We start from the raw sequence: 72,089 nt of genomic DNA on the forward strand, positions 1-72,089 counted from the left end.
AGGAAAACTAAACCCTTGATCCTCTCCTCCCCCCTCCACTGCTTCTGCTCCAAGCTTCCTGCCTGCAGTGATGGCTCCTTTGAACTCTACTGCGCAACTCTGCATATTTATAGCAGGTTAGCAGAAGGGAGGTTTTTAAAAAGAACAAATACTGCGGGCAGGGAGCGGGTCAAGTGGGGGTTGAGGGGCCAAGTGTTTATTTCTCCTTTAAGTTACCTTTTAGTATATTATAGTATGGATAATTCTCAGCTATTTTTCAATTGGCCTTTATTTTTTTTAATTAGTTTTTCAATTATTTGCCTTCATCTTTTGACTTTTCAACTGACGCCATCTAAAAAACAAAATGCTCTGGAAGTCTACAAATTTATTATTGTTACTTTTATTACTCATCTTTCTATTAAGGCCTTCTCCTATTCATATTCCACCCACTCTCTTATTCAAATCTGTGTTTGTTGCTAGGATAATTTGGACCCTAGCAATCAGATTGCTGAAAATATAAACTGGAGAGCTGCTGAATAAAATGCTAAATAACTACACTATATTAAAAAAATATTTAAAAGTGAACAACCCCTTTAAAATAACCAATCCATACTATTGGTTAAATCCATAACTGCTATCCCACATCCACAGTCCCTTCCTACTGTCCCCACTGCTACTGTAGGCACCATTACTCCCTACCATACCTGCTATCCCAGTCACAGTTCCCTCCCAGAGGCTATTATCCCACTGCTACTATAGGCACAATCTCTCCCTACTATGCCACAGTCCCTTTCCAGAGGCTACTATCCCACTGCTACTATAGGCACAATCTCTCCCTACTATCCCTCAGCCACAGTCCCTTTCCAGAGGCTACTATAGGCACCATCTCTCTCTACTATACCTGCTATCCAACAGTCTCTTCCCAGAGGCTATTACCCCCACTGCTACTATAGCCACCATCTCCCCCTACTTAACCTGCTATCCCACAGTCCCTTCCCAGAGGCTATTATCCCACTGCTACTGTAAGCACCATCTCTCCCCTTTCATACTTGCTATCCCACAGTCCCTTCCCAGGGGTTGTTATCCTCACTGTTACTAGAAGCACCATCTCTCCCTTCCATACCTGCTATCCCAGTCACAGCCCCTTTCCAGAGGCTATTATCCCCACTGTTAATATAGGTACTGTCTCTCCCTACTATACCTACTACCCCACAGCCACAGTCCCTTCCCAGAGGCTACTATCCCACTGCTACTATAGGCACAGTCTCTACTATACCTGCTATCCAATAGTCTCTTGCCAGAGGTACCCCCACTGCTACTATAGGCTCAATCTCTCTCTACTATTCAACAGTCCTTCCCAGAGGCTATTACACCCCCAATGCTATACTATACTATAGGCATCATCTCTCCCTGCTAGATCTTTTATCCCACAGTCCCTTCCCAGAGGCTGTTATCTTTACTGCTACTACAGACACCATATATTCCTGCTATACATGCTAACCCAAAGTAAAAGCATTGTCCAATATTTTACAGGAAAATAACTTGATTTTTCTGACTGCCAACTCCTCTAATGTCATTCTTTCTATCCATGTTTCACAAAGCTCTTTGATTTTATTCTACTCTACAATTTTCATTTTGCTTCTCATTTTGTAAATATTAAAGAATGACCTCTTCAGGAGCTATCATAAGAGCCAATCATCATTTCAATCATGTGACATTCTGGGTTTCTTTGATGCCCTGTGCCAGTGGGGTGTGTCAGTGATTCATCTACTGATTCATCTACTGAGAATGAACTACCTCTGGTACCCAATCTTCTCTTGTAACACAGGTGCTGAAGGGGGCACATAGCATATTTCCAGTGCCAGGGTGGACCTGGGATGGCTGCTGTACCCTGCAGAGCCGAGACCCCCTTTTTAGTGTATGATATGTGGGTGGTAGTTATCGGTCACAGGGGTATATTTTATATTAATATGTAAAATATTATGTATAATGTATACCTGGTGGGTTTCTGTTGCAAGGTAAACATGTACACTCCTAAATGGTTTTCCAAATTCTTAAATATTGAATGGAATGACAATGTAAAGCTAAATCAGGCATAAATAGATGCATGAAACTGAAAGTAGGCATTTGTGAATAGGATGTTCTTTTTACAACCAGTATACAGTATTAATCTTCCTACTATAGTTTTACACCTCCCCCCAATTTTACATACAAACAGACATAGTTAGGCTACTGCCACACAGGGCAGTTTCTCAGTCTGCATTTAAGTGCATAGCTTTGATCTGCTCTCTGGTGTGTGTGTGTTTTCACATTGAAATCTGTTCCATGTGTTTGCACCCAGGCCACTGCAATGATTCTGGGTGCAGATCCACCAAAGAGCAGATGGGTGGAGCAGTATACCCAACCTGTGTATAAGCGCAGAAACTGCCCTATATAAAACACAGATGTACATAAGGCCTGACAGATTAAAGAACACTACACAGGAATAACAAGCGCAAGACTTTAATATAAAATTCTCAAAACCAAACTGTACAAAATTTACTATTAATAGTTATTTCAAAGCACCGTATTTAAAAGTTCATGGACTGGGATGAAATATTGTTACAACAAACTCAACACTTTTCCTTTAAAAAAAATGTACACACAAGATCAATGCTTTAAAATGAAGCCCCCTAATTTTAATTTAGGTCAGGTAAAGAAGATCTGTAGATAAGCACACTAATATGAGGCAGTCCAGTTAATCAAGTGATTATCTCACACATAAATCAAACCAGCATTCATGGGCCAGTCTTAGTTTGGTGGGGAAATGTGACCTAACAATGAGAATTTTCCCAGGTCCCCTGTAAGAGATCCGATCTCAAGTGCTATAAAAAGCCACAAAATCTAAAAGAAAAGCTTGTCCTATTTGACAGGCTATCTTTTATCATTCATAGTCCTAACAAACTAAACTGGCCATATGCCCAACTGTTTAATAGCTCTGCAGAATTCCTCCCTATTAATTTATCTCAGAACGCTAATTATTCTAAAAGGGCAAAGTTTTACTTTGATGCAACAGAGAAAATGGTATTGGAATCTTAGTTGATACCATCAATGTTTAAATAAATCATCATAAATAACACTTTATAGTGAAACACTATATAAATATAGAAGAAATGTTAGTACAGTACACCTGCATTGTGGAAATCTATCTAAATCTATAAGGAATAATAAATGTTTTTAATGTAGTAAAATTTACATCTATAACCAGTTGGAGATGTTCTGATTTTGAATACCATTGGATTCACAGTTATATTTGTCAAGTACTTGTTTGAGAAACTCTAGTCTGTTTAATTTTCTTAAAAATTAGTTTTACACTGGCTTCTTTTAAAGGGGTTGTTCACCTTTCAGTTAACTTTTAGGGGCAGATTTATCAAGGGTCGAATTGAAAATCTAATTCGATTCGAGTTTGAGGGTCGGATCCTATTGACCCAAATTTAAAAAATTCTATTTTTTTTTCTAATAAATTAGATTTTTTTTAAATAAATTTTAGATTGGTCATTTTTTTCGAATTTCGAGTTTATGGGAGTTTTTATAAACTCCCAGAAACTCTAAATTCGACACTTGATAAATATGCACCTAAGTATGATATATAGAGTGATATTCTGAGACAATTTGCAATTGGTTTTAATTTTTTATTATTTGTGGTTTTAAGTTATTTTAGCAATCTGGTTGCCAGAGTGCAAATTACTTTAGCAACCATGCATTGAGTTGAATAAGAGACTGGGATATGAATGGGAGAAGGCCCAAATAGAAACATGAGTAATAAAAAGTAACAATAGCAATACATTTGCAGTTTCACAGAGCATTTTAAATGGGGTCCGTGACTCCATATGAAATAGGGAAAAGAGTCAGAAAAAGAAAGCAAACAAGTCAAAAACTATACAAAATAAATAATTAAAACCAATTGAAAAGTTGCTTAGAACTGGCCATTCTATAACATACTAAAAGTGAACTGAAAGGTGAACCACTCCTTTTTAAAAGAACAATGTTCTAGTTATCCACATGGAAGCTCCTGAAACTGGACTTTTCTGAATATGTTATCATTCAAGTTCTCTGATTACTTTGTCAGTTACAAGTTATTTTATATGAAATGGACAATTAAGGATCCACAAAGGAGACTGCAATGTATCTTGTTCCTTTTGTTACACGTAGTCCCTCATGGTAATGAGTCAGTCGCCCTGGGTGCATCAAAGCCCAGCCTTTCCTTGGGGCTCTTACAGAGCAGTTGTATCGGAGGAATCTGCAGCCACCTCCCTAGAAAACCAAATATAAGTTAGCAACCATGTAAAAAGCACATCTCTGAACATGTATTTTACATAACACTTTATTTCTGTAAACTATAATTATACTTATGAAGAAAGAGAATAATGTGAATAAAAACAGCATATAACAGCTGAAATGCTTTTACTTGTGTGGAGGAAAAATAGACTTAAAGGGATTCTGTCACGGGAAAACATATTTTCTTACAAAATGCATCAGTTAATAGCGCTCCTCCAGCAGAATCCAGCATTGCAATCCATTTTTCAAAAGAGCAAACAGATTTTTTTAATATCTAACTTTGAAATAAGACATGGAGCAAGACGTTCTTAATGGTAGAATGAGTTATTTGCATGTCTAATTTATTAATAAAAACGACACCATAAAAATCATGACAGAATCACTTTAAAACTCAAAAGTAGTGATAGTTTTACAGGGCAATATCCTTTTTTTTAATTTTTTTTTTTTAAGTAGACCTTTTACTCTATTTATCTCTGTCATTCTGCATTTTTAAATATAAGTGACAGCTGCCATATTGCATAACATGGCCTTCTCCTTATCAAGAAGAACAAGTCTTTATGTTGTGTCACTATTTTTGACAAAAGAGAATGCTTCAGTATGATAGCTGGCATTTAAATGAAAAAGTGCAGATAATCAGTGTTCTAAACACACAAGGAATTATTCTTTATAATTTGGATATATTTTTCTTGACATACTAGTAAACTACCCCCCACGTCTTTGAAATGGCAACACCTCTTTATTATGATATTGACAGTAGGGATGCACTGAATCTACATTTGGGATTCGGGAAACTCCCTGAATACTTTGTCGGAATCCGGAATGAATCCTAATTTACATATGCAAATTAGGCACAGGAAGGCAAAAAGTGGGGGAAAAAATGTATTTCCTTTTTTTGTGACAAAAAAGTTAAGTGATTTCCCTCTCTGTCCCTAATTTGCATATTCAAATTCAGTTCAGCCAGACAGGAGGATTCAGCCAAATCCAAATCCTGCTTTTTCAAGGTATTCATATTTTTATCGATTGTTCAACAAATTTTTTTTTTGTTCGTACTTTTTTACATCAGAACTTTTGATAAATTCAGTGACAATCATGGTTTTAGAGTGTGTGAGTTTAGTCATGGTTTCAAAAACCTCTCAAATCCGACCTTAAATAAATAAGCCTCCAAATTTTGTGGATACATTATTGGGGATGAAATCCCTTTTAAATAAAACATTTTTGTGTGAAAATATTGGCCCATTAGAAAATGCTATTGCTTCATATACCTACATGTAGATACGAAGTAGCATATATTCGCAAATACTTACCTCGTAATCTTGTCCAACACTGTTCAGAGCAATGTTAATAGTAAAGGTGGAAGCATCATGATGAGGCTCAAGTAATGGTTGTTCATCTGGTTTGTATCGAACAACAAAAGCCAAGTCAAACTGTGCCTGTAAAAATAAATGTGCAAGATTAATTTATGCAAAAGTTACAGAAGTGGCAGGATTATAACATCCATGCATATTTTTGCATTATGAAGCATTGGAAGTGAGGTTGCTGCCGATTTTCTCTATTGTATTACAGGAGAAGCCTAGATTGCCAAAGCTCTCCTTAGCATGTGGATTTGAACTTTCACTCTGCATCATTGCCCAAAATAGGGTGATTTTAAAAGGGTTGTTCATCTTTAAATTAACTTTTAGTATGATGTAGAGAGGGATATCCTAAGACAGTTTGTAATTGGTTTTCATTTTTTTTTTATTTGTGGGTTTTTATTTATTTACTTTTTTTCAGCAGCTCTCCAGTTTGTAATTTCAGGGTCCAATTTACCCTTGCAACCATGCATTGATTTGAATAGGAGATGGCCTCAGTAGAAAGATGAGTAGTAAAAAGTAGCAATAATAATAATAATAATAAATTTGTAGCAGTACAGAGCATTTGTGACCCAAATATGAAATCTGGAAAGAGTCAATAGAAGGCAAATAATTAAAAAACTATAAAAAAAGGAAAAATGAAGCCCATTTGAAACGTTATAAAGAATGAGCCATTCTATAACATGCTACAAGTTAACGTTAAGGTGAACCACCCCTTTAACAAAACTGGCACCCACAGGATATCAAAGTATATAAAGACACTGCAGTAATCGGTCAGAAATGGTCGAGACGACCATTGCAACCCTGTTTGTGTTTACACCTTAAAAAAACTCTCTACTTGTGCTATATAAATGAATAAAACAAAAGATAAATACAACATATAGACACAGATTAATGATCAGTATATAGGGATACTACATGTAGTGCATTCACTATTCAGTAAGTATAGACATATTGGGCACATTTACATAATCAAATTACTGTTCTGATAGATATTTACATATGTTGTGCTATTAGATATGATAAAATGAAGATTAATAGGAATCAGTAGTCAATTGCAACTTCATATACTTACGCTTGTATAGTAGCCTGGAAACATTTTCTGAGTTAATGGAGCAATAAAATCTAATAGTATCTTGTGCCATTCTTTTTCATAGTCTATCTGGTTCATGTGAATGTCTATTGTAGGGACATTTTCATAGCCACCTTGGAGCCTTTCATCCTAAAATAAGTGAATCAAGCCAGTTATCATTATCCAAGCTTAATTAGAATTAGCAAAGACTTTACTGTATATAAATATTTTACCTAATCAGTTTTTTTATGATAGAGGCAATACAACCTGTGTTTTCTTTTGACAAAGCATACTTGCAAATAAAAAGTATTTAGAACAGGATTTTTTTATTTAAAAGGCAGCTAATTTGTGGCCATTATATATACCAAGAATTATAAACCCTCACGTATTTGACTCTCTACACATTTGTTCCAACGCGATTTTGCAGTACAAAGGTAAAGCTTAATTTTAAAGGAATAGTTTAGTGTAAAAGTAAAAACTGGCTAAATAGGTAGGCTGTGCAAATAATAATGTTTCTAATATAGTTAGTTAGCTAAAAGTGTAATCTATAAAGGCTTGAATGAGCTGATGTCTAACAGAACAGAACACAACTTCCTACTTTTTAGCTCTCTAACTCTGAGTTAGTCAGCAACTTTAAGGGGGGGCAACATGGGACATAACTGTTCAGTGAGTTGGCAATTGATACTTAGCATGCAGGTCAAATACAAAAAAGGGGGGTTGTGGGTGCACTCCTAAGGCTAAATTATAATATGTTTAAGTACAATGGAAATGTTACTGACCTGGCCAGTTAATCAATGCACATTCCCTTGTCCCCTGTCTAAGTAATTCAGAATAAATGCAAATGCATGCGTTTTAAAAAAAACAGGATTTTTTTGTTACAAAGTTATGATCATAAAATTAATAAGCCACCATACCACATCAAGGTAAACCCCACACGGTGGTCCCTAACTTGTTTACCTCTGGTCATAGTATAAAAGAGATATATATATATATATATATATATATATATATATATATAGGTGTGAGTATAAAGGGAAAGCTAAAAAGCAAACAGTTATGACCCATGTGGCCTCCACTCAAGTCACTGATTGGTTAATGCTTCTTAACCAATCCGTGGAAACCAAGAGAGCTGCAAAGCATGAAGTAGTGTTCTGTCTATTATGTTAGACATCCAGTCACTCTAGACTTTATACATTACATTTTTGACTTACTAACTATATTGAAACATTTTTTTATTTTACACATCTATTTACCCAGTTTTTATTTTTACACTGAACAATTCCTTTAAAATGGGGAGCAATTGGTCTAGAAGTTTAAGTTATGAACCTTTGATGTGGGAACTCTTGCTAGAGACCCTGGTTCTATTCCCTGTGGCATGACTTGTGACACACACTCGGCCGATTATGGTGATGAAAAGCATGACTTTACATTTCACATTGATATGGTTCCAGATGAGAATGGAAGAAGAGGCTGTTGCCTGCATAGGGACCGATACCGGCAAGTGTATTTCAGCAGGCTGATTTCATCCCCCAATTGACAGTTAGCCTAAGAACGAAACCCACTGTATTCTACAAATATTTTATTTGTTATATGTACTTTAACCTGTATATTTAGCCCAATTTTAACTTGAATGACTGCCCCAATGACTACACAGCAGCTTATCTGTACAAACTATAGCAGTCTTTCTGAAGCACAAAAACCAATTTTTCCAGTGCAGGAAACAGTACTAGAGGAGGCACATTTATCAAGGTCCAATTTAGAATTCAAGTGAGTTTTTTTAAATTCCCTTAAATTTGAATATACTCGAAAATTTGACTAGTGGATTATTTAATAAAAAAATCTAATATCTAAAACCCACACTAATTTTACCGACCCGAAAACTCTAATCGAATTTGATTAGAGTTTCAACCGAATTTGAAACTTGACTGTCAAATTGGTCACTGGACTGACTTTTACATGAATTCTACAGGTTTTAGGTGGCGAATAGTCGAATTCGAATTCTTAAAGGCCCAGAATATGATAAATCTCTACAATCTATTTTTTTTTAAAAAAAATTTGAAATTTAGAATTTTGAATTCGACCATTAATAAATCCACTGAATTTTAATAGCTTTAAACATTTTAATTTTTTCATATTACTGTTCATTTAAGGGTATGCAATTGATCAGCCCCCAGGCAAAACAGAATACAGGTATTGGACCAGTTATCCAGAATGCTCGGGACCTGGGGCTTTCTGGATAATTTGGATCTTCATACCTTAAGTCTACTAGAAAATCATGTAAACATTAAATAAACCCAATAGGCTGGTTTTGCTTCCAATAAGGATTAATTATAGCTTAGTTTGGATCAAGTACAAGGTACTGTTTTATTATTACAGAGAAAAAGCCAATCATTTTTTAAAAGTTGGATTATTTGATTATAATGGAGTCTATGGGAGACTGCCTTTCCGTAATTCGGAGCTTTCTGGATAATGGGTTTCCGGATAAAGGATCCCATACCTGTACAGCACAACTGGCTATATACAGGGATAGCCAAATGCTGTTGTTCAATATATTTGGCTGTCCCAATTGTAGCAAACGAAGGGTAGTAGTTCCAGTGTATTATGCACGGCTGACAAGGTGCATTGGCAAATTACATGTCCATATGTTGGGGCAGAATGGTCAATATCATTCAAACTGTCAAACCAAATCTGGCCATCTACGACGATAGATTACAAATAATATGCCCCCTCTGACCTTGTTACCACCACCTGACCACTTGCCAAAGTTCTCCATTTCTTCTACTATCTCATTGCAGGTTGTCTCCGTAAATAAAGGAAACCAGTACACATCTGGGCAGGGCTGCAAGACACAGTTAAGAACATCACTTATAGGTATAATACCATCTTCCATGATAGAATACAAACTCAGATGTACTTAGAATAAAAAGTGGAGCAGAAAGATTACGTCATGTTAGCAATCCCTTTAAGAAAACATATGTGTTTGGTTTATGCATTATCCTTTAAGCCATAGTTCACCCTTAATTGAAATGTTATGATCAGGTTGACAGTGATATTCTGTGTCAATTAGCAATTGGTCTTCAATTTTATGGTTTTGAATTATTTCACTTTGTGTTCAATATTTTGGAATTTCAGGTGTAAATGACCCTGATCAGTCAGGCTATGGTTTGAATGAGAAACAATAAAAATACTAGAAGGCTTGAATATAAAAATAAGTAATAAAAAGTAACAATAATATTATAGCCTCACAGAGCAATCATTTTCAGCTGCAGGGGTCAGTTGACCACAATATGCAGGCTGGAAAGAGGCAGAAGAGGAAGGCAAATAACTGAAAAACTAGTTTTTAAGACTAGAACAAATAGACTAAAACATTATATAACACATTATTTATCAAATTGAATCCCACACCTTCTTCATACTTACCATTTCAACTAATTTCCCTTTTAATGCTTCTGAATAATTAGGATGAATATATTTTTCTTTCCAGTCCTACAAAGAAAAATCAGAAAACCTTTGAGCTACCCTTAGGGACCAGTTTTAGCTATCACAGACATGGACTTACTGAACTTTCCAGCACATGAGAAACAAACACCCAATAAGTATGCAAAATTAACAAATTTATGATCTTACCTCTGTGTTTTCAAAAATCTCCCAAAGATCATTATGAAGATGAGTTGTTTTGTAATTCTCCAAGGAAAGGATGTGGCCAAATTCCTGTCTGTTTGTAACAAACATAAAGATTCCCTGCAACCAAATGATAATTTGTGGTCAGAACATTAAAATACATGAATGCACAAAGACTATGTGCTGCCTTATATCCTGTAATGAATTCTCAAACTTAGCATAAAACAAAGTCTATTAAAGGGGTAATTCACCTTTACATTAACTTTTAGCATGCTGTAGACAGTGTTAATCTGAGGCAATTTGCAGTCAGTTTTTATTTGTATTTTTTTTAATTATTATTTAGCTTTTTGTTCAGCGGCAATCCGATTCAGAGTTTTGAAGCTATCTCACTAATTTACTGTAACAACAAGGCAGTGGTTTGAATGAGAGAACAGAGGATGGATAGAAGAAGGCCTGAACAGAAACATGAGTAATTAAAAGTAACAATAACAAAATTGTAGCAGCAGCTGACAAGGTCAGTGATCCCCATAGACAGGAAAAAGAGACAGAAAAGACAGGAAAGAGACAGAAGAGGAAGGCAAATCACTCAAAAATTAAACTAAAAACAGGTAATCCCACATGGAGCAACACGTAAAGGGAAATATGTTTTATAAGCCCTTGAAAGACTCCCTTGGTATAAATTATTTCTTTGTCACCCAATTTCCAAGAGTCCTAAACTATACTTTCAAGTTGTGTTCACTAAGTAAGATGTGTAGTGTATGCTACTACAAAAGAACACAAGAAAGAACTTTTCTGAAGATTTCTATTCTGTGTACGCACCAAGTCTAACTTTGTGCAGGGGTTACCTGGAAGCCTGGGGCAAGCTATACATCAAAGTACCCCAGGCCAGTGGGCTTTTTAAAGAGAAGAAGCGCCAGCTCATTGTAAGAGGTGATTAGATTTGCTGAAGGGTGTCTAAGGAATTGGCACCCTGACTGACTCTTTGATTCCTTCTGCTCTCATTTCATATTACATCACCATGTAAAGCAGCACATACAACACAAGACCCATGAGTATTCTGTAAATTATATCCTAATTAGTGTTTCTTAGAGATGTAATTTGTGTCACGTGACTTGTTGACAATTATGTGGAACTCTGAGGTGACTTCTAATATCCTCATATTTTGCAACAGGAGGTACTTTATTATAGTAAAAAAGTTTAATTGAGTCATGTGACAGAAATTACATCACTAAGCTCACATTATAATCAATGAGATCACTAAGCACCTAAGGATATAATTTACAAGATATTCATGGCTCTTGTGTATTTCATGTGTGTGTTTGCGTGTATGTGTAGGTGTGTATGCCTTCTCTTATACAGACCTGTTGGCGGACATTATCACAGAAAACCATGTCAGAGTCCAAGGTACCACTGTGGAACATATCATTCTGACTTAGTTTAGATCTCAGAATGCTTCCTTTCACCAAATAAACACTGGAGATATAAGGGACATTCCAGACTCCACTAAAAGAAAACAGAAGAACAACCATAAACTAATTACACTTTAAACGGATTAGTTTCTTCCACTGAAATTTCTCCTTTGAGAAATTAAAGAAGAGGGAAAGGCTTAATCACTGTCTGTCTGGGCTGTGCATATGCATATTAGAGTAAAATCAGAAATTATGTATGACCCAGACAGCCAACCACAAGGGATCACTGTGAGAGGGGGCCAGATGATTGTCCAGCACTCGCTAGAGTAGTACCACATTCTGGTGTATTTTTCATCAAAGCGGCCCATGGTCAGATTATAATCACTGGTGTATATCTAACAGATTGGCACCTCTCAGTGCTTAAAGGAGAACTAAACCGAAATTGCATAGACAGAGCCACTGACACTGTTAACTTTGAAGAGAGCTGTTGCTCGGAAAAGCCTACTGTTAGCAGTCTAAAATTGATATTATCACAGGGCCTGTATAGAAAGTAATATATACATTGCAAAAGTTTTCAGAGGACCTCTCTGAGAAAGTTTACATCAATTCATTTCACACTACTCAATGGCACAAACAAAATTAGTTAAAAAAGGTACTGGTGAAATTATCTTGTTATACTTTTTGGTTACCCATATTTGAGGCCTGGTGGCAGGAAAAACAACAGGCACAATTCATGCACACAAACAAAACAAATGCAGTGCAGCAACCACCATATAGACAGACAGAAACCAATTCATCTCTTGGAAACCCAGTACCACGCTCCTCTTCTCTGAATGGCCTTCTCTCTGTCTTATCCTTAAAAATGCATGCTGTTCAGCTATGTTATGCCACCATCTTGCATTCAACATAATTGTTCTTAATACAGAGAAATATTTATGCAGCTACTGATTTATGCTCTTTGTATAGACTATGGAAAAACCTAGAGAGTTGTTCCTGACATTTGTGGGCCTGTATGATAGGGTGAGGAACATACCATGCCCCTTGACAACCAGACCCCTCATTCCCCTTGTAGAAGGAGCATGTGGCTAGCCTGCCAGTTAGTAATAACGAAACAGGAGCTTGGAGCGTCTAAATAAATCAACATTCAGCTCTTAATATTTCCACTGGCTAAAATAATGGAGAAAATAAAGGTATAGTGGCCCTTTCAGGAATATGGAAATGCCCTTTGTTATGAAGTATAGTTACCCGATGGCTAAAAACATATGCATACATTTTAAACAATACAGAGTAATGGGAATAAGGTTAAACACTGCACATACATTCTTTGTCTTTGAACAATGTCTATGTAATCCTCAGATCGAGCATAATATCCATCAGAACTCAAGGCTCCCCAAAAGTTTGACCACAAGTTGGCATTTCGGCTTACCAAGGGGGCAATTACAGACCTATTATTAAAGAAAAAGGAAAAAATAAAACAATGTCCCAATCCAACAATGGGACAAAAGAAAAAGTAATACTCAAAATAATTAGTAGTCCACATAAATGTCAGACTATATCATAAGTTATAAATATAAGTTAGTCTTGCTTGGTTGCTTCCAAGTCTGAAATATGTTACTGACTAAACAGCCATTTAAGCACACTACCATATTTATGATAACATGGCTACAATGTTCAGAGTTCTATTTATGGCTATAAATGACTTGTCAGTACACCCTGGTAGTGAAAGCAATATAGTTTTAATATTGATTAAAATGTAGGTTAATTATATACCCATGTTTTGTGGAAAACATAAATAAGATAAATAAATAAAAAGTATATAGCCTTTATCCTTTACAAAAAGGCTATATACTGTATTTCCTGTAAGCTTCAACACATAAGCGTCAGTAAATATTTTGCAACTCACACATCAGTACAAATCCTGTGAAATATTTCTAACATACTTGTTTTGTTCTATGAGGATTCGAAGAACGTTGGGGTTTTTCAACACTACCGGGGCATCAATACTGAAGTAATATTCACACTCTGGAGTTTGCCGGCACATATCCCTAAAAGTAAAGATCATAAGTCAAAGCTTGTTGGAAAAGTGCAGAGTTAAAGGAAGCTCTTTTTCAGTTTTCATTATGACTGCTTCTAAAACATAGTTACATCTGTGGGATCTACAAACAACACAGGTTGGCAACATGGGTGACTCATTCATATGTTTTAAAACAAACCATTAATAACAAAAGGAACTAATCTGAACAAGGAATAAATAAGTTAAAAGCGGAAATTTTTTTTTCCACAAAATAATAGATTTTTAGATTTTTATATAGAGATGCACCAAATCCAGGAATTGGTTCGGGATTCGGCCGTTTTCAGCAGGATTCGAACAAATCCTTGTGCCTGGCCAAACCAAATCCTAATTTGCATATGTAAATTAGGAAGGGAAAATCATGTGACGTTTTGTCACGAAACAAGGAAGTAAAATTTGTTTTCCACTTTTTCCTTTCCCGCTCCTAATTTACATTCAGATTCAGATTACCAACTAGTGGATTCAGTGTATCCCTAGTATGATCACAGCATTTTGATTTAGAAATACTGAATTAAATAACAAAAGTAAGCACTATCAAAGAGAAAAATTACCAATGTTCACAATAATAATAATATTAATTAGTACTTATATTTAGGGATTCACCCGATCCAGGATTCGGTTCGGGATTCGGCCTTTTTCGTCAGGATTCCCCATGGTACTGGCACCGTCCTTCGGCGCAGGCGTCGGAACCTTAGAGGTCATGACGCAGCGCGTCCGGATTCAACGCAACGCATCCGGATTCATTGCAATGTCGTGACGTAGGCGACGTGACGTGCGTCATGACGTGTCGCTTTTGACGCTGGGGCTTATTTACACCTTCTTTCGAGGTCAGGACTTTGCTCAGACATCGTCTTGGCTACTTTACCTAAAACTTTTGGAACTCGTCCTGACTACGCTTGCTGATCTCCCTTACAGCTGTGACGCTTGGAACTTCTCTGCTTTCCTGGTTTGTCTTCGCCTGCCCCTGACTACGTTGGATTTCCGCCTACCCTGACTCGGCCTGCCTGACCATTCTATTTCTTCACTACAGAGATCCGTATTTGCAACCAACATCACTGTTATTTCAGCTCTCATACCCTTCCCCTACCAGTTTCTCCTCTGTTCATACTTGGAGGACACACCGCGTGGGGTACTGTAAGCGCAGCCTTCTTCCAGCTAATTAGTTCCAGACTTTGGTAAGCCTGATAGAAGTAAAAAAATTTTCCCCTTCCCACCCCTAATTTCATATGCAAATTAGAATTAGGTTCAGTATTTTATATATATATATATATATATATATATATATATATATATATATATATATATATATATATATATATATATATATATATATATATATATATATATATATATATATATAATACACAAAAGCCATGAATATCCTGTAAATTATATCCTTATAAACGGTGAGTAGTGATGTCATCAGTTATAAACGGTGAGTAGTGATGTAATTTCTGTCACATGACTCACTAAAATTTGTGTATTATAATTAATAAAGTACCCCCAGTTGTAAAATATGAGGATATTATAAGTTACCTCGGAGTTCCATGACCTGTATAAAAACACTCGGCCTTCGGCCTCGTGTTTTTATATGGTCATGAAACTCCTCGGTAACTTATAATATCCTTATATTTTACAAGAGGGGGTACTTTATTCACTATATATATATATATACTGTGTAGCTGGTGCACACGGCAAACAATCCAATGCCCGTGTGCTGGTTTACAACAATCACATAGTCCGCATCAACCAGGTCTTAGTATGGAAAATCAAATATTCAAAATTTATTGTCAACGTTTCGGCTCCATAGATTGAGCCGTCTTCAGTGTCCTGAAGACGGCTCAATCTATGGAGCCGAATTTTGAATATTTGATTTTTCATACTAAGACCTGGTTGATGCGTTTTTTTTGAGCGGACTATATATATATATATATATATATATATATATATATATATATATATATATATATATAATACACAAAAGCCATGAATATCCTGTAAATTATATCCTTATAAACGGTGAGTAGTGATGTCATCAGTTATAAACGGTGAGTAGTGATGTATTTCTATCACATGACTCACTAAAATTTGTGTATTATAATAAATAAAGTACCCCCAGTTGTAAAATATGAGGATATTATAAGTTACCTCGGAGTTCCATGACCTGTATAAAAACACTCGGCCTTCGGCCTCGTGTTTTTATATGGTCATGAAACTCCTCGGTAACTTATAATATCCTTATATTTTACAAGAGGGGGTACTTTATTCACTATATATATTACACTACAATATGATATCTATATTCACTTATATTCATATATATTATGGTGGTTATTTATCAAAGGTCAAGTTTTAGAGGTTTCCAAGGTTTTTTTAGACCTCGAATAAACTCACAACTCAAGTGGATTCTAATTTATTGAAAAAAACTCAAATGTAAAAAACTAAAACCAGTGTAGGCGGAGGTGAAAAACCCGAATACTCAAATTGCTGGAGTTTTTGGCAGTATTTTCGAATTCAAGCTATTTTCAGTTTCGGGTATGATAAATCTCGAAAAACTCCAGCTTTTTTTTTTTTACCTAAAAAAGTTTTGACTGAAAAACACCCTCAAAGACTCAACGGTATTGAGGTAAAAATAAAACTCTTTTGATAAATAACCCCCTTTATATAAGGCTTAACAACGATGTACAACAGGTGAATTGGTTTTTCTATTTTAGAAATCAGATTTCTATTTGCACTTACATTCCTTTATTACGGGCATCAGCAAAGTCCGAGTTTTCCTCTGGCCCCACAGTTTTAACAAAGTTGTATTGTGTACCATGGTCCTGCAGAAAATTTTCCACCCGTCTCTGGTGATGAGGCTCCTGTAGATAAAGTACACAAAGCTAATTCATATAACACTAATGGTTTCCATCACTGGTGGAGAACAGGAAATTACTTCCAAACATGCATGCAGGACTGGATTAGACTGAAATATTTCAGTCCCTAAAAACTCTACAGACTACAATATGCTAACAACTTCAATACAGCATAAATGCAACAATATTGATGTTGGATTGAGATATACTTTTTTCCCAACAGTAAACTGCTGAAGGAAAAAAAAGCTTGGTTTTAAACCCAGACCCTGGTAGCTGCACATAGGTCACATTTTATCAGTAAGGGAATATATTTGGGAACATTGCATGATACCAAAATAACATTTCAGCTGGTTATGTTAAAAAACCCCATTAATTTAGACTATTGATATAAAACATTTTTAATCAAGCAAGATTTTAAAAATCAGTATTGTGTTGGCCTATTAAAAGTGATCAAAAGAAATATTTTTTTTACATAACTATTAAAAATATTCACGTTTAAACTAATAAAGAAAATAAATATATTCACAATGCCTTGCTAGTACCGATTCACAACATCAGCTATCACACACACCCACTGTGCAGGTCTCTAAAGGTGGCCATAGACGTAACAATTACGATCTTTCTTGGAAAAGATCTTTCCAAGAAAGATCGTTCGTTTCAATACACACGTGTAGAGCTAAATCGTCAGATAAACAGGTAGATATACGGGAAGAAACAATAGAATTCTACCTGTATCTGACGATTCAGCACTAACAATGGGCGATGTTTGGGTCCCTTCAAAGGCACCCGATCAAAATTTTCCGTCCAGCCCGATCGACGAGCCGACCGATATCCAAGTCTTCTGCCGATATCGGTCGGCTCTTTTTCCACCATACACGCAACGAATATCGGACGAAAATTCGTTTCGTACGATATTATCTGTGCGTCTATGGCCACCTTAAGATATCCTCATAAAACTACCGATCTATAATTCAATGGTGGCACTTTTAAGATGACCACACTCATTCTGACAAATGTCACAGATTTCTGGTGGGCCAACAATCCCAAACTATATACATGTACAGGTATGAATCTGTTATCTGGAAACCCGTTATCCAGAAAGCTACAAATTACTGGAAAGCCATTTTGTATAAACTCCATTTCATTCAAATGATAACATTTTATAAAAAGGATTTCCTTTTTCTCTGTAATAATAAAACGGTACCTTGTACTTGACCCCAACTAAGATATAATTAATCCTTACTGGAGGCAAAAACTCCTATAGGGTTTAATTAATATTTAAATATTTTTTTAATATTGTAATATTAACCTGATCATGTAGATTTAGAGTCATAAGAGGTTGGTATTTACTTACATGATTGCTGATATAAAGCTGGATTCGGTTTTTTGGATAATTTAAATTGTTCAGTCGCTTAAAAAACTCAGAGACAAATGGTGTTGGCTGTTCAATGAAGATGCCAATTACTACCAATGGAAGAGTATCAACCTTGAGGAAAAATAAACAAGAGGGAAAATATGAAGTGAATTGTTACACCAAAAAAAATATGTAGTCTGTGCGACTTGCAATTCATACAATATATGTCATCAATGGTAATACACATGTGCTTGAATTAGAGGCTTTGAACTGGTAATGTACATGGAATTTTGAAATATTTCATCATCTGGGCTAGTATCAGAAAAAGTATCTGTGCTAATGATCTGCTTGTAAAGGTGTAGAGACTACAATTGTTATATGGTTCCAATTCATTGGGACTGTGAGAGTGTCAACCATGGAAGGCGTGACCACAAGACTATTTTCTCCTTTCTCACTTGAAGAGACAAACTCTGCAGCCAAAAAAGGTTCTGTATTGAGTGCAGAGAATTTGACAACCTGCATGCCCACTTATGGTCTTGCATGCTAAAGGACACAAAAAGTCAAAAAATCTGCTGCCAGAGAAAGGATCTCTAAAAAAGAACCAAGTAACTCAGAATGTGTGTGTGTGTGCAAAGTCCTCATAGGTCCACCATTTGCAAACCCTGTATTTTTATTAAGATGTGATACTAAATTAAAAAAAAACATTTCCACAATGCACAGGAAATACATCACCTGCAGAAGACAGGGGCTAGTAAACACAAAATGAGAAAAGAAGTGACAGGTGAGGAAGCCAAAAAGAACAAGGGGGAAGGAAGATTGTGGAGTAATATTATGTCACATGCCCATGCCACTCCAAACCCCCATCCTAGGAAAATATAGATCTACCAGGGAAAAGACAACCCTGTGTGATAAAACAAACACCCATATAGAATGTTTCCTGCTGCTGTGGAGCCCGATGTTGAGCAGGAAGGCTCAGCACAATATGTCAATGTGTGGGCACTGGAGAAGACAGGGGCTCATGACCATGCCCCCCTTACTCCTGAAAATAATATATATATATATATATATATATATATATATATATATATATATATATATATACATATATATATATATATATATATACATATATATATATATATATATACATATATATATATACATATATATATATATATATACATATATATAAATTCTGAAACTTTGGGAATGTCAATTACATTGTGGTGAAAAAAACTATTGCAAATTGTCCTTCTTTAAAGGGGACCCGTCACACAAAAAAATGATTAAAAATCCTATTTTATCAGATTAGTCAAGCAAAATGAACTTTAATTACACTATATAAATTATTTGAATCTTGTTTCCTTTAGTCTGGGAATTCATAATTATGGCAAGCAGGCAGGAGCCATTTTGTGGACACTGTTATTAAGACGAGCCTTGTATCATCTCAAAATCTTGTTTGTGCACCAGAATGGGGGACCCGATGTCCATCCCCATGCCCTGGCTACACAATTAAATGGTAAAGAGAACAGGGGAATATGTAGAGAGCAGTGACATCTAAGAAGTGCTGAATGGAAAGTGAAAGTGATTGTCTGCCCTGCCTCTATGCCACGGGCATAGAGGAGGGGCAGACAATATTTGATTGACAGCTGAGATTTTTAAATGAGCTTACAGCAGCTATGAATGCTTAAATAAAAAATAGAAATTGGATTTCATGTTTAATTTGAAAAGGACTTTTATTATACAGATTTTTGTGTCTGGGTGACAGGTCCACTTTAATGCAGTTGTAAATGAGTCCTATAATCGTTACTATATGCTGATATCTCTCATATCTCCAAAGTTTCTTACATCTGCGGTGATTGCTTGCACTGCACAGTTTTGCTTGACACATTCAAGCAACTGAACATAGCAAAATTGTCAATTACTGTACGTAATTTTTGGGGAATGCAATATGTTTCGTTATGTAATATGTTTTGCAAAGACCATTGAGAACATTAGCAACCATGTTTGTGTCCTTTTTGAACCGATTACAGACCTCAGCGATAGCCTCGCAAATGGCTATTGCGAACATTCGCAGCGCTTAAAAAAATCGCAATCATATTTTTTTTGCTTAGAGATGTAATATTCACCAGCAAATGATTTTACATTGCGAGCAGCACTAAACATTCGCAAAAACATCATTTTAAATAGTGCTTACGATTTTTATTTACATTCACCCCCCTTAGTGTGGTGCAAAAAGTGCAATTTTTGGACATAAATCATGGATTATTTTCTCCACAATGCTGTGTACATTGCATTCTTACATTTACTACTTAATTTTTTGTAATACATATAGAACAAACTTTTGTTAATAAAAGCCCATATTTTTTAAATATCTCATACCGAAAGACTTTCCAAATTCCTCAGGCCCTCATCACAGACATTGCACCCCGACTCAAAAGTCCATACATGGGGAATGTAGTTACCAAGATAGTTCAGATGAAGCTGCACAAAACAAAAATTATGCACAATTACCACCTCAGGGAATCAGAGATGTACAAATCTTTATGTATGTGTAGATTTAAGATTTAGAAACAGGAGAGGATTTGTACAATAAAAATATGAATACTTGTCAGCAAATCTTTTGTAAAACCCCACAGTGTATTTTCAGCATAAAGGTTTAAATCTATATGGCAAAGCCCCCTGCACTATCTGCTTAAAAAATAAATAGGAAAATAGAAAGCGGCCTCCATCAACAGAGTAATAGAACAGACAAAAAGGTCATATAGCATGTAAATGTTTTTCAAATGGCTAGGATTTATTATATGGGGACTTGTTGCCTATAACTTGAAGGTCTGTTTCTTTAACTTTGTCTAAACTGCAATATTCTATTTAGCCCTTCTAACATGAAAAAAAGAAAAAAAAAAGCAGTTTAGGTGTGGTCTGACACTGCTAAAATGGACCAGCTGAACCGGGCAATAAATATAACTCGGTCAGAAGAACAACTGTTTTTTACCAAAACCTGTCCAGACAAGAAACCATAAAACTATGCTAGCACTGGTATTTCCCTGTACTAAGCAGAGAAATATTAAGGGTACAAATGCAAACTGTCTTGGAATAACATTATCTACATCATACTAATGTCTCTCAATCAAGTCATGATGCTTAATATACATGGTATGCAGGGTCCATTACTTGAAGTGCATTTGCCATGCAGTGCAAATGTAAATGTATCTCATGCTCTGTGCCCATGGGAACAGAGATCAATGCTGAATGTTATAAAAATTGATCTTGCTCCATATAACAGTGTTTACCTCTGTTACCATTGCTAAGGAAAATTGAGATCAATCAACTAACAGGCTGACATGGCACATACATAAAACTGCACCAAACAGCAATGGTGCTTGAAAAAACAAACCTTCTGCACTGCGCATATGGATTAAGCTAAATTTGCAGTGAACTTAAAATGTGTATGCAAAAATAGACAATGCAACACGTTTCTATAATCTTACATAGTTACACAGTTTGAAAAAAAGACCAAAGTCCAACAAGTTCAACCTCTTCAAATGAAACCCTGCGCCCACACACATACTGACACTGACCCTCCACAGACTCACATAAACTATATATATCTTGCAGAAAAAAAATGTAAGTGCTCCAAACAAAATGTAATTGAGAAACTATTCTATATTATATAAGTTGGCCAAGAGCAGAATCAAAACTGTGATTGCTAATTCTGTGCCTCTGACACACTCCATAGATTGGTGATTTGACTGTACAGGCTCAAAAATTAAATCAACTGAAAGCAAAAGTACAGCCTGGGGGAAATCTATAGTATTATTCTTACCAGTATGCAACAATAAATATGGCACAAGTAAGAAGATTTCACAGGCAAAGATTAATAGATTTCCATAAATCGTTTCTTACCTTTGTTGGACCATTTCCATGAATCAAGACTGGAAGAGTATCATATACAAGGTTTCTAGCTCTTACACGACCATGCTCAAACTTCAGGACAACATCCTCTGCAACCATAAAGAAAAGTTTAAAATGAAAGGGCAGTGAGAAGAAAATAAACTTGGCCATTCACAAAGATGTCCTCAACTGCATCAAATAAATAATTTGGCCAACCAAACTTTAAGACATATCGGGCTGAACAATTTATTTTTAGCCCAAGGGCAATAACTGATTCCTAGGGAGGGGTCCTGTACAAAATTGTCAGAAGCAAACTGCATCCATAGCTCAATGTAGTCCTTGCCCAAAGAGATGTTTCAGTGGCTGGCCAAACCCTAAAAACATACCAGCTGAGGAGGCCGTCATTTTGGTACCATACACAGGTCAATAAGGTGCTGATATAAGAGTGGCAGGCAAAACTGGAAAAAAATTGCACTGCATTTATAAATTATCCTTTATAAATTACCTTTATACTGTCTAGTGTATGTATGTATTGTTGTTGTTATTATTGAGTCAAAATTCTCTCACCTGCAGATCCATAGAGGTTCTGGAAAATCCGACATCTGTGATCTAAGGTTATATTAACCTTTCCCTTTATGGAAAAAAAAAATAACCAAAATCATTTACTGGCAAAACTTTTGGAAGATGTTTGTTTCCATAATTGCACTAGATCAGTAGTTATGGATTTGTAATAGTAATTGGGTATATTTCATCTGTAACTACTGCTTTCTGCAAACTTGGTGTGAATGTGCCACTTGCAGAGAAGGAATGCTCTATGCAATTTTACTGCAAGTATTTAGATGAGAATTCTCTACGCTCCTTTAAGGGAAAACCATTATTCCATACTGTTTTATAAAACATAATTTTGCAGAGGCATATAATATATGTATTATATTTTAAATAAATATCTGTTTCCATATAGTGTTTAAGAACATATTAAGTGAAATCAAAATTGTTTGGAGTGTCTACATACCCTTTTAACAGGATCTAGGAAGAGTTTTGTATAAAAGAGTTGGTCACTGTCTTTATCTGTTCCATCCCAATCCGCTACCATCTTATACAGATATGCAGCATAACCTATAAATCCTGTAGACAGGAAATTTAATTTAAGCAACTGTTTGCAGATACAGTAATGTAGGAATTTAGAGATGTTATCATATCCTTACTTTCAAAAACAAAAAATAAATATCTAGAATTTTTATATCAGTTGAATGTGCAGCCATATGTGCCCCAAAAAAGAAGAGATAACAGGATTTTTTGATACTCACCGTTAAATCTGTTTCTCTGTAGTCGATAAGGGGGACACAGGGACAGATGGGGTTAAGCTCCACCCTCTAGGAGGCAGGACACTTAGAATAAAAAAAGAAAGGGGCGTGCCAAGACCATGGCTTAACCCAACCTAGTAATAAACCATTCAGTTAGTACCAAAGCGACTGCTAAAGATAAACAAGAAACTGCAGAACTGGTAAACAGGAAAACAATTCACTTGTGGACCAATAGATCCAACTCGCTGAAGGGCGGGAAGCCCTGTGTCCCCCTTATCGACTACAGAGAAACAGATTTAACGGTGAGTATCAAAAAATCCTGTTTTCTCTGTCGTCTCAAGGGGGACACAGGGACAGATGGGGACTTAACAAAGCAGCCCCAACAAAAGAAGCAGGGAGGGAGCGAGACAATGACACATTATTGCACCACAGAGTGCAACACCTTACGACCAAAGGAGGCTTCGGCCGAAGAAAACGTGTCGAGACAATAGAATTTTGTAAATGTGTGGACAGAAGACCAGGTAGCCGCTCTGCAGATCTGGTCCAAAGAGGCCGAGTTGCGCCATGCCCAGGAAGCTCCCACTGATCTTGTAGAGTGGGCTCGAACACCTTCTGGGGGCGACTTACCTTTGGCTAAATAGGCCTTCGCGATGGTTTCCCGGAGCCATCGGGCAATAGAAGACTTGGACGCAGCCAAGCCCCTCCGAGTCCCTGTGGGCAGAACGAACAGGGACTGTGAACGGCGGAAGGACTTGGATCTGTCCAGATACCACCGGAGCGCTCTGACTACATCCAAACCATGAAGTCTTCGTTCCTTGTCATTCTTGGGATCCGGACACAGGGACGGTACCACAATCTCCTGGTTGATGTGAAAGGACGTCACCACCTTGGGTAGGAATGACGGAACCGTGCGGAGTACGGCCTTGTCTCTGTGGAAAACAAGGAAGGGCGGATCACAGGATAGTGCGCAGAGCTCCGAAACTCGTCTCGCAGAAGAGATCGCCACAAGAAAACCACCTTCCGAGTGAGCCAGTCATCGGAAACTGATGCTAGAGGCTCAAAGGGAGGATCTAAGAGAGCATCCAGAACAATATTGAGATCCCAACTCGGAGTCGGAGGGCGGAAAGGAGGGGCGACATGAGCCACTCCTTGGAGAAAAGTACGGACTGAGTCATCCAAGGCCAAACGGGATTGAAGCAACACCGAGAGAGCTGACACCTGTACCTTCAAGGAGCTGAGTTTCAGGCCCAACTGCAAACCCCTTTGAAGGAAGGACAAAACTCGAGGGATGACACAGTCCATGAAGGAAGAAGCAGCCGAGGGGACGGCGGTTTCCCTGCACCAGGTCCAGTAGTTACGCCAAACTCTGTGATAGGCCTTGGAAGAAGTAGCCTTGCGGGACTTCAACATGGTGATGATAACATCTTCCGCTATCCCCTTTCGTCTCCAGATGGCGGCCTCAACAGCCATCCCGTCAAAGCGAAGAGGCCCGGATTGTGATGAGCAATGGGGCCTTGAAGAAGCAGGTCGGTCCGCGGAGCCAGCCGCAGAGGTTGTGCGACGGACATCTCCTGAAGATCCGAGAACCAAGTTCTCCGGGGCCAAAAAGGGGCTATCACGATCGCGGTGACGTGAGACTGCCTGATCTTTTTTAGCACCCGAGGAAGCATGGGAAGAGGAGGGAAGACGTAGGCGAGGTCGAAGTGCCAGGTCTGTGTCATGGCATCTATGCCCACTGCCAGAGGATCGCGTGAGCGAGCGAAGAAGTTGGGCACCTTGCGATTGACTCTGGACGCCATTAAATCGATCTCGGGAACCCCCCAATGACGGACGATCTCCGCAAATGTTTCCGGGTGAAGCTCCCACTCTCCTGAATCTAGGAGGTGCCGACTGAGAAAATCGGCCCTGGTGTTGTCCACTCCCGGGATGTGAATGGCGGAAAGCCTTACGGAACTGGCCTCCGCCCAGAGTAGAATCTGTTGCACTTCTGCCAAGGCGGCCTTGCTGCGGGTTCCACCCTGTCTGTTGATGTATGCGACGGTTGTGGAATTGTCGCTCTGCACCCGAACAGCCTTGGCCTGGAGGATGTGTGACCAGTGTCGGAGAGAGAGTTTTACCGCCCTTAGCTCCAGTATGTTGATGGAGAGTTTGGACTCCTCGGGAGACCATAGACCATGTGCGGACCGACTGTCCCACGTTGCTCCCCCAGCCCTGAAGGCTGGCATCCGTGGTTATCACTAGCCAATCCGGAGTCGCCCAGGACTGTCCCTCTGACAGGCTGGATGGTCTGAGCCACCAAAGGAGGGACTCCCGTGTCGAGCTGAGAAGTGAGATTCTCTGCGATAAGGGTCCCCCTTTCCATGTGGTCAGAATGTTGGATTGAAGCGGACGAAGATGCAATTGTGCGAAGGGGACCGCTTCGATCGAAGAAACCATGAGTCCTAGAACCTTCATAAGTAGATGAATGGTGGGCCTGGCGGTCCGAAGTAAGAGTTGCACTTGAGTTCGGATCTTCTCCTGTTTCTCCGAGGGGAGACTCACTCTCTGCGTACGAGTGTTGAACTCGAGACCCAGAAAGGTCATCCTGTGACTGGGAATGAGATTGGACTTCTTCCAATTGATGGTCCATCCGAAGTCTGAAGATCCTGTTCGCTCTTGTCCTTCGTCCTGGCCTTCAGGAGCAGATCGTCCAAGTAAGGCGTCACCGATATGCCCTGGAGACGTAGGGCTGCTGCGGACACCGCCATGAGCTTGGTGAAGACCCTGGGGGCTGATGAAAGACCGAAGGGGAGCGCCACAAATTGGTAATGTCGATTCTTGAAGGCGAACCGCAGGAACCGGTGATGAGGTGGCCAAATTGGGACGTGGAGGTAGGCATCCTTGATGTCCAAGGACATCATCCACTGATCTTGTTCCATCCCCCGTATCACAGAGCGAAGGGTTTCCATTTTGAATTTGACCGATCTGATGAATTTGTTGAGAAACTTGAGATCCAACACCGGTCGGAAGGAGCCGTCCCGTTTGGGAACCAGAAACAAATTGGAGTAGAACCCTGAGAATTTCTCTGGAGGAGGCACTGGGATGATTACTCCACTTTGCTCCATCTTGTGGACACAGTCCAGGAAGGCTAGAGCCTTGGCCGAATTGGTAGGAAGTCTGGACATGAGGAACTTCCGAGGAGGGAGAGAAGAGAAATCCAGATGATAACCCTCTGATATGATCTCGTTTACCCAGGCATCGGAGGAATGCTGGAGCCAGACCTCCCGGAATTGCAGTAGTCTGCCCCCTAAGGACTGCCGCGATTCCGGAGGGGGTGCCCCGTCAGCCTGAGGCAGACTTGTCGGCAGAAGTCTTGTTGTGGAATTTGTTAGTCTTCCATGAAGGACGTCCCTTGTCTGCTTGTTTGGAGCGAAAATTGGAGCGTCTGGGAGGACTGTATCTTCTAGAAAATCGGGTAGATTGACCCCGAAAAAATCTGGACCGGCGGGGCTGTGTGGAAGGCTTGTTCTTAGACTGAGGAAGAAAGGTGCTCTTGCCCCCTGTGGCCTGAGAAATGATTTTTTCAAGTTCCTCACCAAACAGTCGTTGTCCCTTGAAGGGGAGCGAAGTAAGGGATTTCTTAGAGCTAGAGTCGGCTGCCCAATTCTTAAGCCACAGGGTTCGACGGGCCGCTACAGCTAGAGCTGAGGTACGCGCTGTGATCTGTGCGGTATCGAGGGTGGCGTCTGACAGATAGGCGGATGCCTCTGCTATAGAACGCACGGATTCGATAAGGTCGGCCCTGGGAACGCCGTCCTGAGTATCGGAGAAGAGAGATTCAGCCCATGCCTGGATGGCTCTGGCCACCCAGGCTGACGCTAGAACAGGGCGAAGGGTCGACCCTGCGGAAGAGTAGACCGCTTTAAGGAAACCCTCAAGACGTCTGTCAGATGGATCCTTAAAGGCTGCCGCGTCGGTAACGGGTAACGTCGTGGATTTAGACAGTCTGGAAACCGGGGCGTCCACAGTCGGAGGCATTGACCACCTGTCCACCAGATCCCTAGTAAAGGGATAGGACTTCGAAAATTTCCGAGAAGCCTGAAATTTCCGTTCAGGGAAATTCCACTCGTCTTGAACAATGTTGATAAGTTGTTCATGGGAAGGAAACAGAGAGAAGACTTGTGTTGTCTCTTGAACAGGCTGGACGTCTGAGACTGTTGTTCCGAGGAAGGAGAGACCTTAAGGACCTCAATGACTCCTTGAATAATACGGTCAATGTCATGCTGAACATCGCGGCCCGCGGTCTCCTCACTGTCCTCCCCTGCTTCCGAAGAAACTTCGGAAGGGAGAAGTTCACCTGCGGAATGAGAGGATTCCCCTCCTGAAGCAGAGTCCTCAGACGGGGTCTGGACACTAGAGTGCCCCTTAGACTTCTCTGATCTCTTGCGCTTGCCGCTGGATTTGTGGTCCAGTTTGGCAAGAGCTTTACCCAGAGTATCTGCAATGGAAGGGAGATTCTGCAAAGAAGCTAAGGACTGGGAAAGCTGAAGCGCCCAAAGAGGGGCTGGAGGTTCCGTAGAGGGTCCAGGAGAGGGATCTGGAAGAGAAACCTCTGGATTGGGGGACCCAGAAGGGGCCGCCGGGGAAGTGTTGCCACTAAGATCAGGATTGGCAACCGTGGCAGAAGCGGAAGACAACCCCTTTTTGCAAGATTTGCAGAAGGGCTCCCCTTGACCTCCTTGGATTTTGGTCTGGCATTTTTTGCAGGCTAAATAGGTAATCTGTGCTACTGCTTTTGCTGGTGCTCTCCCCCTGCCCTTGGGAAAAGTCCCCCTGACTTACCCTCTGCCATTGAAGCAGTGACTGAGGTAACTGCTGAATGGTTGTAGAATTTCTGCTTTGAGTCAGAAAAAACAAGGGCTGCAATGCGCTATAATCTGGTAACCGAAGGGTTAACCTATGCGCGTCCTGTAGGGAGAGCTAGTCCGCTGCGCTGTGGTCCCCCTGAAGAATCCTCCCTGAAGTGCTCTGATGCGAGGAGTAGGCAGCGTGAGAGGAGTCGGAGGAAGTCGGAGGAAGTTAACGCCTCCTAAAAAGCGCGCCTAGCCATGCGTTCCACCCAGAGCGCAAAAAAACAAAATGGCGCCGGAACGCATGGGGCTGGAACGCATGGCGCTGGAACGCACGGCGCGTCTCTCTTTTTCACCGCACCACGAGGCAGGCATGGTGCGCCTTAGAATGAAAATAGCGGTGGAAACCGCAGGGAGCAGTGCAAACAGAGGGGAGGTATAGAGAAGGCGTCTGTCAAGCAAGACAGAGTTCCTGATAAGGGGGAGGAGAGCCAGCATAGAGAAACCCATTAGACAGAAGGGTCATACTCACATTTTTAGCCGCACCGGTTAGGCCCTCTGCTCTCCCATCACGGAATGCAGGAATGCCTGGAAGACAAGTCGGTATAGCTTAAGCTAGATAGTGACTCCGGTGGGCATCCCACGTAGGAGGCACACCACAAAGGATACAGGTAACCCTGTTCCTGATGAACACCTCATTTGCCAGTATCCTGGCAAAATAATTCTTGAGATGAATTTGTCCATCCTCCTTGGAAGCAGGACACTTAAAAACTGAATGGTTTATTACTAGGTTGGGTTAAGCCATGGTCTTGGCACGCCCCTTTCTTTTTTTATTCTAAGTGTCCTGCCTCCTAGAGGGTGGAGCTTAACCCCATCTGTCCCTGTGTCCCCCTTGAGACGACAGAGAAATTATTATATCATTATTAGAAGCTTATAGTATTTTTTGCATTCTTGTAAAAGACTTAAGATATTGGCACCAGGAGGGGTGCCTTAAATTGATAGAAGGCTCATTTACGTGAAAGCATGCCCCGCACAGCTTTTTTTAGTGCAGGCCAGTCCTCTCCTTAACACTTGCCATAGGACATGCAGTAAATACAGGGCCCTGTGGTGTGTCCACTTACTAATTTGTATATCTAAAATTCTAATTGACACACAAATAAAGGATGGGTAGGGAACGGGGGGGGATGCCTAAGAACCTCCCCTACTACCTACAGCACTGCCAAACACAGGCAGCAAGTCTCTGTGTTCCAAAATAAAGCATTAAGACCTGCAGTAATTCAAAAGGCAAAGAAAGTAGTGTTAACTTTTGCACTTTTACAGTGCCTTCCCATTAGTCAGTAAGCTTCATACTCTCAATGTCAGAATCTTCCAGTGCATTTTTATGCACTTACCCAAATAAGAAACTAAAATTAATGGCACAATGGGGTACCAGGTATTACTCCACCATGGCTACTGCCACGAACATTGCTGGAAACTGCATGGTACCAAGCATATCTCCACAGGCAGAGAACTCTAACTCCATGGTATCCAGGACCCACCATAGGATGCAAGAGAAAAACTAAGAGCATACCTCCAGATCCGAGGAACCGTTTACCCTCTGGAACCACAGGATACTTTGACTCTAAATGCCGGTCAGGATAAGCTACAGATTCTGCTGAGAAAACAACCTTACTCTTGGCTTGTCTAAATTTTTTCAAGAGTTCTCCGGGTCCAGCTGCAAAAATCACATCATAACTAAAAAAAAGGAATATTTTAAAATTAAACCCTACTAAAGACCTGAAGTTGACAAATACAGCTAACAACAAAAATAAACATTAGTCAGTACAAAAGCTTTTATAACAGTTCACATTCATCAGTTACTGGCAGTCTTAATGATTCCTCTAACTTGTAACCATATTCTTCAACAATAGGTTGCACTGATCTCTACAAGAATTATATGACAATGTTGTGAGAGCACAGGCATGAGTGTGTTCTACAAGCAGTAGTTGCTTGTGCAAATAATTATTTTCATTATTTCTAAATATCTAGTTAAGAAAACACAGGACAACAAAGTATTGTATTATATTATATTGCTTCTAAGGGTAAGGCCACACGAGGAGATTCTCGTCTTTTGCGCGACTATCTCCCCGAACTGCCTCGGCATTTTTCCCCATAGGCTGCAACGCAAAGTCGATTATAGAAAACGCGGCGATGCGTTTTCTATAATCGCCCGAAGTTGCCTCACGCGACTTTGCGTTGCAGCCTATGGGGAAAAACGCTGAGGCAGTTCGGGGAGATAGTCGCGCAAAAGACGAGGCGATTAGTCGCCAGGCGACAAAATCTCCCCGAATCTCCTCGAGTGGACTAGCCCTAAAGGGAATCAATGTTTATGGCTAAGCAAACCTCTATACTCTGACAAAGAAAAGGCAAAATGCCTTAATCACCCATTATCCTGATGAGTGATTATGACAAGCTGACAACTCGGAAAAAAAAATGTGTTTGTGAATGGTGCCCACAAATCCCAGCTAAAAATTCCAAGGTTACTGAATGGTTGTGCTCAATTTTATTTGTGTTTCACATAGAGTATTACAAACAAATGTGGCAAATCATTTGTAAGAAATATAATACAATTTAAGAATACACTGAAAAAGACTCACATTTCCTACAATGTTAGCTAATAATAGGAGCCAGTTGTTTCACTAGCGATCAATTACCTTTCCGTGAACAAGATAATTAGATCCTCTTTGTCTGCATATGGCTCCAGAGCCAACTTCATGAGCTGGACCTTTTGTCCTTCTCCAAGCCATTGTCCTCCTAGTCCCAAAACCTACAATTAGACACCAAATCAGACTGCAGTGGCCTATTATAATTTGTTTTCAAATAAACAAAATACTTTTTTGAGAGATAGGGTATTTTTTGGAAAAAGCCATTTAACATAATAAGGCAATCACACACGCTAACAGATAGAGGGGAATAATACTTCTTGAAAATGTAATAATTATTGGTATATTGCTTTTTTTAGATACAAGATATCATATTCTAATAAAGATTTTACTATTAAAATATAATATAAAGCTGGCCATAGACGCAAAGATCCGATCGTACGAATCAACGTACAATCGGACTTTCCCATCTCCTGACCCGCCACTAACCATTCAGATCAAAGTCTTACCATTCCGATCAAATAAAGTAGTAAAAGAACAGATCAGCCAATGTTCTATACCTCTGACAGCAATCGTACGATAGTTAGGTCTGATAAAGCTAGTGACAGTTTCCCACTGAAAATCGTACGATCGGCAATACGCGCAGAGATATTATCGGCAGGCGACAGAAATTTTCTAACCTGTCCGATCGACCAAACGACCAATCTCCGCCAGACGAAAAATGTGTGGACTCTACACACACAGTCCAAAAATCGTACAAATCCACGATTCGTACAATCGGATCGCCGCGTCTATGGCCAGCTTAAGGAACAAAACTTCCAGGCTAATTATTTAAATATTTAATTTTAAAAAATGCCAATACAATACATTGCAAGAATGAGCTGCTCCTTTAAACCTAGCAGCCATCACTGTGATTTGCTGCACAAATTTTATGACAGTGCCGACTAGGTTTCCTTCCCCTTTAAAGCAATACTGACATAGGAACTTGTCAGTATCAATGCTGCATCTGGAATATTTCCCCTTAAAGCCCCCGCAAACCTTCGGTAACCCGACCCTCCAACACTGCTAAATGATCTTCTGAACCGTTTCAGTGATGCTGGGCTGGGGCGGCACAATCCTTCCATAGGCTGATTACGAATCAAAACAGACTTGAGTTTATGGAAGTATCGCTGCACCCCCAGCCCTGCGTCACTGAACCAACGCGGAAGATCTATTAGTGGTGTCAGCCGGTCTGCTGCACACAGGTTTGCGGGGCTAGGGGTGGCTTTGCAGGGAACTATTCCGTGAAAGCATTTACTTCATACGGACGTTCCTATGATTTTTATAGGAATGTGTCAGTATCGCTTTAAGTCTACTAGAAGATCTGTATTTAAAGTTATTAGGAGTCGGTACATTTTTGGCGACTGACTCCAGGTAACCAAAACTGCTTCCAACTCCACAGCTCTGAGATTATGTACTTGCTTTTGTGTGCTAAATTGTATGTAACTACTGACCTGTACAAATTTCCATCAGCACTCTAAAGGAAGTTTTCAAACTTCTACCAAATAATGGACACAAATTATATACTTTTAACTAATTACTAGTTAATTATTTCTTTCGATGATTTAAAGTAAATTTTTATTTCTTCTCTTGTTAAAATGAATCTAAGCAACCCAGAGAATAACGTACCTTTCTCGCGCCATTTGGTTTTATTTTATTTCTCTGATAAAAGCAGCTGAACTGCAGCTCTTTTGCTACTTCCTTAATTAGTGTGAAGCTCTCTTTCTCACTCCAACTGGGAAGACCTCAACGAGATGACTACTGGGCATGCTCACTGCCTCTGCTCCAATGGAAATCAATCAGCCATGTGCAGTAGACATGTTTTTGAGGTCATCACAAGCAGAGAAAAGGGGAGCTCAGTGGAAAAAAGTAGCTATGAAACTATTGGACCCTCTCCGAATTACGGAAAGACCAACTCCCATAGACTCCATTTTATCCAAATAATGAAAATGTATAAAAAATGATTTCCTTTTTCTCTGTAATAATAAAACAGTAACGTGTACTTGATCCCAATTAAGATATAATTAATCCTTATTGGAAGTTTATTATTGGGTTTATTTCATGTTTAAATGATTTTCTAGTAGACTTAAGGTATAGAGATCTAAATTACTGAAAGATCCATTATCCGGAAAACCCCAGGTCCCAAGCATTCTGGATAACAGGTCCCATACCTATAGTTTTTGGTTTATGTAGTTTGACTTTGATTTTGGTTTAGAATTACCAAAGGATGTGGTTTATATTTTTGAGCTTTGGCAGTAATAAAATGCCTTGTATGTCTTGTACTTAAAGGAACAGTAACACCAAAAAATTACTGGGTTATATAGTTAGGATAGCTTCAGTTAAACAACTATAGTTTATATAAACAAACCACTGTGTAGCCATGGGGGTAGCCATTGAAGCATAGGACACACAGTAGATAACAGATAATTTCTAGCATCTGTTAGCTGCTGTGTATCCTGTGCCTTTTCACCTTTTTCAGCTTTGAATGGCTGCCCCAATGGCTAAACAGCTGCTTGTTTATATAAACTATAGTAGTGTGTCTGAAACAAAGCCACTAGTTTTATCAGTGCAGCGCAACAGTACATTATATTTTTATTATTTTAGAACACTTTCATTTTTTGGTGTTACTGTTCCTTTACCTTCTTTCAATCAACTTGGAAAATATAAGGAATAGCAACACCAAAAAATAAAAGCGTTTTAAAGTAATTAACATATAATATTCTGTTAGTATTCACTGGTAAAAGCTGTGTGTTTGCTTCAGAAACACTACTATAATTTATAAAAATAAGCTGATATGTAGCTGTGGGGGCTTATTTTACCAATGCAGAGCAACAGTACATAATATTTTAATTACTTTGATACACTTTCAGGTTTTGTTGTTACTGTTCCTTTAAAAACAGGAGTTGGAGGTAATAAACTGAGGAGTCAGAATCAAAGGATTTTCATACCGACTCCACGGGCCCTGCATGATCTAAATTAAAGCTGTCCGACAGGACAGGCTCCCAGACTGTTAAAATAAATTTCAATCAACAGATTGGTGTTCAGTCACTAGCCTTATTTTAGGAAACAGCTGAAGTCAGATGATGAGGGGAGTACAGATTGTGCAGCAGATTACCAAAACTGCATGTCTTTTAACAGTCTATAATTAATGCTGATTCAGAAGATGTTATGTAATCTGTGTCCCCCCCCCCCTCATCTGACTGATTATCAGTTGGCCCCTGAACATATGATATATAGAATAGTGGCCTGCTAAATGTAAAAAGTTGGACAGCACCGATCTAAAATATTTTATAATATACTGTGATATGTTAACTATTATTACTATTTTTGTAGAATAACAATGCTATATTAATAATATCAAATTGTTATTCAAAAAAATATTTTTTTCGCTCTGCTAAGCTGGATTCATAAATTGTATTGTTGGTACTTACTTCATTTTTTAATATTAAAAATGATTTTGTAATCTCAAACAAATAATAAAATAAAAACCACAAAGTACATAACCAGGCCAGTTATTTTTGTCATTAATGACCTAATCCAGACTCATTCTGTCTCTGCATTCCTTCTAAAAACTGCCACATACCTTCACTTTGTAGTTAAAGGAGTGCGCAGATCTTTGGAAACGCCTTAAGCCATCCGTTTCCTCAGTGGCAACAGTTAGGACCAAAAGTTTATCATCTAGCAAAAATAATAAAATAAATGTCTTGTGAATAAAATCCATGACATGACAATGCATTAATTCCAAACTATTTGTACTGTTGTTACAAAAACAGATAAGTTTAATTTAACTACAGAATGTGGGTCAGTAGTTACACCTTTAAAGCTAACACAGCATTGATTTTGCACATGAAAGTAGCCCTCAGCTGTACATTTCGATGCAACACACTGTCAATGCAGAGAACTGGGACTTCCTCTGCTGCACAGAAAGCAAACTTTGACAATTAGGAGGATCCACCCAACAGTCACATTTGAGAGTAGAGCTGAGCTGAGCCATTTCCATGTCAAAAATCCAAAGTTGCCATAAATTTACACATGTCAGTGTCACTTTTCAGTTGGTCTGCATTATTTATTTTTTATAGTTTTTCAATTATTTGCCTTCTTCTTCTGACTTTTTCTAGCTTTCAAATGGGGGTCACTGACCTCATCTAAAAAACAAATGCTCTGTAAAGCTAAAAAATTATTTTTATTGTTACTTTTGTTTACTCATTTTTCTATTCAGGCCCTCTCCTGTTCATAGTTCTGTCTTATTCAAATCACTCTGCATGGTTGGTTGGGTAATTCTCGCCCTAGCAACCAGATTGCTGAAACTGGAGAGCTGAATAAAAAGCCAAACAACAAATAATAAAAAATGAAAACCAATTGCAAATTGTCTCAGAATATCACTTTCTACATCATACTAAAAGTTAGAACAACCACTTTAAGGTCAATAAAGAAAAATGTACTCATAGAAACAGTAATACATTTTAAGCACATTTAAGCCACTGTAGAATATAAGGACCACGTGGGTTTCCAAACCTGTGTAGTCCTGTATTGTAAGAACACAAGGAAGGACAAACTCAAATACCTGCCAGGCTGATCAACTGGATATTAATGTATGTGAGAGGGAACCTCCTGTCACTTCTGGGTCATCTAATGACTTCCCTCAAACACCAATATAAGGCATCAAATGGGATAGTCAGTACATAGACAACAATTGCTTTTCAAATACATGACACAACAGTCAGTCAAACTGTTGTGCCTTCTAACTGCTGGCTACTTCACCTGTTCCAACATATCACATAAGGTGTAAAAGGGGCAGTGTACCACCTGGCTAAAAAAAAAGTGAAATAAATAAAGCTTGTCTGTATACACTTTTTGCCTGTTGTTTTGACCAGGAAATGCTATGGTTTTTTTATGTATTAAGCTAAACACAGCAGAGAGGATAACTGCATGTTTGGTTCCTTCAAGGTAGGTAATAAGATTTCAGATACTGTGTTTGCACACTCAAATAAACTATCAAAAAATATATTTTTTTGACAAAACATTGTTTTTTGATTGAAATGTAGTGTACTGTCTCTATATATATTAAAAAATCCCTTTTTTATACCAATCTGTGTTGTAGTTTGAGTGGGCAAACCCAGTTTCTGAAATACTGTGCTTTTTGGTTACTCTGTGTAGGGAGTACTTTTTGGTTGCTTGCACCTCATGCATTTTTCTATACTTTTCTATTAATGGAGTGCCCTCCCTTGATCTGTATATTGTAGGTGATAAGATTATCAGTTAACTGGCAAATCAATGCTCCATTACTACTTTAAAATAAAAAATAATTAAGAAATACAATTTTAATTCAAATGAGTGAGTTATATTTTGAGTGTAAGTTCTATTTATTTTGCTTGTAATGAAAAAAATGTGTGGACATTTCCAGATACAACAATAAGGGTTCAGAAATAAATGTATTATCCAAGAATTATCAGAGAAGGGAACTTGGGAAATGGGGTGAATGAGCAGAGGAAACAGATATAGAATTCAAGATTCTGTAAAAGCTGTTATTAATACCTTATGACACACTGACAACAGAAATGCTGCAAGTTTTGGTGCATTGGTTCGGGCACTGCATTTTAAAGTGGTCCCAAAATCTCCCCCACCGACTTATGGGTTAATCGTCTGAAAGAGCCAGCGGTTTTCTAACAAAAGTACCTGGGAAGCAGACTCATAGACCATAGATACCAAGTTGTTACAATATGACATTGTGTCCCTTACCATCGGGGTTAGCGCAGTTCCCCCAGCGGGGCAGGATGGGCAGGATGGCGAGGACCCCCAGGAGAAGCGGCAATAACAGCACACCCATCACACAGATTCTCTCAGTAGCTCGTTCTGGAATACCAGGCAATCCTGAGCTCCCTAAAATTTTGCCACGCTGTGACCACTCCCCCGGCATGGAGAGCTTACGCCCACCACGTGAATGTTCGTCTCTGATAGGTCAGCGCTTTTGGGCCCCCCAACGCCTGTTAACTTCCTGAGTCCTTCATTAACCAGTTATGTACTAGTAAATAGTTTATTATACATCTAAAAAAAAAGCTTGCAATTAGGCATGTCACCTGGAATATTTTCTAAAATCTCGGTTCAGCACGTGCCATTTGATATTTCCATCCTCCATTATACGACTGGAGTTTGAAGCAATTTATCCCCCTCCGCATCTGTGTTGTTATTAGTAAGGACAGGTCTGGGCCACTCTGTGATTTACGCACTGTGCCTGTATCCCCGGTCAGATGTGCAGTGAGTACGTGCAACACGTGTGGGGAGCGCATACAGCTCCTAATGGGGGGGGGGGGGGGTATATTCTGCTTTTCCCGAACTATCCAGCTACTGAACCATTTTATTCCAGGCGTAACGTCAAATAAATTCATTATGATAGAGGTTTTTTTTTTTACAAGCTAACCTCGATATTATCGTTTTTTTATTGCATATTGTTTGATACGTACTTTTTCCCTAAATGGGGACAAATACAAATTAAAAATTACACTTCCCAAATAACTGCACAAGTGAAGTAGACAGTGCTTGGAGTGTACATCATGGAAGATTTTAATGAAGCCAACACACACGATGGAGTATTATACTTGCAAACTGAATTGTATTTATTCTGCCATGTGCTCTCGAGGAGGAATACTGAACTTGTGGCTTCAGAACTTCAAGTTCGTCTACTTTCGTGACTTTGGGTCTTTTCACCGCTTCAGGACTTCAATTTCGGCTGTTTTCGTGACTTCGGGTCTTTTTGCCGCTTCGGGACTTCGGCTATTTTCATGACTTCGGGTCTTTTCGCCGCTTTGGGACTTTGGCTTCAGCTATTTTCGTGGCTTCGGCTATTTTCGCCGCTTCGGGAGTTCGGCTGTTCTGCACTTCCACATTTTCGGCTGTTTGGATTCAAAAATGGCCACAATATACTACACATGACCATATATACCACAGAGCTTTACAATAAATAGGTCTATACATTAAACACAGATTTATACAAAACATCAATTACAAATGGTAACGAGGGCCCTGCCCAAAAGAGCTTACAGTCTAAAAATTATATTCTCCCTCCCTCCTTCATATTCCTGTTCTGTTCTCTAATTTTCCTTCTTTTTTGCCCTTTACTTTTTCTTTTTGTTAAACACATTATGTTCTGTTTCTCTTCAAAAAGGCATATTAAAGCTAAAAAGGGGTGCGCAGAACCCCCTTCTAAAGACTTCTGCTCTTCTCCATGTAGTACAGGGAACAGGAAAATGCACGGGATAAGGCCTAAAACACGTGCTGTAGGAGCCAAAGCAATAGACACATCCAAAATGCCAAATATTCAGTTTCCGGCAAAAATGGAACTGGCCAGCATAAAAAGTGTTAAAGCACATGTAAATAATTAAACTGGTTTTAAAAAGGGGATAACTGAAGAGAGTTGCTCTTTAAAATGTAATATTACTTGAATCCCCCATTAAAAGTACAGACTACATACAATACAACAAAAGTTGATGGGTTCAAGCATCCTTTTGCTTATGATCATATGTTCCCCTTAGTTCCCTGTGTATACAAGAAAGCAAATAAATATTCACCCTAAATATCACAGTTCACAGTTTGGGACGATACACTTTTTTTAAAGTTAGAATGCTGTTAAACTTCACTCTTGTGAAAAAAAAACTTCACTCTTGGTACATAACATAGTAATTACAGTACAATTACTATATTTACAAAGTGCAAACAGTTGACAGGTAACAAAGAGGATAGTACATGGAAATACAACCCCTGCAGTGATATATATATATGTGTACAGCTGCACGAAGTACAGAAGAAATCTGAGTAGAATTTACTTAATATACAGGCAGTAGGCAGATGTATTTGTGGAATGTGATTGATGGTATAATAGCATATGCCTGACACATCTGAGAAAAGTACTTTAAAGTATTCAAAGGCTAGTATAGTGCCATACTGAGTTTGACTTACTACAGATGAAAATTCTGCTTGCGTTTTCATTAACTTTTGGAGATATAGTCCTAATAGAACACAAAAAAGTAAATATGTTTTCTCTAGTCGGCCCTCCTGTCAGTGCAGACGTATGGGTTATGTCCAGGTTCACCTCTGGAGGCAGGACAGAAGAATTGGTCTCTTGGCCCCTCCCTCAGGATATATAGGCTGGCTCCACCTCTGTTCCTCAGTTCTTTTGTCCTGCCTTGGAGGTGAAGGATAGAAATCTCACTACTAATTTTTTTATTTTTATTTTCCTTTACAGATAGAGGCATGCAGTGCTGTCTCCCAACGTTTTGTCTGTTCCCTCCTTGCTGGCATGTGCAGCAAGTGGAATATTGACCACATCCAGTGCTATATACTAGCACTATGCCTGTTCCCTCCTTGCTGGCAGATTGCAGCAAGTGGAATCAGAAGGCCACAAACCATGGGGCTTTGTTTGGCTATCTCCTCCCTGCTGGGCTTCTTCCTTTGCTGGCAGTTTGCAGCAAGTGGAATCAGGGGTTAAATACCACGGGGCTCTGTTTGGCTACTCCTAGCCTGCCTATCCCTCCTTGCTGTCAATTGCAGCAAGTGGACTGGCGCTGCCTCAATCAGTCTACAGCTTTGCATGGAGAGGTCAGACTATACCTCTCATTCCCTGCATACCTTTCCTGTAAGGGCGCGCCCTCCACAACAGCAGCATCCTGACTACAGGCCATTCTGCGATCAGGCTGCGTGGTGAGCGCGCCATTCAACGATGACGCGATCACAGTGCGTCTTGCATTGGCGCGCCTAGGCCGCGCACATGCGGCTTCCTTATATGGCGCAGCGCGATGACGTCATCGCCGCCATTTTGATTTCACCACGAGCGCATCCCTGCAGGGCGCGCAGTCTGTTCTACCCCTTCTGGCGTTTTCCAGTATCACAGTTAAGTGCAAGGAGCAGCATCTCAGCAGCCACCAGCTTCTACAGCCACCAGTATCTGGTAAAGCCATCATATTTCTATAATATGGAGAGGTCAGACTCTTTAAGAGAACTCAGGGAGGATATACAGGCTGCCAAATCTGTTAAGAAACCAGCTAAAAAGCCTGTCAAAGGGGCCAAATGCAAGAAATGTAAGCATACACTTCGTAAGTCAGAATCCACATACTGTACTGACTGCAGCCCCATGGAGCCACCCATCCTGTCTCCTCAACAGCTCACAACTAACAATTCACCCTTGTTGGAATTACACAGTAATGATAATTCTTTGCCTCATACACCAACCACAGGCAGCGCAGCACCACAAGTTCCTCCACAACTAGGGGACTTCTTAGAATGGGTAAAGACGGCACTTCAGCCTCCCACTTTCCCACAACACACCACTAAGCGCAAGGCGCTGGACTCCACACCTGATGCTTCAGATTCTGAGGCAGGCCCTTCCTCCCACATAGATGCCATGTCCTGTTTGGACTCAGTTGCACCAGAGTCAGGGGAGTTGAGCTCAGATTCACAGAGTGATTCAGACACTGAACAGCCTACTTTTGCTAAACCTGATATTTCAAAGAAACTCCTGAGGGAGATGATGGCAACTTTAGAAATAAAAGATGAAACTGTGACAGTCTCAAAAGCAGATAAGGTGCTGGGGGTCCATCAAAAGAAATCCCGTGCTTTTCCTATTTTACATCCATCACTAAAACTATTGATACTGAATGGTCACAACCTGACCGCCGTTTTACCTTGTCAAAACGCTTTTATGACACCTACCCTGTTCCTGAGGAACAGCGCAAAGTTTGGGATAAGCCTCCTAGGGTAGATTCGGCCATTTCTAGACTCTCCAAACAAACTACATTACCAACTGAAGAGTCCGCATTTAAAGACCCCATGGATAGAAAATTAGAGTCTTCCCTCAAACGAGCATACTCTCAAACGGCAGCAATCCTCAGACCAGCCACAGCGGCAGCAGGCCTTGCTCGCACAGCTAGACATTGGGCACAAAAAATTGCCCAGAACCCTCCTACTTCAGCCCAGGAGTTAACAGGGGACATGAGTAGACTGAACACGGCCCTTTCCTTTTTAGCCGATGCTGCGTTAGAAATTATTCGGTTAGCAGCAAGATCTTCCGCAAATTCGGTGATGGCCAGACGAGCTCTCTGGCTTCGTCACTGGTCAGGGGATACCGCCTCTAAGAATAAGCTATTGAAACTGTGCTATACTGGCGAGTCCTTGTTCGGCCCTGACCTCAAGCAAATCATTACGGAAGTTACCGGTGGGAAGAGTACTTTCCTTCCACCAGGAAAAAGAGGGCGCATGGATCAACCCAACAGATCCACCAATAGGCGGACATGGTCCACTCCTAACCGCAATTTTCGTTCCTTTCGCTCACCTAACTTTCGTAACACCGGCTCAGACCAAGGTGCAAGACGTAATAAGACGCAGTGGCAACAACCGGGTAGGCACCGAAAGCCTACCACCACCAAACCCACCTCTACTTGACTGCCCCCACCTCGACCCAACATCCAAAGTAGGAGGTCGATTATCAAACTTCCTGTCATGTTGGGAAACTCACGTCCTAGACAATTGGGTTTTGCAAATTATCCAAAATGGCTACAGAATTCATTTCACCAAATTGCCCCCAAGAAAATTTGTTCCATCCGTAGTACCTCCACACAGACGACAAGCCTTACAACAAGCCGTCCTGGACCTACAACAATCACAAGTTATCGTTCCTGTGCCTCACCTTCAAAAATTCAAGGGATTCTATTCCAATCTCTTCCTGGTATCCAAAAAAGAAGGATCCTTCCGGCCAGTACTGAACCTCAAGAGGTTAAATCAATTCATTCAAAACCACAAATTCAAAATGGAGTCGATCAGGTCGGCCATAGCTTTCATGGAAGCAGACTGCTTCCTGACGTCGATCGACCTCCAGGACGCGTACCTCCATGTACCCATCCACCCCAGTTCTCAACCCTTTCTCCGTTTTGCAGTCAACGACCAACACTTCCAATTTGTGGCTCTCCCGTTCGGACTTTGTACAGCTCCAAGAGTGTTTACCAAGGTGCTTGCACCATTGATCGCTCACTTGAGAACTATGGGGATTCATGTGTTACCATATCTGGACGATCTCCTACTCAAAGCTCCGACTCAGGAGCACTCTGTCAGGGACACAGAGATCACTCTGCACACTCTTTCGCAACACGGTTGGCTGATAAATCACCGAAAAAGCTCCCTCCTTCCTTCCCAGAGCATAATTTTTTTGGGCCTTCGCTTCGACTCCCAACTCCAGACGGTTCAACTTCCCGAGGACAAGATCAACAATCTTGTCAACAATACCACCAAACTTCTACAACAAACCACAGTCACGGCCGGCGATTGCCTTCAGCTCTTAGGGTTCATGGTGTCCGCTCTCGAAGCAGTTCCGTTTGCAAGATTTCATCTGCGTCCTCTACAACGCAATTTTTTACAATGCTGGAACAAAAATCATCAGGATCTTCAGCAACCCATTCCCATCTCCCCTCACACCAGGAGCAGCCTTTCTTGGTGGACCAACCGATTGCACCTACAATCGGGCAAAAGTTGGGCTCCAGTCAAGTGGGAAGTGGTGACGACCGATGCCAGCCTGTTCGGCTGGGGAGCTGTTTACCGCGAACACACTCTGCAAGGTCGCTGGGACCCCCAAGAATCCCAACTACAAATCAATGTACTGGAACTTCGTGCAATTGTGTTGGCCCTTCAGGGCTGGTCCAGCCTTCTCCGGGCGCACCCGGTCAGGATTCAATCAGACAATGCCACGGCAGTAGCCTACATCAACAAGCAAGGGGGAACTCGCAGCAGACAAGCGATGCTGGAGGCTACCAAGATTCTGACCTGGGCCGAACTCCATGTTCCGGCCATCTCAGCTGTGTTTATTCCAGGTGTCCTCAATTGGGAAGCCGACTTCCTCAGCAGACAAACACTAGACCAGGGGGAATGGAGTTTGCATCCCGAGGTCTTCTCCCAAATCACCAACAAGTGGGGGGTACCAGACATCGACATTCTGGCATCCCGACACAATTTCAAAGTTCCATGTTATTGCTCCAGAACCAAAGATCCCGGAGCAGCGTTCACAGATGCGTTAGTGATTCCCTGGAACTTTCACAAGGTCTATGCTTTCCCACCGCTTCCGATTCTACCCAGAATCATTGCCAAAATCAAACAGGAAGGGTCGACCACTATCCTCATTGCTCCGGACTGGGCCAACAGACTGTGGTACTCAGATCTGATCAGCATGTCCATTTCCAGGCCCTGGAGACTGCCCATGCGGTCCGACCTTCTCCTGCAGGGACCAGCACGTCACCCCAACCTGCCTCTGTTGCGTTTGACGGCCTGGCACTTGAAACCAAGTTGTGGTCCGAGCGGGGGTTTTCCCCGGCAGCTGTAGATATTCTGCTGCAAGCACGTAAAAAGAATACAGCCAAAGCTTACTACAAAGTTTGGAAGACGTTCATTGACTGGTGCTACAACCGTCAGCAGTCATGGGAAAGTAGCACGTCACAGATTATTACTGACTTCCTAGCTTCAGGGTTTGCAAAGGGCTTGGCACCTAGCACTCTTAAGGCTCACATATCTGCCCTCTCGGTTCTATTCCAAGTGAAATGGGCGGATCATCCGGATATTCAGCAGTTTTTCCAAGGGGCATTGAGGGCCCGGCCTCCCTTTAGGAACCCCACACCTCCTTGGGATCTGACATTAGTTTTATCTGCCTTACAAAAGGAGCCGTTTGAACCTCTTCACAGCTGTGACCTCAGATGGTTGACTCTTAAGGTTGCCTTTCTCATTGCGATCACTTCCGCCAAGAGGGTGTCTGAGATAGCGGCATTGTCGCATAAAGAGCCTTGGCTGGTTATTCACAACGACAAGGTTGTACTTCGCACTGTTCCTGGTTTCCTCCCTAAAGTCGTCTCGGCTTTTCATATTAATCAGGACATTGTTCTTCCCTCCTTCTGCCAGAATCCACATAATGTCAAAGAAGGTCAACTTCACAAGTTGGACGTTGTGAGGGCAATTCGGATTTACAAACAGCGAACGGCTGGTTTTCGACGATCGGATTCTCTTTTGGTTTCCTACTCACCTGCACACAAAGGCCTAGCGGTGTCCAAACGTACTATTGCTAGGTGGCTCGTAGAGACTATCAACCAAGCCTACCTGCTCAGCCACAAACCGAAGCCGTTCAGAGTGGTGGCTCACTCTACCAGAGCACAGAGCACCTCATGGGCTCTCCAGAATTCAGCTACACCAGAACAAATCTGCAAGGCTGCTACATGGGCTTCGCCCAACACTTTTATCAAGTTTTACCAGTTACACGTTTTTGCTTCTACATCGGCCGTGTTTGGCCGTAAAGTTCTACACGCTGCAGTTGCTGAGAGACATGTCTGAAATTCATTTGGCTTAAATCAGCTACACCCACCCAAATTATTGAGGGACAGCTTTGGAACGTCCCATACGTCTGCACTGACAGGAGGGCCGACTAGAGAAAAAGGGATTTATACTTACGATAAATATTTTTCTAGTAGGCCCGAACTGTCAGTGCAGTAAGTCCCACCCAGGCTGATTTTAGTATGGGTCTGTGGACTCTGTTTTCTTGTCTCTCTCTCTCTATGTTCCTACTGTTGTCTCTTGACCTTCCTTCATTCTGCTGTCTCTTCAACCACCTCACTGAGCTTTATAACAGAACTGAGGAACAGAGGTGGAGCCAGCCTATATATCCTGAGGGAGGGGCCAAGAGACCAATTCTTCTGTCCTGCCTCCAGAGGTGAACCTGGACATAACCCATACGTCTGCACTGACAGTTCGGGCCTACTAGAAAAATATTTATCGTAAGTATAAATCCCTTTTGTTGCAACCAGGAAGTTGCAAAACATTTGTAAAGTAAAAATATAGACAAAAACATGAACAAAAGTGAAACCAAATCAAAAGTACATAAAATAAAATTTGCAAAAAAAAAAATTTGCACCCATCCCTGCAAAAATCCCACACCACTCCAAAAGGCTCACTTACAAATACAAATGCAAAACCCAGAGATGCCCAATAATTTTCTTGAACTATATATATAATTGGTCTTAACATTATATTTTCTGTGGATTTTGAATTATTTCGCTTTTTATTAGCAGCTATCTGGTTTGGAATTTCAGCAGGTGTGTGGTTGCTAGGGTCCAAATTGTTTGAATGGGAAGCTGGAATATGAATAGGAGAGGGACTGAATAGAAAGATAAGTAATAAACAGTAACAATAACAATACAATTGTAGCCTTGAAGAACAATAGTATTTTGGCTGTCAAGGTCAGTGTCTCCCCATCTGACTGGAAAGATGCAGAACAAGAAGAATTCAAAAACAAAAATTAAAAATGAAGACTAAATGAAAAGTGAGAACAGAAAGGGATAGACAAACAGTTTTCAGTACCTTTACACAGTGGCGTTACTACCAGGGAAAAGTTCAATACAGACGCACATCCTGGTCCTCCAAATGCGAAGCCCCGGTGCACGGTGAGATAGGTATTGGCACCTATACAATGTATACGGCAAAGGATTCACTGGCACACGGGTAATGCTGGATGGGTGATACCCTTGCTATAAAGTTATTGCATACTGCATTAAATAAATTTAAAGCAAGGGTATCACCCTGACAGCATTACCCGTGTGCCAGTGAATCCTTTGCCGTAACTACCAGGGAAACAGGGGGTGCGATTGGGCCCGTACCCCATCAGGGCCCCCGGTAGCTTGTGCGCCACTGACTTCTTCAGTAATTCTGGGCGTACGGAGGGGGGCCCTGGCTGCACGTCCCGCGCCAGGTCCCACCCCCCTGTAGTTACGGTACTGCCTTTACAAGTGTAAAAAACTAGAAAACATAGAACCATTGTAATGAGTGGATATTGCAAAGTTGCTTAGAATTATGTTTTCTTTCATTAGACTGGGCTGTGTGCACTGGGCTATTCTCGAACTTGCACAGTGGTTGTGCTGCATCAATGTTGTGGTCCTGTTATGATCAGGCAGAAGGTAATTGTCCATTGTTAGGAATTAAAGCCATGTACTAAAGAAATTGCCAAGAATAGCACTGGAGGAGTGTGGTAAATATATGGGTAGAGATTTCAGCTAAACTTAAAAGGGTAGTTTTAGTACGTTATAGAATGGCTAATTCTAAGCAACTTTTCAAATGGCCTTCTTTTTTTCTTAGTTATAGTTTTTTAATTATTTGCCTGACTCTTTCCAGATTTTAAATGGGGGGGTTATTTATAAGGGCTCTTACACATGAGCGTTCCGACCTGCGCTCCCCTGCGTTCCGTTTTTTGGTGTTCAGCCGCAGGGGAGCGCAGGAATAGACGCAAGTCATTATTTGAAATGGGGCTGTACTCACTCAGGCGCGTGTAGGCGCCGAACGCAGGAAAAATGCAGCATGTTGTGTCTGAACCTGCGTTCGGCGCCTACACGCGCCTGAGTGAGTACAGCCCCATTTCAAATAATGACTTGCGTCTATTCCTGCGCTCCCCTGCGGCTGAACGCCAAAAAAAGGAACGCAGGGGAGCGCAGGTCGGAACGCTCATGTGTAAGAGCCCTAAAGGTACTTATCAAAGTATTTCTAATATAAAAATCCGACTGTCCGAATGGACCTTATTTATCATTAAAAAAGTCAGAAAAAATTGGGTCAGGCAAAAATCCGATAACTTCGGAGCTTTGCCCGAAAAGTACGAAGTGCAAGTTTTCAGACTTTTTGGTCCAAAATCCACAAAATTATTGGATATTGGTACGAATATCAGCGCAGACACTGGGACCCTCCCCATTGACTTATACAGGATCTCGAGAGCTTTGAGATGCTGGATTTTCGGAGTCTGACTTTTAAGACCACCAGGCTTTAACAAATTCTGAAAAATTCATAGTTTTTTTTTTTAGCCTGAAAACTATGAATTATTTGAATTTTGGATATTCGGAGCATAATAAATAACACCTTGATACCTTTTATTGCTCATAATTCTAAACATGCCCTCTCCTATCCATGTTCCAGAAATTAGTGCATGGTTGCTAGGGTTATTTGGGCCCTAGCAACCAGATTGCTGAACCTGTAAACTGGAAAGCTGCTGAATAAATAGCTAAATAACTTCTAATCAGTTTATAAATTAAATTTACTCATTACATTCATGGGCAATTGACAACAAGCCAATAATCTGGAATAATTTCAGAAACTACTAGGGAGTTATTCTTAACTGAGTGGGTCATGCATCATTAACAATCCTTGAGCTCTAGAGGCTCTGGGTTTACCCTAGTTTTGCCTTTATAGTCACCATATATGACTTTCAGCCCTTTCAGCCATTGCTTATTATTGTAAATTTTTACTTGGTAAAAAAGTGAGAAATGTACACTCTTCTCCTTTCATAAGTCATCATTCAACAAAAATATTGAGACTTAAGACTATTGTCACCTGCAGGCCAAAGTATTAATTCCTACAATAAGCAAATAATTACATGGAAACAGAATAAACTTGTCATAAAAAAAACCATATCCGAGCATTATCCTGTTAAGCCATTTGAGGCTCTTGAAGGCTATCACAGGTCAGAAGAACACAGGACTTGTAAAAAGGAAGGTTTTATTAAAGGGGTAGTACACATTTAAGTTAACTTTTAGCATGGTGCAGAAAGTGATAGTCTGAGACAATTTGCAATTGGTTATCATTTTTTATTATTTGTGGTTTTTCTGTTATTTTTATTCAGCAGCTCTCTGGTTTGAAATTTCAGCTGTATGGTTGCTAGGGTCCAAATTACCCTACATTTAACTAAAATTACATTACTTGATTGAAGTCATTGCTTCTAGACTTTGCATGTAGGGTGATCCCCATGAGAAGAATTTGCAAGTCATATTGGAAGAAATTAAAAGGGTTATTTATCAAAATCTGCACAGATTTTTACCCCTTATTTATCAATTCATTTTTCCTGTGTGGGAAAAAAAACTTGCTAAAATTGTGAGAAAATTCGAATCACAAAAAAAATTTCAGATTTCACGCCCGAAAAGTCTAATTTTTTCATATTTTTGCCCAAAAACCACATAAATCTTTAGTAGAGATGCGCGGATTCCCCCAAATCCTTTGCGAAAGATATGGCCGAATACCGAACTGAATCCTAATTTGCATATGCAAATTATGGGTGGGAAGGGGAAACCATTTTTTACTTCCTTGTTTTGTGACAGAAAGTCATGCGATTTCCCTCCCCACCCCTAATTTGAATATGCAAATTAGGATTCGGTTCGGCCAGGCAGAAGGATTCAGCCAAATCTGAATCCTGCTGAAAAAGGCCGAATCCTGGATTCGGTGCATCCCTATTCTTTAGATTTTTGCACGAAACCCCTGCGCAGATCAGGATATCTTCGGGACTTCTACACTTGACTTCTACATGAACTCGGCAGGTCTGAGTTGGAGTAAATGGTGCAATGAGACATGGCTTGAGAAGTGGAAAGAATCAGACCTGAGCAGAAACTTGAACTTTATGTAACTGTTTCCCATAGTTGTTGTCCTAGAACTATGCAAATAGGAGCTAGCAAAAAAGGAAGTGTATCCTGATAAGATAAGTATGGCTCATGCGGTAAATATCTCTTCATTTACATCTTTCAGAAAGGTATTTTGGCAGGCACTAAAAATATGGGAGCTAGTTGCACCATCTAAAAATGCATTGAACTCAGGGCTTTAAGTAGAAAATGTGAGACTGAAGGAGGATACATTAAAGTTTTACTCAGAATATCTTTAAAAAAAACAATTGGTATGGGGCACCAGAAATAACTTTTTCCAATTACATATTTTCTATGTGTCACCGTTTTTCTAATATTGAAGTGTAAAGTGTCATTTTTCATCTTCTAAAGCGGCTCTGGGGAGGGGGGGTCGCCGACCCTGTAAACTGTTCTAAATTGATACATTTAGTTGATAAATTTCTTATCTTTGTCCCTGCTGAAGAGAATCTCAAACACCAGGGACAGGATCCTTTAACTTTAAACTTAGATTTTGGAAAAACAGCAAAAAATAATAATAATAATGGAAAGTAACTGAAAAAAGTCTTTATTTCTCGGGAACAATCTGAAAACAACTGAACTGAAAAAAGTGTTTGGAAGGTGAACAACCCCTTTAACACATTTTATTGCTACAAGTTCTCTGAAGAAAGTGTGGGTTTTTATTCAGTGGGCTCATAAGAAAGCAGTCGGGCAAGAATATACTGCACACTTGGACTACGGTTGCCACCTTTTGGTGTGGGTAACCCCAGGTGAGGGCGTGACATACTGGGGCGGACCAATGACACGAAGGGTGGACCAATGACTTATCAGGGGCGGGTCTATGAAGTGGCAATCGGCTGATCACCCTGTCAATCTCATGGAATCAGTTTTTCACCAAGACAGCCCTTCAAAATACCGGGCTGTCCAGGTCAAAATCGAACAGGTGGAAACCATAACATGCAAAGGTCTTTTGGTCATTTCCAGGCCTACTAGGACATAATAATGCAGGGAGCTAACACAGCCAGTGTCAGACTTGGCTGGCGGGGCACCGGGAAAAACCCGGTAGGCCCCCGGCTCTTGTGGGCCCCACCGGCCCAGGTCCGTACCCACATCTGCCTCTTAATGCCGTGACTCCCTATGTCGGAGGTAGTGGCAAAAAAAAATATTTGTTTGCAGCGCCTGTGCACAACCACAGATACAAACGCGTCACCGCGCGCATGTGCAGACGCAGTGAACACGCCGGCATGGCAGGGGGGGCCCTGGGGCAGTAGCCCCGGTGGGCCCCAGTCCGACCCTGAACACAAAAAAAAGAACAGGGGACCTCTTAGGACACCCAGGCCATGCGAAGCTTCACACTACACTGTGTAGGTCATGTGACCTAGTGACAGCTGTCACTAGGAGATAGTGGCTGACAGGCTAGGTATTGAACAAATAACTTGGCAGGCAGAGTAAGTAAAACCCCATTGAAAATGGCAAGGCAGAAAAATATGGGTATAAATAAGGGTGCCCATGAGCTGTCACTCATCCTGGAGCTGTTGTTGTGAAAAAGAACCAGCCCAGGATACATTTCTTTGCACAGAACACACTGGGATCCTCTGATACCTGAGTTAAAAAAGCCTAAAAACTCATGACAATTATATTCTCTGAAAACAGTCTTTGTTTTGTCCCGAAATTGTGAAAAATATGGCCCTAGTCTTCTCATAAAACACTGGTCTGGAATGCAATATACCTGTGATAGTCTGTTTATGGGTAACCATGGCTGACAGCTGGTGTGATATAACTCCCTGTAACCCTGGCCAGTACCAATCTTCACAAAAGCCCTCTTGGAGCCCTAGAATTTTCTGCTGTGAAACTGACAAAGGACCTGCACACTTCAGTGTTAGGACCAGAGTAATAGGTTACTTTTGGCCACTTTACCAATTATGCTCTACAAAAGTGGCCTTTCTTTTGTCCCTAAAAAATCTGGCCCTTGTTTGCACAAAAACACTGGGACTTTCTGATGGCAAAGCAAAAAAAAACAAAAAAAAAACTAAAAACTCATGATTGCTTTTGGTCAAGTTTACCCACTTGTCTTCTTCTAAATTAACCAATATTTTGTCTCAGTATAAACTCAGCGAAATAGGGAAAACTCCTGCCAAGCACCGGTCTTTATCTGCACACACTTGGCATCCTGAACTTTCTGTCGCAGAAATGACACGGAATTGCACACGCTGTAGTTTGGACCAGAGTAAATGAAGAGTAGGTCTTTTAAAATAGCCCTTGTTCTGGAACTGAGAAAATGAAAATTTAATATAAACTTCTAAACACTGTGCAACCAATTAAAAATTTGGTACCGTTTCTGAAATAATCAAGTTTATCTTCACTATCCTTGAAGCACGTTTCTTTTCATTCACTCTTCGTGCAGGGGTTGGGTGTCAGATATTAGACAGTTAGATCGAATATATCTTATAGGGGGCTCCTTTTGCCTAGATGTATTAGAGCTTTCTCAATTAAAATCACCAGACATGTCTCTCTACATGCAGGCCCGGATTTGTGGTGAGGCAAAGTATTAGGAGTGGCATGCCGCCCAGCCACTTTCTGGGGAGCACTGGGGACACGTTACTCCCTAGTGCTCCGGCGCATTCGCTCACGCAGGGGGAGGTAGTGCGGACGGGCACTAGGACCTGGGGGCGCCCTTCCATGAAATCCAAACTTGTCTACATACAGGATCTCTGCAAAAGGCAGTTATTTTGTTAGATTTTTTTTGTACTGGAATCAGTTATTTGAGTGAACTCTAATACATCTGCTAGGAAAGGAAGCCCCCCTATAAGTGGGGTTGCCATCTGGTTGATATTTTACTGGCCTGGCCGGTAAAAATGTTGCTTGATGCCAATGTTATTTATAGGGAAAAACCATAAAGATATAGGAAGGCCTGTATTTTTTTTACAGAAAAGGTGGCAACCCTACCTAGAAGATATATTGGATCTGTCAATGAAAATCTGACACCCAACTGCTGCATGAAGACAGAATGAAGAGAAACAAATGCTGAGGAATATTTAAGATAAACTTGATTACATTTTCATGATAGTTACCCTTTAAATTATGACAAATCTGAACCTTGTTGGCACAAAAATACACTGGCACCCTCAGATGCCATTGTAAAAACAAAGGAGCTTAAAAATACGAGTTTTGGTCAATTTTACCCATTGTCTTTTCCTGAACTAACACTTTTTTGTCTCTAAATTGTGATGAATCTGGCCCTATCTTTCACATAACACACTAGAACCCTTCATCACAAAGAGCCTGAAAACTGATTATCTAGTTTCTAGGGATGCACCGAATCCACTATTTTGGATTCGGCAGAATCCCCGAATCCACCTTGGAAGATTCGGCTGAATACCGAACCGAATCCTAATTTGCAAAATAGGGACTGGAAAGGAAAAAGTGGAAAAAAATTGGCGTACTTCATTGTTTTGTAATGAAAAGAAATGTGAAATCCCGCCCTCCCCACAATGTGCATATACAAATTAGGATTCGGTGCATCCCTACTAGTTTCATCCATTTTATCCTGTATTGCCCATAATTATTGTGAAAAGTCGGAACTCAAAATAACCATATCAATCAGTTTATGGATAGCCATGGGTTAAGGGCATATTTATCAAGGGTCGAATTTTGAATTGAAAATACTTGAAAAACTAAATTAAGTCTAATTTTTTTTTTCTGGCCACATAGGTCCGTTTTCAATCGAATAGATCCGTATTTGAATCGTACGAATCAAAGGAAAAGTACATTCGATCGATTTAGATTTGAAGTTTTTCCCCCCAAAAAATTTGATTTTTCAAAGTCCACCAATTGACTCCAAATAGGTTCTAGGAGGTCCCCCATAGGCTAAAACAGCAATTCGGCAGGTTTTAGATGGCAAATGGTCAAAGTCTAATTTTTAAAGAGACAGTACATGATAAATTTCGATATTCTATTTTTTTTTCAAATTTGAATCTAATTTTTACTATTCCCTAGTCGAAATACGCCAAAAAAATACCTCGAAATTCGATTTTTTTTTTTTTCATTCGAAAATTCAACTCGACCTTTAATAAATCTTAGGGGCAGATTGGTGAATTTTCAAATGGAAAAAAAAAAATCTAATTTCAATCTATTTTTTTGTGTTCTTCGACTAGGGAATAGTTATAATTCTATTCGAAAAAAATCAAAATTTATCATGTACTATCTCTTTAAAAATCCTACTTCGTCCATTTGCCATCTAAAACCTGCCGAATTGCTGTTTTAGCCTACGCGGGACCTCCTAGAACCCATTTGGAGCCAATTGGTGGACTCTGAAAACTCGAAGTTTTTATTTGGGAAAAACTTTGAATCTAATTTAATCGAATGCGCTATTCCTTCAACTCATATTCGGCCGATTACGGACCGAATCGAAAACTAACCTATTCGACCCAAAAAAAAAAAAAAAAAACCTTTGACTTCATTTCAGATGGTCTTTTTAAATTCGGATTTTGACGTTTTTTCAATTTGAAATCCGACCCTTGATAAATCTGCCCCCCTAGTGTCTGGCGTGGAGTAACTCGTCCAAGAAAAAAAAGTGTCAGAAGTATAAGTTCCAGAGTAACATGAGACAACGAACTATTTAGGCCAGGCAATAAGATATATCTCGGTTATTGTCGCTGAGTTATGTGGCGTCTTGTTGTAGGCAGCGCGCCACGAACTACTTGACACGGCGGCGGCCGCGATATTGACGTTGCGTAAACACAACGAATATGTCTCCATTTTAGCTTGTCACTTTCCCGGAGCGACTAGGCGTAGCGTCACAGCACTTTTATGCATGTGCGATGTCACGTCATAGTCTCACGAGATGAGACTTGTGACGTCTGAATTTGCTTTCCGGAAGGAATCAAGGAGCTCGATTTTAACGGCACTGCGGGACTTTTAAACAATGATCCGGAACAACGGGATGCGTTAAGAAAATCGGGACAGGCGGTATGGGCTGTTGTCTGTCTAGGTTGCCTAGTGGGTAATCCGGCCCTGGACGGAAGAATATTTGATTAAAACGCTCCTTATAGTTTCTGTTTGTGACTTTTAATTCCATCAGTGCTAATGAAGCCTAATTTCCAGATGTGGCTTCAGCAAAGGCTTAAAGTTTTCCCAGGGCTACTGTCCAGCAGTTGGGCACGTAGAGTCCTTGCAGTCTCTGGATTCCTGGTAATTATCTACTGGTATATCTTCTCAGGGTCTCGTTACAGATCATTTTGGTATTCAGGCAAGCCAAGGGGTATTTCAGGAGCTTGTCTGCAGGCTCAGACCATGCAATGGAAAACATTGGAGGAGAAGGGGGATGTGGTTATGGCCAGTTTTCCTGGTGAGGAAACCAAATTGCAAGGGCCAGCCATGGTTGGCAATGGACACATCATTGTGGATGTTGGTAAAAATAACCTTTGGGTCTCTTCATTGTCAGTACTATTTCATCTGACCAATTATTCTCCATTGACCTTTGTTAAGAATGTAGGCGCATTGGCAGAGACTCGTGCAACTACAGTTTTCCTCAAAGAAGGTTTGATAAGAACCATTAGTTGCCGACAGCTTGAAGCAGCAGACTCACCCCGTGACTGTGTTACAGTGAAAGAAGATCATTTTGCACATAGAAGCAGGCCACATGTATACATACAAAAAATTCACATTCACAATCCAAGTGACAGAGTGGTGGCTTTTGATATCTCATCTCAGAAACCCCTTACAGGGGAGGCATTTTCCACCAGTGTGGAGAAGGTTCAAGAAAGGCAATTCCTCCTGTCATCTGGGAGAGTATCTGTTGAAGATGGCAAAATTATCTTAGTTGTGGTTGCCACCAACAAGTTAGTCAGTAGACTGCAAGTAAGTCCAAAATCAGAGCATGATGAAACTGTACTTTCTGTTGTGTATGCGTCTGAGCCAATAGACCCTGGGAAGCTGTCTGATACCTTAAGTAAGTTACGAGAATCTGCAAAGAAGGAAATGGTTGAATTGATGCACATGAAAATTGAAGACTTGTTTCATGAACATCAACAAATTTGGTCAGACTTGTTTGTATCAGGTAAGAATAATTTTTATGTGTAAATATTCTTGTTTTATGTTGATCGCTGCCTCTACTAATAACTTCATTAATAGAGCATTCTTCAAAAGGATGTTTTATTTATAGATATATTGGCCTCCTCTCTGTAATACTAGGGAAGACAAGAAACGAGAGAGGCTTCAAGGGGACAGGCTGTGCATTTTATAAATTAACACTGTAAACCTGAAAACCATACTTTCCTCTTAAAACCAGTAATTTGTAGTTCACATCCACTTTATTTTTATGTAATTGTTCAGAAAAATGTATTGCCATGGGTTACTGTAAAGCTCACTGCACATTTATGTTCATATATATTTATATGCAGATGGATAAACAGCCTGGTGTGCCATTTGCTGTTTAGCATATTGGGCAGCTGTATTAAAAAACAGTCCCTTTAGATTGTCATGTCTTGTGTTAGTATGACTTTTAACTACATTTATGGTCCCTATGTTAGGCATACTAACCTAAGCAACTCAAATATATCTGTACGTTTAAAGCAATAAAATACAGTAAAATTGTATAAATCCGGCATCCCTAAATGTTGCACAAGTATTTCTGTAAAAATAGGAACAAGCATAGAGATTGTGAACTGAGCTTTCTTTTCCCTAATGTCCTTTGCAGTTTTTCACCTTAATATGGCAGTTCAACAGATAACACTTGTTTACATAATACTTAATGTTTTAGTAAACTTCCCCTTTATGCATAAAGAGTGTAGGGTGATGTCAGTTGAATAAGCAGATTTACACAAAACACATAATTGTTGGTGTGTTGCCATGACAGGTCTGAACTGGATATTAGAGGGTACTGTATGAACTGTGTCCTTTCCAAATGCCTGCAAGTATGATTTCATAGAATATATGCAGACTTATAGGTAAATTAATCAGAAGCCAAGAGTTTTTAATAGGAAAGTATTTTGTTTTTAGGTTTACAGGTTTCGGTTCTAAAATGCACATCGTGCCCCCCTTGCGGTTTGTTGTTTATGTCTGTCTGACCAACAGTGCACCAGCTCTTCCTAATGAGATATTCTGTTTGAGGCACTTTTTAGTGTATACCAAGCAAATCTCACTTCTTAAGTGATTCATGTAATGATGTGCCACAGTTGCAGGTGTCCGTACATTCCTCAGAATCTTTTAGCTGAAACTGCTAATTAGTTTAATATGACCATGTATCTGTTAAATGGCTTAAACTGAATTATTCAAATAAGTCTCCAGACTTCTTGGACATGCAGGGGGGCTATATAGTAAGGGCAGAGTACACGAAAGTTATTCGCAGTGCAATATTAAAGCACAAGGAAAAGTAAATTCACTGGGAGGTGACAAGTTGTTTGGCATCCACCACAATCTTCCTCCAGACATCCCCTTCAGTTTTTTTGGGTGTGTGCACAGTACAGAGATTTAAGAAATGTTTCTGTACTGCTTGTGCGCCCTGTAGAATTGCCTGTGGTAAGACTGGCAGAAGAAAGAAGATGGTGGCCATGTGCTCTGTAAGCAGTACCTCGGGTGTAACAAGTAAGCTAAAATAACTAAGGGGTGCTAAACAATTTGACACCCCTAAAGAAGTCTCTTCATCATTAAAGGGGCGGTTAACTTTTAGTATGGTATAGAATGACCTGTTCCTAGCAACTTTGCAATTGGCCTTATTTTTTTATTGTGTTTGAATTATTTGTCTTCTTCTTTTCACTCTTTCCATCTTTCAAATGGGGGGTCGCTGACCCCAGCAGCCTAAACACGATTGCTCTTTAACGCTACAGTTTTATTGTTATTCCTACTCTTTGTTACTTAACTTCCTGTTCAGTCCCCTTCTATTTATATTCCAGCTTCTCATTCAAACCATTGCCTGGCTGCTAAGGTAAATAAGACCCTAGCAATCATATAGCTGCTGAATAGCAAACTGCAGAGCTGCTGAACAGAACGCTAAATAACTGAAAAACCAGAAAAAATTAAGACCAATTGCAAATTGTCTCAGCATATCAATGTCTGTATCCTACTAAAACTTAATTAAAAAGTGAGCAAACCCTTTAAGCCATTTGCGTCCAAATGGACATGCCTAGTGAATTACTTGATATTGCATTGATTAGTGGGATTTAGATACAACAGATACATGCTGGTCTTTTTTTTTTTTTTTATTTAATAAATAAATGAGAATATTAATGATTGTTTACTTGTAAATACACCGCTGCTTTCCATTTCAGTCTTTGTTTATAGAGAATTGTATTTATTATGGTTTGGACTAACATCTTGATAACATTCTTTTTTTTTTTTTTATTCTAGGCATAGAGATGAAAAAGATTACAGATTTGCATACTCCATCCAGAGATACCATCAACATTACTCTTTACTACATGCTTTCTTGTTCTCTGGCACCATTGGTGGATCCCATTTTAAGTAATGAGGAGAGAGAGAAAATGGAATCATTTCTGAATTATGCAGATCACTGTTTCACTGGTCATTCCTCCATGCATGCTGAGAATTTGTGGCCTAATAGCATTAGTGGTATTACACAACTTTTGCAACTCTGGGATTTATGGAAATTAACTTTACAAAAAAGAGGATGCAAAAGTCTTGTGTCAGCTGGTGCCCATGGACTAATGCAGGGTATGCTTCTGAGCTTTGGAGGTTTGCAGTTTACAGAGAACCACTTGCAGTTTCAGTCAGACCCACACGTCCTCCACAATAGTTACTCACTTCGTGGAATACATTATAACAAGGACCTTATTAACCTTGCTGTCCTGCTGGATCACGATGAGAAGCCTTTTCTCCACGTGTCTGTGAAATTTCAGGATAAGTTGGTAAAACTTTATGCCTGTGAAGCAGGATGTCTAAATGAGCCAGTCGAATTGACTTCTGAAATTCGAGGGCACATATTTCCAGTGCTCATAACTCAGCCATTAACCCCGCTGCTGTATATTGCTACAGATTTGACACACCTTCAGGATTTAAGACACACCCTTCATCTGAAGGAAATTTTGGCACATGAAGAACATATGGCAAAGCAATATCGAGGGCTGCCTTTCTTGTTTTGGTTTAGCGTGGCATCGCTTATCGCACTGTTCCATTTGTTCTTGTTTAAACTTATCTACAATGAGTACTGTGGTCCAGGTGCCAAGCCACTCTTCAGGAGTAAGGTATAATTCTAAATCTAGCTCAAGCTTCCTGTTGCCTAATACAGAGCTGTTCTTCATGATGGTTGTGCCTGGTTTCTAAAATATAATGTTTGCCTGGGAATTTTGCTTGGTGTGTGCATGTGGTGATGGTTCTTCAGTTTCCACAGAATATGTCATACAATAGAAGTGAACATTTTAGAAACATTTTCAAATTTAAAAAAAGCTGCACTGTTAATTGAAAAGCACAAAACTTGTTTGTAAAACTGTTGTAGAAAATACATTTTCTGAGTCATTGTATTCACCACAAAAGGAATTTAATTTATTTCCTGTTTAAAGTAGGTTACATTTTTCAGTGTGCATTGCATTTATAAACTTTAAATTATATAGATTGCCACTGGATTTTGCATATTGATATGCTTTTGGCCTGTGTGGCAGACATACCAGCTTAGTAAACAAATCAATGGAATTATAAATACATTTGTTACCATATTGATTTAGGAAATGTAAGGCAACTTACAGTATGTTAGACACATAGATAAATCTGTTAGAAAGACAGGTCCAAAAACAGACTTTTTCTGTTAATAACTCCGTCATATTTTGGCTCTTTCCACAGGAGTTTTGTAATTTTAGGGTGTGGACCTTTTATGAGTTTATGGAAATTAAGTACATCTGCTTATATAATACAAGTAATTGTACACTTCAATAGTGGCAGTTCTTACTGCAAGATTATGCTTTTTAATGATACTTTTATGAAGTTCAACTACTGTTTCCCCCTCCTTTATTTATTTGATTCTAGTGTAAAGTTCTAAACCTGCTTTAAGGTTTATTTTTGATTGAATTTGCATTTCTGTGCAAATGTTTTCATATTGATGAATTACTTTTTTGCCTTGTCAGCCTCTTAATACTTCAGTTTATGTTATTTTGCAACAAATTACAGCAACATGTTCTACTTTTTTCAAGTTTCTTTTGGGATTTTTCAAAGACAAAGATGTATCCTTTTAACACGTTTTAGTAATTTTTTTTGTAATAAAAATATTGTAAATGCATAAATCTGTATTTTTCATTCCCCAGCTGTGCAATAAATCCTCTAATTTACCTCCCTATAGCTTTATAACATTTGCTGTATGTTTCTTATTTTAGCCTTGTTCCGTGAATTTTTGTTTCAGCTCCCATAAGTAGGAATGCCATGTCTGCTACTTTAGCGTTATGCGGTTGATGCTGTGTGATTAATGTGCAAAGTTACACAACATAACTGATCACCCCTATAATCACCTGAAATGGATAATGCATTGTTAAAGTTCACTTAAAGGACCAGTAACGTCAAAAAATTTTTTTACAAAATTAGTTAGTATACATCGAAATATAAACACCAACACACTTTAAAATTTTAAATTGCAAAGCCTTTATTAAAAAATAACTTACTGAAACTCCACTTCCTGTCCTCTTCAGAAACTGCGATACGGCGACCATCCTTCCTGCAGCAGTTGATTTCTTCTCCCTGGCTATCTCTCCTGGCCACTCTATGTCTGCCGCGCTCTGCCAGCAAGATTGACAGCCAGCTTCTTCTTCTCCAGTCACTTCTTGATGCAGCCGTACTGGTCCTGGTGGTGATCATCTATGGGGCTTGCACAAAACCGGCGTGCGCTGGACTTCTCCCTGCACACTCGGTGTGCTGCTGCTGCGGACTCTGAGCCCTGCTGCCCCTTTGTTTCCCGTGCACCCTGTGTAATGGAGGTCCCTGCTGACTGGGGGTCTGCGGCGGAGAGCGCTTGTTGTTGCTCCCACCGCCGGGCCTGTCACTCCTGATCGCTGCTCTCACGGAAAGTAGCGCCATGGAGAGCCTGTCAGGATCTGACAGGAGAGCCTCTCAGCGTGGCGCTGTCCCAGGCGCTGCCGCTTGAACTGCAGCTATCGGTGGAGAAGTACACAGTACAAGGAAAACCGTCAGAGTTTCCGTGCAGAAATGCACGCTTGTGGAGTTCCCTTCAGTTCAGACGGCAGCGCCTGGGACAGCGCTACGGACACCACCCAAAAGCAGCAGCACTGCGGGACAGGCTCTCCATGGCGCTACTTTCCATGAGAGCAGCGATCAGGAGTGACAGGCCCGGCGGTGGGAGCAACAACAAGCGCTCTCCGCCGCAGACCCCCAGTCAGCAGGGACCTCCATTACACAGGGTGCACGGGAAACAAAGGGGAAGCAGGGCTCAGAGTCCGCAGCAGCAGCACACCGAGTGTGCAGGGAGAAGTCCAGCGCACGCCGGTTTTGTGCAAGCCCCATAGATGATCACCACCAGGACCAGTACGGCTGCATCAAGAAGTGACTGGAGAAGAAGAAGCTGGCTGTCAATCTTGCTGGCAGAGCGCGGCAGACATAGAGTGGCCAGGAGAGATAGCCAGGGAGAAGAAATCAACTGCTGCAGGAAGGATGGTCGCCGTATCGCCGTTTCTGAAGAGGACAGGAAGTGGAGTTTCAGTAAGTTATTTTTTAATAAAGGCTTTGCAATTTAAAATTTTAAAGTGTGTTGGTGTTTATATTTCGATGTATACTAACGAATTTTGTAAAAAAAAATTTTGACGTTACTGGTCCTTTAAGAAGTTGATGGGAGGGGGGGGTTAGTTCTTCCAGAGAACACTTCCTCTACTTCATGTTCTTTGTCCCCTGCAAACTTCACACACGGCTACCTCAGAGTTATTTGTTCTTTCTCTTATGGAAAATAAGCGTCCTAATATAATTATCATGGTAATCTTAATCAGTACAGTGAGTGAGTCCCAAAAAATTAAACAGAATTTTGTAGTATCCTAAATCTTAAAGGGGTCTTTAGTTTGATGTTGAGAGTAGGTCTACCTGGGGTGGGGGGTAGGGTTTTTTTCCCCACAGGTTGATTTCTCCTTTAAGGGTGTGTTTTAATATGACTTCAATTTTTCACATATGAGTAACAAGTGATATCCCTGCAGTGAGCTCCAACAATTTGGTTTTTTGGTGTTCTACCACCATTAATGTGAATATGGTCTTAAAAGTTATTGTGGTAACATGGTTGTGGTTTAAAAAAGGGAGTGGGCAACACTGGCTTCCATTATCGGCCCTCCACTCTCAGTACCACAGAAGTTGAACAGCACTGCTCTATATGATCCATAGGGTCAAGAGTAGAGTAGTGATCAGAACATATTTCAACTATATCAAGACATATAGCTTATACTAATAGTTTATTAGGTGTATTAATTATGTTATGTAACTTTGCACAGTAATGACTTCTGTGAATGAAACCTAGTATGATATATACATGTCCTAATAGTGATGTCCTGATAGTGATGTGTGGGTTCCCTCAACTTAAACCTGGCCCGGCCTGCTCTGTCACCTCTATTTGAAGACCCGCCCCACGGTGATGTCATGAAAGGGGCAGGTGCAATTTTAAATATTCATGTAACTGAAGCTGGCACTGTGAGTTCCCGTGACCCAAACATTTTTTTGCAGTAGCCAGCCTGAACCCGCCCCATCCGCGGGTAAACCTGTGGGTTTTAGGCCGGCCTGCACATCAGTAATGTCTGGTAATAGCAGGGACAATTTTGGGGGTTAGCTGTATAGGAAAAGGTTCTCTTATACAGAAACCCATTATCCAGAAATGTACAAATTTTAGAAAAAAAAAAAGATTTCCTTTTTTTTCTGTAATACTATAAAAGGAAGGGCCTTGCACTTGATCCTATCTAAGCACAAATCCATATTGGTGCCAAAACAATCCTGTTAGGTTTAGTTAATGTTTACATTTCTTTTAGTAGCCTTATGTATGAAGATCAGAATTGCGGTAGACCCCTTATCTGAAAAACACCTGGTCTCAAGCATTCCAGATAACAGATTCCATACCTGTATAACATTTAGGAAAATGGGAAACCCAGGATATTTTCTGATACTAGACCTGATCCTTTTACTTTCACTCAAATGGTAAATAATAGGTAAATAGGCAAACATAAGTGTTAGATTAGGGTTACCTGAGGGACTTCTCATTCAAGAGAATAAAAAAGTGATCTTGGGTGAGCAGCAACTGTTCTTGATAGCCCGCAGAATTGAAGTGCAGGTTTTTGAGATTACATTAAAGGATAACTAGGTCACCATGCCCCTATCCTTCATGTTCTTCCAGCACAGCCCTCCTCCTTATATGTGAAGAAGCCCGACTGCTGCCTTATGATGCGCATAAAGAGCTGTACTTTACACTTTGGTAAAACAAATGGACCGTGCTGCTAAAACACAAGTTAGTCTTCCCCCAACATTTTGCTCCTTGATGTGAGAAAAGCAGCATGGGTAGTATGGAAAAGGGATTTAAATACAGGATAAGGCTTATGACCAATCAATTCCCTTCTGTTGTCTTTGGTTTCTTTTTTTGTCACAAATCTCTAAATCGGATGTTTTTTTCATGCTTTTTTTATCTATACTTTTTTTATCACTTATTTGTATACTTGACACATGGCAATGGCTCCTATAGGAACAAACTGTAAGGCAGGGTAATCTTGGTGATTAACATTCAGTGTAAAGTCAACTCATAATGTACTTCCCAAGTAAAATTAAAAATACACCTCTACTCTGAGATAAACATGACATCTATTCCTTGTAGTAGATCTCATACATTTAAAAGCATTTTTTGCAATTTTAACTGTAGCTACAGTGACATCATATGAATTGTTATAAATTCTGCTCCCTTCTGAGTGGTGATGCTAACAATATAGACTTGCTCAACACATAGCAATGAAGCCTCTTATTAACAACATATTTTATTGATTAAACAGGAAGATACCAGTGTCTGAGAAAGCATGAGACCCTGATAAGATTCATCATAAGCAACTTGGAGTGAGAAAACTACTGCAGCAAGAAATGTATTCTAGTACTTGGAACAGTTCACCATTAGTTTTAGAAGTAGTATTGTTGGGTGAGGAATAAGAAACGACAATCAAAATATATTTTGGAAAATAAAATATTTTTTTGTTTAAATAGGCTCAAATTGTATTTATCTGTTTATAGTCGATAGTTATTCAGAAATAAATCCACAATTTCCAATGCAAATCTACTTCCAATGCAAATCTACTTGCTAAAAAATGAAATCTAATAACATATCTGTATTTGCCATGATTGGTTTGTTTTGAAATTGTCTGTTATTCCTTATATAAGTGCCACTTATTGTGGTGTGACTTGATTTTATTTGAGTTCCATTAAAATATCTCTTTAATACATGTTTTCAGTTCTTTTGCCTTTTCTCCATTCTGCTAAACGACAATGGCATTGTAATTCATCACCCTTAAGGAAAGTCATAAATTGTCACCTTCTGTTTTAAGGCCACCTATCATACAATAAATGTTTCCCCACAGGAGGTGCAAGATAATAGTTTGGGGAAAACAATAGTATCATGTGAAGAAACCCTATGCCACCTGCACAGAGAGGGACCTCCTGATTCGGCAGCCATGTTGGTGCACACACGTGCATGTAATGACGTGTTGGTTGCTGATTGCTTGCTAGGGGGGCTTTCTTCACAAAATACTGTTGTTCCCCTCAATCAGAGTACAGGCAGATAGCAGATAAGCTCTGTAGAACATAATGTTATCTGTTATCCACTATTTATCCTGTGCCATATAGCCTTTTTTCAATTTCCGCCATTATTATTCAGCTGCTTGTTTATATGAACTATAGTAGTGTTTTTGAAGCAAATAGATCAGTCTTACCCGTGCAGGGCAACACTACATGATCTTTTCATTACTTTAAAACACTTTAATTTTTTAGTGTTACTGTTCCTTTAAGAGTAGGCACCATTTTTGTGTTTATTTCATGTAGGTTTTGTCTACAGTTAACTTAGAGAGCATTATTGTGTACCCAAAGGCAAACTGAAAATTGTCGGTGTACCAAGAGAATCCACAGAGTGTCACATATTGGGTTATTGTCCCTGTATCACTGAAAATTGTACTTGCTGAGTCATCATTCTAAGTTGTACCTGTATCACTGCACATTGCATGCTCATTACCAGCCTATTTCCATATATATAGGGCTTGCACACTCAAATAAATTACAAACACCAAGTGGTATCACAAAAAGGGATTTCTTTATATAAAGACAAAACACAATATGTCAATCAAAGCACTATTTTGCCACAAAGATATATACATGCACAGTTCATTTGGATATAAATACAAACCACCCAATTGTATATTCAAGGCAAAGAAAGCAACAAGCGGGACACTTGCCAAAAATTAGAATAGCCCCAACATTTTGGCACAATAGTTTTTGTCCCGCTTCGGGTTATCAGGTAAGTAATTATAATCAATTTATATATACAGGAATGGGATCCAGAAACCTGTTATCCAGAAAGATCTGAATAACGGGACAGTCATCTCCCTAGACTCTATTTTAAGCAAATAATTCGTTTTTTTTGTTTTTTTTTAAATGATTTCATTTTTCTCTGTAATAATAAAACAGTACCTTGTACTTGATCCTAACTAAGATATAATTAATCCTTACTGCAAAACAGGCTTATGGGGTTAAATTTATATTTCAATTATTTTAGTAGAAGGGCAGATTTATCAAAATGTGAGTTTAGATTTTAAGAAATAATAAATTTAAAAAAAACTAATTTTTAGAAGCATATTTATCAATGGGTGCATAAATAAGTGAGCATTATATTCAGGGACACTTTTTGGAATAATGTACTATGCGAGGATAAAGCAGAGAGGAGGTACTATCTAGGGTAGTGGATGGGGTTTTAAAATCTCCACGTGTGCCATTAGCCCGTGGCATCACATTGCAATCCTCTTCCACATTTTCCTCATCCTGTTTGGCCTCCTTGCAGGGTATACATTTACAGTAGAGCGCTTTTACACAGTGCAGAGAAGCACTGGCCCCAGGATCTCAGGTAAATTAATTTTATATGAAGGGCACACCAATGAAACTGTTTATAAAAATGCTTTGTGAGGTGCAACCAGCCTAAGAATACCCCCACACAGAGTATCAAGATTAACACTATTTCCATATATAGATCTTACATACTCAAATTTAAAGTGGTTGTTCACCTTTGAGATAACTTTTAGTATGATGTAGAGAGTGATATTCTGAGACAATTTGCAATTGGTTTTCATTTGTTATTATTGAAGGTTTTTCAGTTATTTAGCTTTTTATTCAGCAGCTCTTCAATTTGCATCTTATGCAATCTGGTAACTAAGGTCCAAATTACACTAGCGACCATGCATTGATTTGAATAAAAGACTGGAAAATGAATAGGAGAGGGCCTGAATAGAAGGATCCATAATAAAAAGTAACATTGCAGAGCATTTGTTTCTTAGAAGGGAGTCAGAGATGCCCATTTGAAAGTTGCAAAGAGTCTGAAGAAAAAAGGAAATGACTATAAAACTATAAAAAATAAAGAAAACCAATTGAAAAGTTGTTTAGAATTGGCTGTTCTATAACCACCCCTTTAAACTTAATTAAAAGTGATGCTGACACTAAAAAACAACTCTTCAACATATTAAAGTACATTTGGGGGCAGAATTATCAAAGGTCGAGGTGAAATTTTGAATTAAAAAATTTCGAGCAATTTTTTTCGACTAGGTAATAGTCCAAATTCGATTGGAATTTGAAAAAAATGTCAATATCAAAATTTATCATGTACTAACTCTTTAAAAATTCAACCATTCGCCATCTAAAACCGAATTGCTGTTTTAGTCTATGGGGGACCTCCTAGAACCTATTTGGAGTCAATTGGTGGACTTTGAAAAATCAAAGTTTTTTTTTTGGGAAAAAGTTTGAATTGAATTCGATTGAATGCGCTATTACTTCGATTTGAACGATTCTAATTCGGCCGAATACGGATCTATTCGATTGAAAACGAACCTATTCGACCAAAGAAAACCTTCCACTTAATTTCGGTTGGTCTTTTTGAATTTCGAAGTTTTTTCAATTCGAAATTCGACCCTTGATAAATATGCCCCTAAAAGTTGCTTATAGGTCATGCTGATAATTTTTCACTGATAGTTCTGCTTCTGTAAGTAATTGTTATTCGAAGTTCTTAAATCTGTCTGTTTTGCCAACCTGACTCTGTCCCTTCTCAACCTATCAGAGCTAGTGATGAGCAAATCTGTCCCATTTTGCTTCACTGAAAAATTTGTGAAACTCCAAAAAAATGAGTGAAGTGGCAAAAAAATTTGCGAAACGCATTGAAGTCAATGGGCGTCAAAATAATTTTGACGTGCAACAATTTTGACGCAAGAGTCAAATTTTAAAGTGCATCAAAGTCAATGGGCGACGACAATTTTTTTGTCGCAGCAGATTTTTCCGCTACAAATCAATGCCTGCTGAATAAATTAGCCTATCACTAGTTAGAGCTTCTAATGCTAACAGACTACTGCTGCACAAATATCGCAATTCTGTCATAGAGGAACTTGGGTGATGTGATAGGTAATGTAAAAGCATTCAGCAAATACTTTTAAGGAAAAATTATAAATAGCCTGCAAAGACATGATAGATGTAAAAAAATTATTAATTTCTGGGGTCAGTATCTCTTTAAGGTATGAAAATCCAAATTATGTAAATTCTTCCTTTGCCCTTTGGGCAGAGAACTTAGAACAGGTCGTTAAGGATCAAATGCCCAGAGAGAGGATTCTGGAAAGTCTTGAAGATTTCAGGTTGGCTTCTAATTTTTGCCTTCAAGCATCCTTGGATTTAGTGCAATTGTCTGCTCACTCGATGTCCTTTGCAGTAGCAGCCCGTAGAGCCCTTTGGGTAAGGTCTTGGTTTGCGGATACCGCTTCCAAAACTTCACTTTGAAAGATGTCCTTTGAGGGCAAGAAATTATTTGGCAAGGCCTTAGATGACATTATATCAAAGTCTTCTGGGTGTAAGAGTACTTTTTTGCCGCAAAGTAGAAGATTTCCTGATAACTTCAAGAGGCGGCCAGAAAATTCCTTTCTAAGAAGAGATGATACTAGAGGATTCAGATTCGGGAGAGATTTTAGAACCTCAAATTGGCGTTCAGGTCAGACATCTTTCAAGTCCAGAGTTAGACCTCCAAGGTCCCCAAAGTCCTCTTCAAATGCTCAATGACGGTCTCTCTACCCATCCTCCTGTAGGGGCAAGACTTTTGGCTTTTCAAGGAGTATGGGCCAAAGAGTTTTCAGACACATGGGTGGTCACTACAATTCAAAGAGGCTACCTATTGGAATTTTCTTTAAAACCTACGTTGGACCATTTTGTTGTTTCAAACGTACCCAAAGATCCAGAAAAAAAGTTCTTTCATTATGTTCAACAGCTGCTGATGAAACAAGCAGTTTCAGAAGTTCCTTTCCAAGAGGAAGGAACAGGATTCTATTCTCCTTTTTTTCTAGTCGTCAAGGCAACAGGAGATTTTCGTCCAATTCTGGACAAATCGAAGATAGAAACATTGGCGACCATAAGGAAAGTTATTCAGCCAGGAGATTGGCTGGCATCCTTAGATTTAAAGGACGCCTACCTTCACGTGCCCATTGCTTTAGAGCATCAGAGATTTCTGCGGTTTTGCCTATGAGGTCGGCGCTATCAATTCTGATGTCTTCCGTTTGGCCTAGCAACCTCGCTCAGAACCTTTACCAAGATTCTTGTGGTAATAATAGCCAAACTAAGACAAGAGAAGATAGAGGTCTACCATTATCTGGACAATTTGCTTCTTGTAGTTAGAGATCCAAAGATGTTATCTGCCAACCTTCAAAGGACCAGAGACACTCTCGAGAAGTTTGGTTGGATCATAAATTAGGCCAAGAGTCAGCTTATACCAGTTCAGAGGATGATCTATTTGGGCTCTCAGATAGATACAGTTCTGGGCATGGTATCTCTTCCATTACTGAAGATCCGACATATTGTTCTTCAGGTCAATCAGTTTCAGGAGAAGTCCTACACATCAGCAAGGACCTTCATGAGTCTTTTAGGTCTTCTTACTTCGACAATAGGTCTGGTGAAATGTGCCAAATGGAGGATGAGACCGGTTCAGCTTTAGTTTCTCAGGCAGTGCAATCCTGTTGTCCAGGATTGGTCAGATCACCAGAGAATGCAGACAATGCCTTGTTTGGTGGACGGTTCCGAGAAACCGTCTGAGGGGGTTTCCTCTCAGGGAACCAGTTTGGATAGAAATATTTTACGGACGCCTCCGGTGTAGGCTGGGGAGCTCACCTACTAGATCTCTATGCTCAGGGAGCCTGGGGAGAAAATCTATCCGAGATTCCATCCAATGTCCTGGAAATCAGGGCGATCTCACAAGCACTTCGGGCATTCGAGAAAATCATTCTCGGTTCCTCTGTGAAGATCAGGACAGACAATGTCTCATCTGTGGCATATATCAAAGGCCAAGGAGGAACGAGGAGCAAGACCCTTTTCAGAGAGATGATACCAATTATGCAATGGGCTCAAATTCATCGTCAGGACCTTACTGCTCAGCACATTCCGGGTGTTCAGAATTCATGGGCGGATTATCTGAGCAGTCACCATTTACCGAAGGGAGAATGGGAGCTGAAGCAGAAGGTTTTTCTCTGGATAACATCTATTTGGGGCTGCCCGCAGATATATCTGATGGCAACAGATCAGAATGCCAAGCTTCCTGTCTTCTTTTCCAGAGCCCCTGGAGCGTTGGATGCCTTCTCCCAGAATTGGGAGGTTCTGTTTGCTTATGTGTTTCCTCCAATACCGGTAATACTAAGAGTATTATGGAAAGTTATGAATACAAGAATGGAAGTAATAGCAATTCTCCCCAACTGGCCCAGGAGGCCTTGGTATACACTTTTGAGACGCGGATCCACTGCCAATCCCACAGTCCAGAGACGTTCTACTTCAGGGTTCTCGGAAACATCCCAATCCAGTGAGTTTCAAGCTAACAGCTTGGAGATTGAGAGGAGGATCTTAAAGGAATATGGTTGTTCTGATTCAGTCATTGAGACCCTGGTTAGGGCTTGAAAGAGAAACACCAATTCTAAATACCATAAAGTTTGGAGAACCTTTAGTTCTTGGGCTGTGAGTAAAATCCTTGATCCTTTGACACCTTCAGTAGCAGTTATATTGGAGTTTCTCCAGGAAGGTCTTCAGAAGGGATTGAGCCTTAGTACTTTGAAGGGTCAAATTTCAGCTTGATTAGCAGTTCTGGAAAAGAGATGGTCCAAAGAACCCCTAATAGAAAGATTTTTTCAAGGAGTGAAATGAATCTGACCTCCTTCTAGGCCCGTTTTTCCTACCTGGGATCTTCCACTTGTCTTGAGAGCCGTGTCGGCTGAACCTTTTGAACCTCTGGAACAGATATCGCTTTGGTTACTAACCTTAAAGACTTTCTTTCTGGTTGCTATCACGTCAGCCCGTAGAATCTCTGAGCTCCAAGCTCTTTCTGTGGATCCACTTTATACAATCTTTCATGAATAGAAAGTGCACCTTAGGCCATTTTTCAATTTTCTTCACATCAATGAGCCAATTGTTTTACCTTCATTTGAGAATCTTACATCTTCTCAAGAGAAAGATCTATCGCTAGATGTCAAGAGATGTTTGGAAATATACATCAAAAGAACGGAAAGTTTCAGGAAATCAAGAATGCTTATTGTTATTCCCGCTGGGAAAAGAAAAGGAGAGCAAGCCGCTAAGTCCACTCTAAGTTCCTGGATAGTCAAGACTTTATCGAGATCATATAAGGAGCAGGGCAACTCTCTGCGCATGCGTGAAAAACGAAAGTGCGCATGCGAATCATTATAGTTTCAGGAAAAGTACTTCATTTTATATTTGTTATCTTATAAAAGTATTTATTTCAAATCAATTTTTTTATTGGGCATTTATGTATTTCGTACATGGTTGCCGTGTCCTCAACCTGTTGTTCAGCTGCCCTCAACTGTGGCTCAGATTTGGTTCTTGTACTGCACAAAACAAAAACTGTGGTACCGTGTTAGCCAGTAGCAAATATAACAAATAAAAAAAAAAAAAAAAAAGAATTCAAAAAGTATTGTAGAAGTGATACCTATATTGGCTAACAATAAAAAAAAAAACAACTTGTACTGAAAGCTTCAGTCCATAATAAGAAGTGGCAGCCCTCTTAATTCTGAGCCTTTCATTCCTTCCTCTTCTCTCTCATGCATGGTGGCACTCAGACTTTATGCTTCTTCTCTCCTATTCTGTTCCTTGAGCAATGCATTAAAACAGACTGGGATCATGTTCCCTGCTAGGGTCCTATATATTCTGGGTGGAGACTTTGCACTTGGTGGCCTCCTTGTCTGTCCTATTAAAAGAGAACTAAAGTTTAACTAAAGGTGTAGCTAGAAATGTTGTATATTATGTTTTTGGCTTCTATACCAGCCAAAAGGCAACCACAGCCCTTTAGCAGGGAAGATCTCCGTCTCCAAAGATGCCCCAGTAGCTCCCCATCTTCTTTTCTGCTGATTCACTGCACATGCTCTGTGCTGCTGTCACTTCCTGAACTTAGGGATCCACTCAGTACAATATACAGTACACATAGAATAGAAATGTCAGAATTTAATAATCAGCCCTGTAGCATCAGCTTATATTACAGACCAACCTCATTTTGTGCTTGATAATTTGCAACAACCCCTAAGCTTAGCTTCTCAACAGCTGCTCAGAGCCCATTGAGCATGTGGGTGTCACAGACACTTTCTAAGATGGTGACCCCCCGTGACAAGTTTGAAGTCCTGGATCATTGCTGCTATTGAGAAGCTGAAACTTTAGGCTGGTACAATAAGTTCATTATACAGGTATAGGACCTGTTATCCAGAATGTTCGGGACATGGGCTTCGGGACAATGGATCTTTCTGTAATTTGGATCTTCATACCTTAAGTCTACAAGAAAATAATGTAAACATTAAATAAACCCAATAGTCTGGTTTTACTTCCAATAAGGATTAATTATATCACTTTAAAAAATTGGATTATTTGGTTATAAGGAAGTCTATGGGAGACGGCCTTTCTGTTATTCGGAGCTTTCTGGATAATGGGTTTCTGGATCCCATACCTGTATAAAATATGGCATTTATAGCCATATTCATTTTTAGGAGCTACTTTAAATTAGGCAGGCAGTTGGCAGATCTGGACACTCCACCTTCATTGATGTACCATGATTGGGAATCAGGGAAAAGGAAAAAGTAAATTATTCACCCCCACCGTCCTTTCTTCTTCTTCTTCTCTGAAAAGCAAGATTACCTTCATCCACAAAATGGGCAGAAAAGAGAAGAAAGTTTGGCAGGAGGACAATGGGTGCCTCTATGATAATCACAGGTAGGTACAGAATACAGTGTCTGTACTCTAGTCATTTGTCTAAAAACACATTTACTTTTGCTTTTAAATTCTACTATTTGATACTTATCAATAGTGATGGGGGAATTTGTCCCATTTCGCTTTGGCTCGAAATTCACAAAAAAATTGCGAAAAGCAAATTTTGATGCCGGCGTCAATTCGCAGGTGTCAAAAATTGATTCCGGCACCATTTGATATGCATTAACCCTTTAAATGCCACAGATCGTAGAATCTACGTTCTGTGGCAAAGGTACTTGAAATGCCACAGAACGTAGATTCTACGTTCTGCAGCACTTCCGGGTTCAGAAGCGGAGGAGCGGCTGTTAGAGCCGCTCGCTCCGTTCCTGCTCGATCCCCTGCCCCTAGGCAACGAGCAGAGCAGGGGATCGAGTGGCCCCTGGGGCGCGATCGCCCAGGGGCCCAAAAACAGCAGCAGGCACGTGTTACTTACGTGTCCTGCTGCTGCAGCCTGCACCGGATCGACGATCTCCGCCCCCACAGCACACAGACAGGAACCACGAGGCAGATGTCTTCCAGGGGCTCTTCCTGATCGCCTGCAACAGTCTCCAGCGATTTTTTCAGGTTAGTGCAACAATTACACACACAAACACACCAACACACACTTATTACAGTAATACACACTTAGATGCACACTTACACACACTTACACATACATTTTTGGGGATTGGGGGGGTCACTTACACTCACTGCACTTACACACATGTACACACGCGCACATAACATGTAATTTACCATTTGTACACACGCACACGCACATACATGGCATTGTGGCTTTTTTTTTTTTTTTCTTATCGCATCGTCTCTTTTTTTGGCTGAAAAAAATGTTTTATTGCCATTACGAATAGCGTATTCGCTAACCGTACTGTGCAATATCTTTTTTATGTTATTTCGGTGATTATATTGCAATTTTGGGTATTTTGGTGCATTTTTAGCCATTTTATTGAATTTTTAGCCATTTTATTGCATTTTCAGCTCTGCGTATGTTGTGTTCACTTGTTTCTAGCCGTATAACCTGTTTGGCCCAGCTAAAATATTCAAACTGTGATTCTGACGGCCGATAACACTAGTCTGGAAAAAAAACATTGATTTTTGTGGTTTTATTGGATTTTTTTGCATTTCACTCTTTACTGCCTTATTTTGTTTTGCCTTGTAAATTTTATCTACTTTATATCCATTTGGGGGTCTCTGTGCGCCACATAGTTTGGTATATCTATGCATATTGGGCATCAAAGTGTTCAGTAGACCCCTGGCGTTCATATTTAGGATGTTTTATGCTGATACGTTACGAAATGTGGGGCATATAATGGGGTAAAATTCAAGCTTTGTGACGATTTTCAGAAATTTGATAAAAACCGTTATGTTCAGCATTGCTTTGCAGTTTGGCAGTTTGCAGTAGAAACACTTATTTACCCATATTGGATTCGTCAGAATGTGTACTTTCTGAAAATATAT

General features: G+C 39.9%; 2 protein-coding genes across 3 annotated transcripts; one reads left to right on the forward strand and one right to left on the reverse strand.

The window, feature by feature from the left end:
- Nucleotides 1-3,636: 3,636 nt before the first annotated feature.
- On the reverse strand, nt 3,637-36,567 carry plod1.L (procollagen-lysine, 2-oxoglutarate 5-dioxygenase 1 L homeolog; the record flags this gene model as incomplete). The annotated part of the gene is given in 19 exon segments (NM_001094810.1): nt 3,637-4,272; nt 5,601-5,726; nt 6,721-6,867; nt 9,452-9,556; nt 10,138-10,203; nt 10,345-10,458; nt 11,700-11,841; nt 13,067-13,192; nt 13,688-13,792; nt 16,558-16,679; nt 18,028-18,159; nt 20,410-20,511; nt 21,934-22,031; nt 22,489-22,552; nt 22,934-23,046; nt 29,625-29,788; nt 30,748-30,860; nt 34,319-34,413; nt 36,475-36,567. Coding segments are annotated over 19 exon segments (2,178 nt in total). The 3' UTR covers nt 3,637-4,116.
- A 16,413-nt stretch (nt 36,568-52,980) lies between these two features.
- Nucleotides 52,981-62,566, forward strand: kiaa2013.L (KIAA2013 L homeolog). 2 transcript variants are annotated; one of them, XM_018224214.2, is made up of 3 exons: nt 52,981-54,228; nt 56,517-57,370; nt 62,126-62,566. In XM_018224214.2, the coding sequence occupies exons 1-3, from the start codon at nt 53,256-53,258 to the stop codon at nt 62,141-62,143; spliced, it is 1,845 nt and encodes a 614-aa protein (XP_018079703.1). In that variant the 5' UTR covers nt 52,981-53,255; the 3' UTR covers nt 62,144-62,566.
- The last annotated feature ends 9,523 nt before the right edge of the window (nt 62,567-72,089 follow it).

The sequence above is a fragment of the Xenopus laevis genome, chromosome 7L (assembly GCF_017654675.1).
Source record: "Xenopus laevis strain J_2021 chromosome 7L, Xenopus_laevis_v10.1, whole genome shotgun sequence".
NCBI classification, from domain to species: Eukaryota; Metazoa; Chordata; class Amphibia; order Anura; family Pipidae; genus Xenopus; species Xenopus laevis.

Bases quoted from the DNA above. Each gene is read 5' to 3' on its own strand.
- kiaa2013.L (XM_018224214.2), top strand. From the start codon at position 53,256: ATGAAGCCTAATTTCCAGATGTGGCTTCAGCAAAGGCTTAAAGTTTTC. The intron at 54,229-56,516 runs GTAAGAATAATT...TTTTTATTCTAG, and splicing joins GTCAGACTTGTTTGTATCAG to GCATAGAGATGAAAAAGATT.